The 72,089-nt window shown below is 31.0% G+C and overlaps 1 protein-coding gene across 1 annotated transcript; it reads left to right on the top strand.

Annotated features, from left to right (window-relative positions):
* Positions 1–25,443: 25,443 nt before the first annotated feature.
* LOC123566249 (glycoprotein 3-alpha-L-fucosyltransferase A-like) lies at positions 25,444–54,949 on the top strand. The gene is made up of 3 exons (XM_045360193.2): positions 25,444–26,063; positions 29,239–29,324; positions 50,505–54,949. The coding sequence occupies exons 1-3, from the start codon at positions 26,033–26,035 to the stop codon at positions 51,582–51,584; spliced, it is 1,197 nt and encodes a 398-aa protein (XP_045216128.1). The 5' UTR covers positions 25,444–26,032; the 3' UTR covers positions 51,585–54,949.
* The last annotated feature ends 17,140 nt before the right edge of the window (positions 54,950–72,089 follow it).

The following is a 72,089-nucleotide window of genomic DNA, read 5'->3' as shown; positions in this document are numbered from 1 at the left end:
ACTTGCTGTGGCATGTGCGTGTTCGTTTATACTGCTAGGCGCTTTGCCGTAATTGGTCTGGTATATTGTGGTGGTGATTTAGTTCGTATTAATTAATTCTCTCTACTATATAATAATTTATAATGCGAACTTGTATCCTAGCGGATCTCACGTATGGGAAAGTCAACTGTTCTGAATATAATTATATCCCTTAATGCAAATTATCTCTATATATTCAATGTATCCTCGAGATCCAGTTAACTTTCAGAGAGAGAAAATATAGCTTCGCTGGTCCCAATCAGTTATAAAGACTAAAAAAGTCACTACTGATTTGTGAGACATGAAAACAGAGATTTGAGTATATATATGCAAATGTTGAACCAGTACGAATGTGTAGTATAATTCGGGCTCGTATATAAAGCAGTATCGAAACTAATCTTATTGGGTTAGTGGATTTGCTGTGGCATGTGCGTGTTCGTTTATACTGCTAGGCGCTTTGCCGTAATTGGTCTGGTATATTGTGGTGGTGATTTAGTTCGTATTAATTAATTCTCTCTACTATATATATATATATATATATATATATATTCCTACAATACTCTCCTTAAAAAAAATAAAAAATGACATTGATCCCTTTGAATAAATTAAATAATATGACAGATAAAATTCAAGATGGCCGCCAGCGTCAGTTGGGCATGTTGTGTGAATATAATGAAACGTTGCATGGTGGTTTATGGATTTGTAAAATATGCACAAAAATTATAGTGTTTACATTAGGTAAATAAGTCCATGAATATGAACAATGAAATCAAAGATGGTCGGTCGCAAAAATCAGAAGAAATGGATTTTTTTTCGGAAATTAATACCAATGAACACTTGAATTGTTTCTGACCGCAAAGTACCCAACATGGAGAGAACCAGAAAAGAATTTTTTTTCAGTTAACTGGGCAGGATGTAGAAAATTTACGAAACATATCAGAATTTAGGTACGGATCGATACGAATTACTACGTTTCTATCCGTGGCTAGACGTAGCTGTCCGCGCCGTATGTATGACTGGGGTATAAAACAACTCAACTCAAAAGTCTGCATTACTGTGATTTGCAGGTTCGCATGACATTGCAGTGAATGTTTGGCGGTTTCTTGGCATATAAGACAAATTTTTATATATACATATTTGGTAAGCATACATCTGACATGCTTATTGAAAAGTAGAAGCCAAGCTGTATACGAATGTTAATGTTTCTTAATGTAAATTTCATATTGCAAAACTGTATGCCGTAGTAATAGAATAGGATCTTTTGGAATACAACCAAGCAAACTAAAAGCAGACTCAGTTTGACTGAGTCTGTCCATGAGAGGTTATTTTTCATTTCCCCTAACGCCACCTGGCATTGGCTTTAGCGGAATTGCATAGATATTGAATGGATTCCACGATCCTAAAGAACCACAAAGTAAAATATCACTAAATCCACCATCAAAACTAGCCATATTATTCCAGTCATTTTATGATGAAAGAAAATGCAAACAGTTAGGCTATAGTATAGTAATCTCAGTAATATAACAATACATAGCAGTATTTGGGTAATTTGTTAAAAATAAATGCGTATGTAAGTAGAGCAAATTAGGGATTGCTTATGCACAGAACAATAAATATAACAGCACAAATTCAGTACTTGGTTGTTCTTTCAATTTCATACATTTACAAACTGTATTTTATTTCGCATATTAATTAATTTGGATATTAAAATGTGTAGTTTACAACTTTTATATACCATTTATTCACATCTGGACTGAAAATTGCATTTCTGTACTATTATTGTTAGTGAATGATCTCAACTATAAATCAGTGTCTGTGTTGCAAAGTTCTTTCATTTACGTTTAGTCTCAGGGCTTTGAAAACAAACTTATATCAATATAAAAACTGTTACCCCTTTTACTTTATGCACTGTTTACACTAACATATGCATTATTAACCTTACAACTACCTGCTTATATATACCAATCTGAACACTATTCTTTATAATAACAAGCAATCACTCTTTTGACAACACATTTATTAATATGAACAAAACATAAAAAGTTGGTAAAATAATATTCTGCTAATTTGAATGGTTTTGAAATATATTTCTGAGCTTTGTCCTTTGACATTTTAGGTACTGCTTTAACTTATGGTATCATTTAAACAAAGGTGTGGGGAGGCAACTTTCATTCATAACTTTTGCATGTATACAAATCGAGGGGTGAATGCGACAAAGTGCTAAGTGACATTTTTTGAAAAAATCACTTTTTGTCATATATCAACTGTTTATGACCTTGTCCATGTCCTGTAAAAAAAATATTATTATAGTAAGTCATTAAATGGTCAAAAAGTGCTAAGTAAAAATGACATACAATTTGAGTGCGACAGAAAGCTAAGTGCCTCATGGCACTTGTCACTTTGTCGCATTTAACTATATCAAGTTTGGCATGATTTGGTTGATTAGTTTCATTAAATTGTGTCAAGGGGATAAGGAGAGTTGGTGTGCACATGGACAAATGGATGGACAGACAACCTGAAACCAGTATACCCCACCCCCCACTAACAACTTCATTGTTTGGGGGTACAATAAGTATATAGCTAGTTTTAAAATAATTTTACAGAAATGATCCTTGGGTGACTCTAGTTTGAAATAAGTATGCAGAACCTAAATTGCTATGGCAACCCAAAGGAAAAACAAATTTCCTAGACTTTAGACATTTATGTGGCATTGTCTAGTGGACCTACAGGTTTTCAGATGGCATCAACATTGGCACCCCATTCATGGGCCACTTGTCCTACACAGTATTACAAAGAAAAAGTTTTAAAGTCCTCTTTTAAGGTAGATCTGCATGTTTGATGAACCGTAATTGATGGCGTAACATCATTTATCTGTATAAAAATAAAGCCGGGATTCGTTGTACAGAAAAGAAAATCTTTTTATGAATAAATGGCAAATGGTGAGTAATTGTGTTACTAGGAAAACGCAACTATCTTTGTAAAATTATGACATGGTATTAAAACATCTAACATGTTGAGTAATTCAAAAATATGTTAGCTTGAAATGTGCGAATCGCTCTAATCATGGGCAAATATGTCAAAAACAAGCACACAGATCTATAAATTCTTTTTCACCATAATTATTATAGTTTATTTATGACTGTGAAAAAATTCATTAAATTCTACACTGTAGAAAAAAATCCATTCGCGAAAATGTTAATAAAATTGTGATTTTCCCATAGACTCCCACTATGAATTCTTGTGTGAGGTCCAAATTTTTCAAATCAGTCTAGAAAAAAAGCACACAACCCTATCTTTTTTAATTGCCGAATTTTCTAGGTATATTCTGAAGTTATGAAAAAATCAATGTGTAATCAAATTCTTCATTGTTGAAAAAGTTTCAACCCAAACGTGTAGAACTACCTTAAACCTTATTTGCAATAGATAATAATATATTTGGTATGTAGTAATGCCTGCTGTATTTCTACCAAATTTTGGCCATCATGTTCCTCTTGTTTGCCTTCAGGGAGAAACCAAATACAGCTTCTCAAAGTGCGTTGTTCTCCAGCATCTATGTAACCGCTACATATAAAGGTATATTTTTGCGCTCATTCATTTAGTTGTTTTAAGAACAGTGAAGATTATGATTTATTTTTCATAGATAATAAATAGTTCTGTTTTTTGGACTGTTTTAGTATGATTTCCAAAATGAATAAAATAGATGTCAGTCTTTCTGCCTATGTACGTGTATGTGTTTATATGTCCGTCCTACAGATATGTCAATGCTGTTTTAAGCAAACTTTCAATTTCTCAGTAATTGAATGAAACATTGTAGCAGGTTAGGTACAGTTCAGTGATTTTAGACCCTTAAATTATACACCAGTCTTGTTTGTGACATTTATCATGCATGAGATTTTTTGGAAACTTTTCTGTTGAATGAAGATGAAGTGCGCTGTTTAATGAGCTACAGTCTGTTAGTTATTGGAACTTGATAAAATTTGGATCCAATTGTTGTAATAATAACTGGAGGGACCTCCATGACCGAGTAGTTAAGGTCACTGACGTCAGATCACTTGCCCCTGACCAATTTGGGTTTCAGCCTCACTCGTGGCATTGAATTCTTTATGTGAGAAAGCTATCCAGCTGGCTTATGAAAGGTTGGAAGTTCTACCCAGGTGTCTGTGCGTGATGAAATAATGCACGGCTGGGCATCTGGAGTCTTCCTCCACGATAAAAGCTGGAAGTTGCCATATAACCTATACAAACAAAACAATAAATACAATAGCTTCATGATATTTCGAATTTGCAGCATGCAGGAAACATATCTCTACTTGCCTAACATTTTAATTATTATCATTTATTTCACGTATTACATCTAGTCTGATCAATTACCAACAGGACCTAAACAGAATCTCAAGATACTCTTTTTGTATAATATATACACATATATATCCTCAGGATGATGTCTGTTCAAGCTACAACCCAACAGGGGGATAGAAGATACAGTGGTGCAGGAAAAAAGTGTACAGCTAACAGTCTCATGGCTATGGTCTTAGCAGTGACAAAAAAAAATTGATACCTGGAAAGAAAATGACTTAGATAAGATTTTAAATGATGGGAATTTCTTATACCAGTCTACTGGATTGAGCAAAAATGTGATGATTTTGAACTACCTACAGAAGTGTGTGGATTGAATATGAAAGTTGTTAGGTCATACAGTGGTATGGTAAATAGAGAAAAGACGGATGTTCCTTTGTACAGTTTTTTTTGATTCCTTAAAAGACATGACTCATTTCTGTTTTGTAACAATTGATTGTTACACAATTTCTGTCATGAAAGAAAGTGACATGTATTTTGTTTTTGATGCACACAGTCGGAATGACTGTGGAATGCCTTGTCCTGTTGGCAAAGCCACATTGACAGGGCATCCATCTATACATAACCTGGTTCAATTTATCAAGCATTTGTGCTCGGGTTTGTTTAAAAGCCAAGAATGTTGCTTTGAGGTCAGTCAAATAATTTTGTCTAGGTGTCCTGTCAAGCGTTTTAATGCATTCCAGTTGTCTGAAGACTGCAATAGTTCTAGCGTGTTTTCTGGTTTTTCAGTTATTAGTGATGGAGAGTATGCTTGCCTAATGTAATTGGTAGAAGAGAAAATAAAAGGTTATGTAAATCAATCTTAAACAAATAACTCATTGCAAGGGAGCTTGTCTGAAGGTTGTAGTCAGTCAGTGAAACTGAAAGTGTTGTACCTAGAACTGAAAATAAAACATGCCACTTTGCACAGAGTGGAACGGAGGTAAGTGTAAAACCAACTGCTGATAACAGTAAAGGCAGTTCGTATGCAGAAGAGGATGTTAGAATGTTTCATGAAGACCAAGATGATCTACTAGATGAAAAAGGAGATAGCCTTAGGTATGGTAAAGAAAGTAGTGGTGGGCACAAAGGAGAAGATGAATGTAGATTACCAGGTATTGTAGAAGAGAATGCTAAAACAGTTGTAGGTAGTGTAGGAAACAAAGAAGGTTCAACAGATAAATCGAACAGATTAAGGCACATAGTAGAAGATAGAACAGCAGATAGTATATTTGAGAATATTGTGTCCGTGCATGATGGAGATGTTGTGGAGATGTCACAACAGAGTGAGGTTAAGAATGCAGAATTTAGACAAGAAGAGTTAGAAAGTTATAGAACAGATTGTAGTGTAGAAGAGAATGTCAGATCAGGTAGTGTAGAAGAGAATATCAGATCAAGGCTAGAAGGATCTGAGTGTGATCATGATATTAGGGAAGAAGATACTGATAGATCTGAACAAGAAAATTACTTACTGGATGAGGTAATTGTTAATCTAAATTATTCTGCCACTTTCTTACAAACTATTGATATCGATGCTTTACAGGGTAGCGACAGTGACACTATAGATTATGTTATCACAGACAATGATCTAAGTAGCTCAGGAGGCAATAATATTGAAGATGAATTGCCATTAAACTTTGTGGCCTTGAAGCGTAAAAAGCAAAAATCTGATCATAGGAAGGTAAATTCAGAGGACAAGTAGAATGCCTCAAGTGTTACTACAGAGGTGGCACCTACAGAAGGTGAGTTTAGAAAGGAAGTGACAAGAGGCAGAAAAAGAAAACGAAACAAGTTTTCATGGAAAAACAATATACAGAAAAGAAGGTGCAATGAAGGTGCAAGTTATGTAACAAAAAGGGGAAATGTCCGGAGGCAGAGAAAACTTAAGCCAGTTTGTGGACCAGGTTGTCGTTTTAAGTGTACCACAAATTTTACGGAAAATGATAGAGAAAAGGTTCTGCATTCATACTGGCAACTTGGTTGTGCAACGAAACAAAAACAATTTTTACTAAAGTTCACAAAAATGTCTTTGAAAAATAGAGGGCGCAAGAAGTTAACTTCAAATCGTAAGTATTATTTTCAGTACTTATTGCCGAAGCTAGAGAATCAAACTTCAATTCGTGTTTGTAAGCTTTTCTTTCTACATACCCTAGATATTTCTCCAACAGTTGTCATCACAGCACACACAAATGTTCATCTACCAGGAGTAGTAGGTACAGATGGAAGGGGTCAAAGTCAGGGTAGCCGGTGGAACAAAACACCTGATTTGTTGCTTCAAAAAGTAAGGGATCATATTAAATCCTTTCGAGCTATTGAGTCTCATTACTGTAGGAAAGACTAAAAGAAACAATATCTTGATCCACCGCTATCTTTGAAAAAAATGTACAAACTTTACTGTCAGTCCTGCCAAGAAACAAATGAAAAAATGGTTGAAATTCATACTTACAGAAGAGTATTCAATACTGAATTTAATATAGCTTCCCACAAACCAATTAATGACCAATGTGACTGGTGTTTTTTCTTTTTACAATGCCTCAGATGCAGACAAAGTTAATATGAAAATGAAAAATGATCAGTATTTACAAAATCATCGCCTAGCCTGTCAAAACAAAGAAAATGACAAAAAAGAAGCAATAAGCAATCAAAATATTACAGTTGCATGTTTTGACTTGGAACAGGTCCTTGTAACTCCTAAAGGGAAAGCAAATTCATTCTATTATAAACGCAGACTTAATTCATACAACTTTACTATATATAATTTGGGAAATAAGGAAGTCCATTCATATTTGTGGAATGAGACAGTCGCAAGCAGGGGTGCCTGTGAGATAGCATCGTGTGTTCATAACTTTATAAGAGAGAAGAGTGAACTAGGATGTAAAAAGTTCATCTTTTACTCCGATAATTGCTATGCTCAGAACAAGAATAAATATTATATTACGATGCTGTGGTATTGTTTTCAGAAGTATGGCTTGATATCGGTTACCCATAAATACCTTGAAACAGGGCACACTTATAACGAAAACGACAGTGTGCATGCTGCTATTGAAACAGCATCTAAACATCTCAATATTTATACAACCCCTGAATGGGCAACTGCAATTCAGTGAACTAGATGCAACAACCCTTACAAAGTTCTTCAGATGAAATTGTCTGATTTTTTTTTTTATTTCAAACATTTGTCTTGTTCACTAAAACATTTTGACCTAAACGAGGACAGGGAAAAAGTATATATTAGTGAAATAAGATTATTTGAACTGAAGTATGATTAACCCAACAAGTATTTCTACAAGTACAACTATGCTAGTTCTGACTTCGGTGCTGTAAATCTTGCCTCACGGGTCAGGTGTACAAATTAAACACCCCCTGATCCAAGCAGCATTCAGTTGCAACAGCTTAGGGAGAATCTGATCCCACTAAGCCTTGCCAAATGCAATGACCTTATTTCAGTATGTTTGACTGATGTTATTCTAGCAGCATGTCATGTGTTTTATGTGCTGCTACCGCATGAAACAAAAAGTACTTAACATTGTAATATGTATACTTAAAACAACTGTTTAGTAGCACACAACTAATATGAGGACACTGACAAATACTCTAATATGAGGACACTGACAAATCATCTGAGTTATGACTGTTTGCATAGTTCTTGTTTAACGTTTATTTTATCCCTTGCGAAGCACAGTTATACTTCATCATTTGCACAGTATATAATTGAATTCTGTTTTCCTTTCACAAGAATATAAGTAAGTTCATCTTGCTTTCTAATTACATGTATATGGTTGCCTGGAATTTAGATTCATTGCTCACTTTTATGTCATTTCTCAGTTTACTTAAACATTGTCATGTTTATTTTGAAAAAAATTTACTACATTTTCTGTATGTTTCCAATAACAGTGAATGAATGCATGTATATCTGAGCTTCTGGTGATTAGTGCTCTGGATTAAAAAAATCTACGTAGGATTTCTAGGAAAATCTTTGTACTTTTATGTATTCATAAATAAACTCATATACTCAGAAATGGTAATGCTGATAAGATTGAGGTTAACTCACTTTCTTATAAATTTAATTACCTATGTATATGTTAATACATGGGAGAGTAATGCTTTTGAGTGATAATGGCCCTTGCAAGGTGAAAATAACCCGAGGGTTTTAGCCTGTGCAGTATTATCTTCTTCCAGGGCCATTATCTCTCAAAGGCATTGCTCTCCCATGTATATACCTGTTAATTATATGTTTACCTACAGCATGGTAAGAAAAGTGTACCATTTACATGGCTTCTAGCATGTACTACCAAAATAATTTTCTGTTTCTATTTCTTTTCCATTATAAACTGTATTTATAAAATCAAATGCCTTTGTAGTTGTACTTAGTTGCTTAAAATACAATCTGGGATAGAAAATAAGTTATTTCATGAAGAATGCAAGACTACGCTCAAGATAATAAAGCTTACATTTACCTCCATTAAACATCTTGACGTCATCTCTATTGACAGACGTTAATTTCCCGTCCTAACGTCAGGGTCATTATCGATAATGGCGATTGCGATGTGACAATGCATGAGGCAATAGGATAATAGAAGCATTTTCAGTGCAAAATTGATACTATTTATAGGTACTCATGTAATAAAATTAATCAATCATGTCAAGATTAAGTTATTTAATTATACTGATTTTTATGAAAGGCTCGATTTCCAACTTATATACTTGTATATAATTCTCGATAATTAATTGAGTACTAAAGCTTCACTGAGCAAAAATGAATTTTAAACACTGCTCTCATACTATTTTCTGTACTCACAACTTATTAGTACAGTGAATAGAAAAAATGCATGATAATTTAAAGCTTTATTTATTTTAAACAGCTTCTTTTACAGTTTGAAAAAACATTTTGCTATTGAAAGTTTAAACAGAGAACTGTTTTATTGTAACAAAGCATTATACTGAACAATATTGTCCATTAGTATAGACCTGGCACTCATGAATATTCGGTATATTTCCCTAAATTAATTCCCGGTGTCCGACGCTACACAGTGATGTTACTATTGCGTATATATTTCTTCATAATTCACCAAATGTCGTATGTGCAAGTAGCTGTGCGGACTGAACATTTAGCTGCCAATCTCAGGGTTGTGGTTCATGTCGTGCTATGGACGTTTTTACTCAAATTTTATCTGCAATCTACACACGTAGAAAAAATGCAACACTTATCTGATCAAATATCAAAGTTTTTGAAAGAAATTTATATGTAGTAAAGTTAACCGATGTAGAAAATGTTGAATAAAAATCTTAAAGTATATTAGATAAAAAGGCAAGATACTTGTCACTAGTGTTTCCAGATAGTACGTACTACAAACGAAAACAATCAGAATTTGTGAAAAGCAATATCGATAATTTAACGTTACATTGAATAAAAAAAATGTTCCAAGGTGGTTTTGAACTTGTAGTAATGTACGTGGACATTTTACCACGCCACTTTAATTCATTGGTTATTTATATAGGTTAGTATGGTAATATAATTATTTTCAGGGTTACAAATATTGCGTAAACTAACGAAAAATACCGAAAATATTGGCAAAGATTAATGAGTGCCAGGTCAATACTTACGGACAATACCAGCTGTCCAATTGTAGTGTAACGAATTTTAGACTTTTAGGAAAATATAAAGTCTGAAGAACAGTTTTTTTTATAATTGTCTGAAAATTGTTACACTAACTAAGCCAAGGAATACAATGAGCCATGCCATGAGAAAATCAACACAAAGACTGCGACCAAAATGAATCCAGACCAGCCTGCTCATCCACGCAGTCTTTTCAGGTTCTATGCTGTTCGCTAATGGTTTCTCTAAATGCTATAGGTTTTGAAAGCGAACAGCATGGATTCTGACCAGACTGCACATCCGCGCAGCCTTAGTCTGGATCCATGGTCGCAAAGCCACCATGTTGGTTTTCTCAAGGCGTGGCTCAATTTATAAAGATAAATTGTGCTCGGCTAGCCATTTTGTTCAGTGTAATTATAAAAATTTGAAAACTTTTAAGAAATAAATTGAAAAACAATTATGTGTTGTTTCTGTATTTAGTATTATAAATATTTTCATGTATTATTGAAAAGATAATCAGCAGATAAATCAGTTTCATTCGTTATGCTCTGCTCTGCTCAGTGAACACAACTTTTTGATTACTGTGTAAGTTTTTTAAGGGCAACTTCTTGTGTCCCGTCATCAAACACCATGCTGTTTTACTAGATACATGAGAAATATTTTCTTCTAAAGAAAATTAAGCTTTGTATGACCTGTACATTTTAAGTGCTTACTTATAATGTCACTTAGACTCTTTTCACGCTCACTAAGTTTTCAAATAATAAGCAAAAATGACTGCGAAATAGTTTTAAGTGACATGATTTTAGTAAGGTTCGTTTTACTTAATGATTTCAAACACAAAAAAACTGGGCACAAAATGATGCATTTTATGTCCCTTTCACTATAAAATATAAAATCACTTAGAACATTGTCGCACTTAACTTTTTGCAAATTTTTATCTGTTTGGAGTGCCATAAAGTTATTAGTGGCATTTTCATCAAAATTTCATTTCTGCCAGACATTTTTTTTTAAAAGTTCACTAGATTAAAAAAATATACATGTAGTTGATTTTAATCAGATTTAAAAATATTACAACAGCTGCCAGAATTACAAAGCAATAGGAATGTTTTTTCCTTCTCCTGTAAAATTTCAGGAAATGCACTTAGCACTTTGTCGCATTCACCCCTCGAAATGTATTTTGTACGTTATTGTTTAATCTTAAATAAAGCGTTCAATATTAATTTACTACCGTGCCTGGTTTCATGTCTTTCACAGGTGTATAATTCGCCCCTTTTAAAGCACGGATTTGTTGGACTACAGTCCCTGGCAAGCGGATTTTCAAAGTACGTGCGTCCCCGCGACTGGACCCTGGTGTGGACACTTGAATTAGCCGTGGAGATGCTCGTCTTTTCCTGCATCCCCGTAATATAGTTTACAGCTTCCACCCTGATCAAATGCAATAAAGCGATAGCGGTGAATTGGGATGACATATCACAGCGCATCGCGGTAAAGTCCCGATGGATTGCCGCGATTTACAGGTAAGAGAGTGACGACATTAATGCTGCATACAGTGTAGAATGCATATAAACTGACAGGAATTCCAACATTAATTATTTAGAGGAGAAATGAAAAATAAAATTTATCTACTGACAGTATTGGATTATACGAGGGGCGTTCAATAAATACCCAGAAAAGTGCTCTCAATTCTTCATATATCATCGAAAATAAATGAAAATGCTACAAAATGTAGATTAGGGAATACTGAGTTGATATGTCAAAATTAGATTGTCTTTGGATAAATAATAAGTAAATGCGAGTCCCCATAGCAACGTCATGTGACGTCATCCGGCCCAATTTTGTCTCTTTTTACATGCGCTAAAACATTACTTGCCACTTACCTATTTTTCAAGCTACCTTTTCTTAAATTGGGTGAATATTAATATGAAAAGTAAGCGTTACGCCAATAACGTCAAATTATAAATGTGACACCATTAAAATATTTGGCAGGCATACGGAGTTGGTCGTCGCTTGAAAATCAGTGTTGAACGGAGATGTGAGATAACATTTTGTGTTCTGAATCGAAAATCGAGGAAAGAGACAAATGCTATGCTGAAAAAAGTTTAAGGGACAATGCCCTGAAGAAAACAACATTTTATTAGTGGGACGTGACATTTAAAAGTGGTCAGGAGAATATTGCTGACGACTTGTGTTACAGACATGAAAAATAAAGCTCAGTCACATTTAATAAATTAAAGAGCTCCTGGATAGGGCATCAGATCAGTGTCCAATTTCTTCAATACAACAGGAACATCATATGAACAGTATTTATTTATTCTTAGGAAGGTGTAAACATGCATTTAATGGTAATAAACATTGAATCAATGGTAATCACGAGTTGTATTGATTAATTGAGTGTGATATGACAGCATCATAATGACGTTGGACAGCTTTTGAGATGAAGGCGTTGCCTAGGAGACGACAAATAAATAATTTGCATGTTCTGAAATCAGTAATTTAGGTATTTGCATTCAGTATGTTCATATCCGTCATATTTTCAAATTTTAGCAAAATGAGCCCATAAATAAAGAAATGAGAGCACTTTTCCGGGTATTTATTGAACAACCCTCATAACCATATTTACATAAAATTTGGCATTCTTTGTACTACCTTTTTAATACGTTCAGTTTGTTTTTTCAATGTGACCGTATTATGTAAAAACTATCTGCATATAGTTAAAATCCAATATTTGAGTCAGTATCATAATAATAAGAAAATGAAAAATGTCATATCAGTGTAATTGATGTTTGTATCTATATAGATAAACTTACAAAAGAATGGTGAAATGTTTTTATCTTTAACATGAAATCATGCATATTTATAGAAATACTAAGATAAGATCAGATTATTCACCTGTACAAGAAATGACAAAACTGAGGGTAGTAAGTATGAATGAATAAGGAGATAAATCGCTTATGTATCAAAGAACCTCTCCTAAAAGTACTTAGAAATCCAAAAAGAGTTGCTTAATAACAAACAGTCCACGCGCTCTGTTCAAGAGCTTTTTGATAATTCAATCGGTGAGTGTAATTTGACATTCCGCTGTATACATGTATATACTATAATTAAATTTTAAATAACTCTGCAAAAGCAAACAAACATTATAGCAAAATTTACATTTCACAATTAAAAGATATTATTTAACTAAATTTTAAGGTAGCACATAAATTTTACGAGATGTAATAATCTTTAAAAGATTAAAGATAAAGAAAGTTTTGAAATAAAGAGATGTATTACAAAATGCCAAAGGTTTTTACTTCCCTGGTTACTGCATTGAAATAAAAATTAAGACGGTATTAACTAAATTATAAGAAGACGAATTTAATAGTTGCACGAATATACGCAAGGAAAATCTGAAGCTTCTTTATGTACTACGTATTCCTTTTAGAACATATAAGCTACATGAAGGCATTAAATAGTCCTTTTAGCAGAATACTTGGTTGATAGATTAATTCAGTAAAAATAACTAAATATTAAAGTAAGTGTAGATTCTGCAAGCTTGTCAATGTATTGTAACATTATACTAGACCGTCTGCGTGTTTACCCTTCGCAGTGACGAGATATTCCAATGTTGTTTTAACACGTGTCAATAGGATAAGGGGCTAATTGTCAACTTTTGCCGATATGTGAACACGTTTAGGAAAAATGATACATGTGGTATTAAAAGCACGTTTTCCTTATATAATATTTGTTAAACTTTTGAAGTATGCTTTAAAAATTATTAACAACAATAATGGCTTACACATTATATCTTTCTATAAAGAGGATATTATGTACTACCACTGAAAAAGTGATGTTCAAATTAAGCTTGATATAACATATTCGTTAAATTTGTATGCATAAGAAACTATTCAATTTTAAGTCTACATACACTATCGAATAACTTATATCTATTCATAATGTGTGTTTGTTTTAATTGTATATAAGACAAATAACATCGCAGACCGTTCTTTATCTTTTGATTATATAAAAATAAATAAAATACTACATGTACTTTTATATGCCAAGTATAATTGTAGCAAACCAATCTAAAGGAAATAAGCAGTAGTTCAAAAAGAACAACGCCGTTTTTATGTAATTCCTATTATACTCTACGTTTTCGTGATGAAAATAAATTTTTAAATATTATTCCCTTTAAGTTATTAAATGTGTATTTGATAAAAGTAAAGTTTCATAAAGATACAATAATTAATTTATAAGATATTTGCAATAAACGCGGTTGAAATAGTTCGTAATATAATTCGTTAAGGGTATAAATATGCGCCTTAGCAAACCTTCGCGATGACTGCCTTTGATTCATCGCGATCCATCACAATCCAGCGCGGCCCGCTGAGATTTTCCATCGCACGTCGCCGTGGAACTTTATGCACAGTAGATCGCGTTGTCTTTAAAAATCATTGCGATTGATAGCAGTCTTCAATAGTGGTCCATTGTAAAAAAATCAACACGATTTCCTATTCAGGGTAAATATTTGTGCTAGTGGTAACGCGGGAAAAGCAAAATCCACGAGCCAGAGACTTTATGGGTATGTTAGTTGTGTGTATCATACGTTTATTGTTCTCTGCGCTGCTGTGATTAACAGTCTAAGGCTGCATTTAAGTGACTTGGCTTTCCCTATTAATTATTCATCTTTCTTTTTCACTTTACCCCACACCCGACCTTTTACCTATCCTTAGCCCACCGCATCAACCCCCTTTATTCTGTATTTTGCATACTACTGGTTCTTCCCAGGAAAGATGGCTTCGCGTGTAACGGTGCTACACATCGGGCACGTTAAAGAACCAAACAGTCTATTCGCAAAGAATTAGGCTAAGTTAGCCGTACAGGCATTTATGTGAAAGGATTTCTCTCACTCTGTCCTGCTGGTCAGATCATTCTGTGTCTGTACTAGTAGAGGATGAATTTCGCGTCCTTTGTGGCTGTGTTTGTTATGTGCAAAGCGTCTTTGAACGTGTTTATCATGAAATCCTCCGTGAAATTTACCTTTGCCTTTTTTCTTTTAGTTATTAAATTAAAAATAAAATCACGTTATTAAGGCTTAAGATTGCCACGAGACAGGTTTAGTCAATATTTGTTTTTGTACATCATTCCAAATTATTTTTTTGACTGAATATCTGATATCCATTGAAACGGTTCTAAATTTCACTTCGGGGAACATTTGTCTACAAAACTCTTTTCAGATCGTATTCTTTGACTTTGAACTGATAAACAAACAATAAATAAATAAACGTTGAATTTATAAAGGAAAACATTGAATTTATAAATGATACTTACAGATCAGCTCACGCGGAAAACCCATTTTACTCGATCCTCGGAGGATGGCCAAAACGAGTACCAAGGCTCCGACTCGAAGTATGTTCGAGTCAGCCATTTTCCGTCAAGGAATTTCGCTATCTGACTCCGAGGATTTATGCGAAGTCACTCGAAAGAAGTCCTCGAAGTGACTCGAGATGAAATCCAATTAGCGGAATACACACCTACATTTGTATATTGGTTTCTTTTGTTTCCGAGTCGCTTGACGGAATTCTTTCGAGTGGCTCCGAGACGAAAATTAATTACCTATACAAATTTAAATAAGCCTTCGAGTAACTTCGAGGACAGATTTCAGATTACTCGGAGCAGGGTGGTTATATTTTACATAGTGATACGCGACATAACACAATATTTGTAAATAAAAATAATACTGAATTGTAAATAAAAATATTACTGAATTGTAAATAAAATAATACTGAAGTATTTTTACCTTACTTTAAGATAAAGCAAATTTTTCTGTTTACTTATGATATTTTATTACATTTTGAATGGATACGGCAGTAGTATTTTTTATCCTATTTATTATTTAATGAATAAAAGAAAGACAACTTTCATGATGAAAATTAATCATTTCTCCAATAATTTTCATTAATTGATAAAAGTCACTTTTCTTTCATGGCCATTATCTTAACGTTTATCTAGTACCATATAGTTTGTAATTTAGTCCATTTTACATCAATGTATTTCTAAATTTAATTTGCACTGTCAGAAACTATTTCAATATTATATTTAACAAATCTCTATTCTTTAACGGCAGTTATTTGAAATTCTGTTTAGTAATACTTTTAATTAACTTTTCTAGCGGGCGTAATTTTAAAGTTTATCTAGTTATAAATTATTCAAAATTTAGTGCATTTTTTTTTACTTTATTTTTTAATTAAATTTGCAAAGTCAGAAATTATTTCTATACTATCATACAACAAAGCAGTGCTTATTTGGAAATTTGTTTAATTATATATGATTGATAATTTACATGTATTCCGTCCAACATAATTTACCTTTAAATCTAATTCGCATGTATTTCAATATCATACTAAACATCTTACCTTTGGCGGGTGTTATTTTAACGTTTATTTTTATAGCTCTTTGATGTAATTTCCAAAGTCAGAAATTATTTAAATATCAAAATTTAACAAATCACTTTCCTTTAACGGCGGTAATTTCAAAGTTTGTTTAATTTCGTATGGTTAATAATTTAGTTTATTATGTTAAATAGATATACTTCATAATCTAATTCGCATGGTCAGAAACTATTTCAATATCAAAATTCACAACAGTTTCATACATTCAAATAAAAAAGAGCTAACTATTTTAAAACAATACGTAAGTAAGGAAATACTGTCTCGAAGTTTCGTCAAATCATCTCGCGGCACTCGAAATGACCGATTTATTGTTTATTACAGACTCGGAGTCGCGCGGAGTGGCCATAAAATACCGGAAATCATTAAAGGGTTACCTGTATATTTCGACTCGGAGTTCCGTCAAGTAATTTCTCGGAGTGACTCGACGAAATTCCGCTAAAGTAATAAAACTATACCAGTTGGTACTCCGAGTCAGAACTAGGCAGTACTCGGAGAAATTCCGCGCTATGCAAGATTTTTTCTTCGAGGAAAAACGGAAAGTGGGTTTTCCGCGTGAGCTGATCTGTATTTGTTCCGCTGTACGATTTAAATAACCTGTACTGCGGGAACACAAGAATGTTAGATATGTTTACATTCAGTAGGGGCCAGAAATTGACAGGAGGTATCAATACTTACTTGCTTTCAAGAAAAATAGAAAAAAAAACGACATGATCCATTCTATTATCTTCAATATGCCGCTTTCTGATTTGTCGAGACATGTTGACAGACAAGCGGGCCAAGATGGCCATAGGTCGCTCACCTGAGAAACACACCTCATCAGTGTAAACATGTTTGACCTAGTTATTTCATGAAAAAAAATATTCTGAATAATTTTCATTAAGATTGGTCCAAAATATTCAAAATGTTATAAAAACAAGCATTCTTGAGCAATAAAGTTGCTTCTAGAGTTAATAAAAGCGTTTCCTTTGATTTGACCTAGTGACCTAGTTTTTGACCCCACGTGACTTAGATTCAAAGTAATCCAGTTCTTCATTATAATAAGGTTCAATAAAAAATGCCCCCTAGAGTGTAAACAAGCTTTATCTTTGATTCGCCTGGTGACCTAGTTTTAATTGTACATGACCCAAATAGAATTAATCCGAAATAATAGGTAAGGGTAGATTTCTCGGAAGCAAAAAGCACCAAAAGTACAGCCTCAGAGGCAGGCAAAAGCAAAGTAGTCCAACAACAACATGGCGCTTTAATGGAAAAATATTACAGAACAATGATGAATATACAAAGGGAATGCTACGTTCCTTAATTACAGTTAAACTACAATTAACTTACATAGATAAAAAAGACAAATAAGATACACAGTAGGGCACCGCTTAAGACTCACAAGCATACAAACGCAACCCTATAAACAGGAAAAAACAATCGATTACCGCCTTTGGGTTCCGGCAGCCAAAAGAAAAAGGAGCCGCGAAATCTAAGTTAAAATAAAGGGGGAGGGGATGCAAAAAGGAGTGGAAATGCAAGGGGAAAGAAGGGGGCTATTGGGGGATTACGGAATAGGGAAAAGGGCATAAACAAATAAGAAAACATACGCAACAGACAATACAAGACAGACAGAAATCCAGTTGAAAATAGGAGCACCGCCTTGGAACGGTCGTTAACCTATATAAAAGGAATATTCTGACATAGTTTCATGCACTTAAATTTAAAAATGCGTCCCCTTTTGTACAAGGTGTTTCGATTATTTTAACAGGTGTTCCAGTGTTTGTCCCAGATTCGAGACTTGGCCAAAGATCATCAAGATTAACATTTTGACCAAATATCATGAAGGTATGGTCATAAACGTGGCCTCTAAAGTGTTATCAAGCGTATCCTTAGATTTGACTTGATGATCTTGTATTTTAACCAAAATGACCCATATTCAAATTTGACCTAGATGACAATCATTGTCATAAAATTCATGGAGATCTAGTGTGAAATGCAGCTACTATTGCGGACAAAATGTTGTTTATTTGATTTGACCGTATGACCTAATTTTTGACTCCAGATATCCCATATTCAAACTTGATCTAGATTTCATCCAGACAAACATTTTGATCGCATTTTATGAAGACCCGGTGTAAAATGCAGTCTCTGTTACATACACAAGTGTTTTCTTTGATTTGACCTAGTGACCTAGTTTTTCTATTTAAAATTACCCATATTCAAACAAGACCTAGAAATTTCCAAGCAACCATTCTGACTAAATTTCATGAAGATCGTTTGTAAAAATGCAGTCCCTCTTTCATATACAACGTTTTCCTTTGACCATAAGATGATGCCAAATTAACATGTATCAAAGCCCTAGCTACTGTGGTTTAGGACAAGAAGATTTTTAATGTTTTTCCAGTCGGTTGCCATGGCAACCAGAGTTGTGTATGAAATTCATTTCTTTGACTATTTTACAATGAGGGTCATGCAAGGAACATTTCTGTTTTCATCAATTTGGACTGGTGGTTTAGGCTGGGAGGTGTTGATTTATGACGACGAACACCGGACAATTACTGACCACAAACGCTCGCCTTTTAGCACTTCGAGCTCAGGTTAGCTATTAAAGGGAATTCCTATAGTTTTTTATGCGCATCTTTCTGCGCAGCCGACACTTTCTATGGCAAACTGTAGTGAAGTCAACATTTGTTGAAACTTGTAACAGACAATCTTAAATATGAGGAATCTTGAATGAAATAATATTTTTGATAAGTTTTATCAGTAATCAAATATTGATACTGGTTCATTTGTATTGACAAGTATCATGCTTGACAATTATCTTGCCATTTTTGTGTTTGTGTTTTCACATCGCATTTTAGTACAAAGACAGTGTTGTTCATATAATGTAAGACAATTGACTTAGTACTGATAAGACAATATCTCTTTTCAGATTATTTAGTATTCAATTATAGAAATGATTAAGAATTTTGAAACTTTTTTTTTACTTCTAGCAAATATACATGTAATCAATTTGGTCAGGTTCGCGCCATTTTTCGCCCGAACATTGTAAAACATTTGTAACGTTTACTCAATGTAAACTGCCTAATTATAAATATCTTTGTATACATATTCCTCCGTGGCAGCAGGAACATTTTTATTGTCGTGGCGGCCCGGGTTCGATTCCCGACTCTGTCATCATTGTTTTCTTGATTGAGCAAATGAAAGATTGTTTAGAAACAAAAACTCGTATTTTAATGGTCATTAAATGATCAAACTTCAATTTTAAAGAAAGATCTTTTTTTAACCAAAATTTGTATGTCAGTGCCTTTAATGAGAGAAAGTTTATCGATCAAATCACACAATCGGTCAAAACAATAACTGGCGGTCATTATATATAGTAACTTTCATGATATACTATAATCATACTTTTGCACTGTCTATATAATTTCACGAGAGGCCTCCATAGCCGAATGGTAAAGGTTCGAAACCTTAGAAGTTTGAATTCTTCATGCTCATAAACCGTCCGGGTGGCTTATATATGGAATGTCGCCGATTTTAACCTGATGTCTGTCCATGCCTGGAACAATGCCTAGAGGTGCACCTTGGGTCTTCCTCTACCATTAAATGCCACCACATGATCAAACTGTGACAGTGTGGTTATACCCCCACTACAAACCCCCCAAAAATACCAAAAACAAAACATAAAAAGTTCGAAAATATCTAATAAAACAATGCTTAATTATTGACTACTTCATCTGTCAAATTCAGAACGTGGTCAAATTTGTCTTTGAAACATTGAAAGAAGGGAAATGCTTAATTATTTACAAATATATAATCAATTTGATAAACAGGAAATTTTAATGATATACATGTACTGTATATTAGGTGTAAAAATTGTTTGTTTCCGGTACCCCGTCCTTCCCTAAATTTTTGGCCTGAGCCTCAAATGTTTTTATGGCCATGGACAATATTGTTTTCAATTTTGTAACAAAACGTTACAAAACCGAACTTTTTATGCTTTAAACATGGCCAGTGATGTTATAAATCAATTTACTGATGCTTTTAAGGCATAACCCCCTTATTTGTATATTTATTTTTGACACAAACATAACTTCCGAAAAGTCTCCCTTGATAAAAAAAAAAAAAAAATAACCCGACCTACCTATCCTGATTTTTTTAGCATGTTTCCGGAAACCAAGAATATTTTTAGGCCTTACTGGTTTTGTAAAAAGAATCATTTTACTAAATATATCTATATTATTGACCACAGAAGTCTAGCTTACGATTTCTAAAACAGTTCTAATGATATTATGATTAAAACATAAACTCCTATCATATTGCCCATAACAACGAAAGTAATAAAACTATTTTGAATGTAAATGTTAAAAAGATTTAACGTCAGCTATTCAGCAATTATAAATGCCTAAGCATACTTCTGCAGGGAATTTGTATGAATCTGATGACCTGTCGACCCGTTGACATGTCGAAGTGTCGACCTCTCGACCGTCGACCAGTCGACCTGCCGATTTAGTATGTCAACATGTCAGATTTTTTTTTCTTTTCACTCATAAGACCGAATCACGTAGTATAAAAGATCGAATCACTACTGGGTTTACTTTTTGCTTATAACAAACTCTACCCGTATAAGGGTACTAATTTAAAATGAAGCAGTTCACATAGAAAATATTTTGACATTAATTTGTTAAGGTAAGTTTTTGTACAAATAATGTCTGTAAAGTTATTTTCAATAAAATTGAGTTGGTCGACAGTAAGAAAGGAATAATTTTGATAATGTTCAAGTATTATACATAAAATTTGCTAAATTTGTCTTAGAATCGGTTCCTTTAATTAAATTTCAATACACGTTAATTTTGACATAAAGCAAGACATTTAGAAAACGCCCCAAAACGACGTGTCAAATATGAATTTCAATCATTTGATGTTTAAATTTATTACGGGGTGCATTCATTTTGTAATTTGTAGATATCAAAATGTTTATTCCCAGATTGCGAACAAGAATATGTGATATGTACATTTAAAACTGGAATCAAAGTATGTGTAACAAATTATCTCTTGCATTGTTTAATGAAGTTAAGTTGACATTTGAAATATTTGAATATTTTTTAAATAATGACTTCTGTTAAATTTCGAAATAGTATTGCTAAACTAAGAATGTTGTCTCAACATTCTAACATTGAAATTGATATAAAATTTATTAAGATCTGAAAGAAAATAAACTTTATGTAAATAAAACGATTAGAAAGATGAATATTAATCTGTATCAATATTTTGATTTAAAAAAATGTATCTACCGTGATTTAATTTAAACTATCCAATCATGATAAAATTCATTAAAATTTTAAATATATGTAATTTGAACATTTCAGATAGTTTGGCTATATTTTGTCATAAATCGTTTAAAATGAGACATGATAATTAAGGCTTAAATTGTTGGTATGATTGATAAGGATTTAATATTTTAAAATTATATAGTGTTTGATTACAAATCAATATTAAATATATACATAGTAGACAATAAAATTCTGTTCTTTCTTTTTAAATACATAACTTCGTTAATATATATGGCCTTTATATTTTTCATCTTATCGTCCTTAATATAAAAGTATATGAAGAAAACAAGCACAGTTTGTATTAAAAAAAAAAATACATGAGTCAGTTCTGTGACTTGCAGACGGTTTGACATATAATGAGCTGTATTTATTACATTATTCATAAGTAAAACGTTTCTACCGTAAAGGGTAATACAGGAATCGATTTGTGCATTTGAATCAGGAACGGATTGACAAAAAGATAAAGTATTATCGAAATATTCCTAGAAAGGATTATCTGTCATACTAAATATTTAGGTTTTAATGACGAAAGAAATCATTGATGGCCTGTTGACAATTTTTTTTTATTTCATTGAAAACTAGAAACCCTTTTAAACTTAATTTAGTTACAATAATTGGCAGACTGGAACTTTAAAGGTTTAGAATTGAGTCCAACTAGAGAAAATATATGCATTGTAAAAAACTCACAATCCTAGCGATAGATCCGGCACTCCTAATGCCCAAAGCCGGGAGTTAATACATTTTTAAACAAAAGCTGTTACATTATTAATACTGAGATATTCATACTAAGCCTTATTGGCGTAATTTAACAGACAACAGTCACTAGTTTGCATTTGGAATCCTGGTGTTAGCATAGCTCCAAATAGAGATATTAAGACTTTATGTAAGTATTGCAAGTTCATTGCGTCTCAATTTTAAGCTTGACGAAAAGTTGATAATGAAGTAAAAAAATATCACAATATTTGAACCTCAGATATATTCATGTACGTGTACGTCATCTCGTGCTCTCACCCTACGTTTCTGTTAACTGCTCTACGTTTCCGATAGAGGATACATTAAAACATTATATACAAAGAAGTCAATCGTCTGCAAAATGTGGCGATTAAGTTAAACATCTTATTTACATTTGAAATTTAGTCATACAAGTTGAGGCACATTCAGGTCATAGTAAAATAAACAAAAAGGTCATTATGACCCTATATCGCTCACCTGAGTAATATGAGCTACAAATATCAAATGTTAAACTGATGCTAGATAATTAAGAAAGTAGGTCAGTAAGTCACATTCATGGTCACTGGAAGTCCGTTTTAAGATCAGTGTGCAAAACTGTACATGTCTCCCAAATTTCAAGGCTGTATCATAAATAACGAGAAAGTAGGTCGGGACAGGGCCTCTTTTCACCCCAGGGGTATTTTTCAAACAATCTTGTTTGAAATCAACTAGGTTATGATACATACCAAATATCAGAGGTCTTTGGCCTTAAAGTTGTTTTTCCTACACAGGTCTATGTAACACTTGGAACACCCTGGGTGGGGCCTCTTTTCAATAATGGGACATAATTTGAATAATCTTCGTATAGAGGACAACAAGGCAATGCCACAGACCAAATACCGAAAGCCTAGGCCTTCCAGATTTATAAAGTAAAAATATTGACCCCCTAGGAAGGACCTCTTTTCACCCCAGGGTAATAATTTGGACAATATTGGTAGAGGATCATAAGGCAATGCTACATACAAAACATCAAAGGCCTAGGTCTTTTGGTTTCAGACAAGAAGATTTTTTCCAATACAAGTCTATTTTGTGAATCTACATATGACCCCGGCCTGGGGGATAATTTGAACAATCTCAGTAGAGGACCACTAGATGATGTTACATAAAAAGTAACAAAGCCCTAAGCCCTGTGGTTTTGGACAAGAATATTTTCAAAGCTTTTCCTATACAAATCTAGGTAAACCATATTACTTCGAGGGCGGGGCCATATTTGACCATAGGGGGATAATTTGAACTTACGTGATGCCACATACTAAATACCAAAGCCCTAGCTACTGTGGTTTTGGACAAGAAGATTTTTAAAGTTTTTCATTCTGTTGCCATTGCAACCAGAGTTCTACATGGATTTCAATTTTTTGGGCAATTTTGATAAGGGGCTACCCTAGGATCATTCCTGTGAAGTTTGTTGTAGATCTGCCCAGTAGTTTTGAAGAAGAAGAATGTTAACACACGATGGACGACGGACGACGGACATCAAGAAGATGTTTTAAATTTTAAATATAGCCATTCAGGGAAAATAAGCCCCGACCCCTTGCGGCCATGTTTTTTTTTACCGAAACAGAATGGCTTAGGCAATTTTTGTAGAGGGTCACCTAGAGATTATTTCTACAAAATATTTTTTAACAGTTTTTGACAAGAAGATTTTAACAGTTTTTCATTTCGGTTGTCATGACAACTAGAGTTCTGCATGAACTTGATTTTTTTTTTCGCAATTTTGAAAGGGAGCTACACAAGGATTATTCGTGTAAGGTTTGGTGTAAATCTGTCCAGTGGTTCTGAAGAAGAAGAATTGTTGACGGACAACTGACGAAGGACATCAAGCGGTCACAAAAGTTCACCTTGTCACTACTACGTGACAAGGTGACATTGACTATAGCTACGCGAAACCGGTCAAATCAATGTTTTGGTGTCTTAAATGTAATAAAACATCAAACTGCATATTCAGTTACATAACATTGTGCAAAAAGAAATACATCAACATCGTAAATATATTTTACAACATGTAAATGAAGTCTCCTAAAATTTGAAATTTAATCGATCATTCAAGTTTAGTGATAAAATAAACAGGATTTTTTCTGGCGCAGTCAAACTTGGTCTGGCGTATTACAAAATGAATTAACTTCACGAATTTGTACTTCAAAAAGTAATAAGACGTAAAATATTTCATACATATCTATTATAATAACTAGTGCAGTTTCGATAAATCATGTATTTTCTAATTTCACAGAGAACCGTTCTTAAACCAAAATTTAGCATTTTGTTTTCCGCATTGAATGTTTTAATGTTAATGTGAAGTATTGAAGCATTCATTCTTTATCTAAAGTGTTTCTCAAGTATCCTAATCTCTCGTAACCGTTATTGGTGCACCTTTTATCATTGTTCATATAAAAATAAACTAAACTACATGTTGTCACTATCAAACGTTTTCTTTTAGAAAGGTACGTAATTAAACAGATGTCGCATCCACAGAACTTTTCCTTTAATCTTATACGTGCACAAATCTATTTCTGTCTGTCTCAAACTATTTATTATTGTATTTATATAATATCAATCTTGGGAGGAATTTATCCTGGAACTGTAATTAATGTGTATATGATATTTGTCATGACGTCTAATCACGACGTTTTCTATTTTCATTGTTATGACATTAAAATATTATTATGTTTAATCGAATTAGTGTATATCTTATAGATAAAAAAATAAATAAATTAATAAATATATATTATATTGATGTTGATTTATTATTATGCATAAGTGTTAGTGTTTTTTTATATATATATATATATATATATAATATATAATTATATATATATATACTCTACCGCTAGTATGTTAGTATTTTTTTTCTATTCTAACATTTGATGTGTTCTCAAGATTATTTTGAATTAATCTTAAATACAGAACACGCAATGACAATGATCTGACTATTTTCTTAAACGTGTAATCAAAGTCTTTGAGAAAAATGTCTGTATTGCCTCTCTAATACTTATCTCCTATAGTTATTTTTGACCTTATTAAATGTATCTCATGGTTATCAGATCCCGTGATTGGTCTATAACTCCATGCATAGAAACTAAATCTGCAGTGCTGAACCGAATTAAAATTAAAGTCAGTTATTTTGTGTACTCACTAGTTCTATGTGATAAAATGACTGTATGTTTCTTATTATATTTATAGACATACAAGGGATATGTTAATCTTTATCTAATGCATTATAATCGATATGTAACCACGATTTGTGACATAATGCAAAAATATTATTTCTTACTACAGCACATGTAACTAGTAAAATGTATGCGCCTTAGTGAACCATTGGCATTATATAGATGTGATGGAACCATGTTATATGTTTTGTTTTGGCATTTAAATTGTAATGTTTCAGATATAGGAACATTGTTTTTCTTAACAGTTCATAAGATAATGCTTGAAACTCAGATTACTTCTTGATCATACTGTATGAAAAGTTCGTTGCTTGCATTTCACAATTGCTAATACATACCAGATAGACCACACTATACTGAATACTTAAGAAAAGAAAGGATCTGTATACGCAAGAAAAATACTTAGACATGGGTCGTCGGATTCCGGCAAAACTACTTTGTAAGTATACTTTAACAATCATTAATATACATATAGTTTTAAACGAAAAATGTTCTGACAGAATTCTGCTAAGAAATATGTGCTTCGAACATATAAAAGTGTAATCTTTGTTATGCAAGGAAGTATGTACATCTAAACTCCATGTCGCGAGCAGAGTAGTGGTTATTTGTAGGCTTTCTAGTGGATTTCCGAAAAAAAGGATGTTCTGGTGGATATGTTTCAAGGGAAAGTGACTTTACGAATACAATTGTGTTAAATCAATTTTAAATATTTTTTTATCTTTTACATTAAGATCAAGTTTTAACCCGTGAACATTGGATTCTACCTGTAACAGCTTCTGGCTGTTTATCTAGTAATAATATTGCTACTCGTGGAATGATACTCTGGTCATATTGTGACACAACCACATATCCTTTATTTACTACATATTAATTGAAATATATCAACGGAATATTTCAGGATATTCCATCGTGAAAATTTACTGGTACATAGACATTATTTCAAATAAACATTGAATAATTGAACTTCATCAACATAAATTATTGTTTTAGAGTTGAGGAATAAGGTATACATTTATAAAGCATTTTTAGTTTTTCTTAAAGAGAATTCCTATAGTTTTTTTCCTTTCATAGAATTTTTTCAAATTCACATATATGATAGAAAAATCTGTGCTAAAAACAATGGGTCACCAGGCTTGTTTTTGTGGAAAATTGTCTTTTACACACCCACTGTTGCTAAAACTGCCAGCGATTTTTCAACATTTTCATAACTTTCTGCTTTTTGTATAAATATCATCCAAAATATACATCAAGATAGCACAATAAGGTTTATTCTTTTTTACAGATTTTAATATATACTTATTTGATATTATAGGCATATTTGTAATACTATATCCTTACAATAATGGGTACAAATGAAAAAAATATCTTGTTTCATATTCACTTTTGTGAACTTTTTCCAATGAAAAATACCCATAGTGAAGAATATTTTTTTTAAATTTTGAAAAATCTGTTTCCTAGATTTCTTTTCTGTTTTTCTTGTGTATAAATAAATGTATTGTGAGCATAAAAATGGCTAAAAATGTATGGGTCACCAGGCTAAATTTTATGTTAAGACCACTTGAATACAACACATGAACCTGACCAAATTGATTACATGTATATCTGCTAGAAGTTAAAAAAAGTTTTAAAAATTCTTAATTATTTCTATAATTGAATACTAAATAATCTGAAAAGAGATATTGTCTTATCAGTACTTAGTCAATTGTCTTACATTATATGAACAACACTGTCTTTGTACTAAAATGCGATGTGAAAACACAAACACAAAAATGGCAAGATAATTGTCAAGCATGATACTTGTCAATAAAAATGAACCAGTATCAATATTTGATTACTGATAAAACTTATCAAAAATATTATTTCATTCAAGATTCCTCATATTTAAGATTGTCTGTTACAAGTTTCAACAAATGTTGACTTCACTACAGCTTGCCATAGAAAGTGCCGGCTGTTCAGAAAGATGCGCATAAAAAACTATAGGAATTCCCTTTAATAGCTAACTTGAGCTCGAAGTGCTAAAGGGCGAGCGTTTGTGGTCAGTAATTGTCCGGTGTCCGTCGTCATAAATCAACACCTCCCAGCCTAAACCACCAGTCCAAATTGATGAAAACAGAAATGTTCCTTGCATGACCCTCATTGTAAAATAGTCAAAGAAATGAATTTCATACACAACTCTGGTTGCCATGGCAACCGAATGTAAAAAAACATTAAAAATCTTCTTGTCCTAAACCACAGTAGCTAGGGCTTTGATACATGTTAATTTGGCATCATCTTATGGTCAAAGGAAAACGTTGTATGTGAAAAAGGGACTGCATTTTACAAACGATCTTCATGAAATTTAGTCAGAATGGTTGCTTGGAAATTTCTAGGTCTTGTTTGAATATGGGCAATTTTAAATAGAAAAACTAGGTCACTAGGTCAAATCAAAGAAAACACTTGTGTATGTAACAGGGACTGCATTTTACACCGGGTCTTCATAAAATGCGATCAAAATGTTTGTCTGGATGAAATCTAGATCAAGTTTGAATATGGGATATCTGGAGTCAACAATTAGGTCATACGGTCAAATCAAAGAAACAACATTTTGTCCGCAATAGTAGCTGCATTTCACACTAGATCTCCATGAATTTAATGACAATGATTGTCCTCTAGGTCAAATTTGAATATGGGTCATTTTGGTTAAAATACAAGATCATCAAGTCAAATCTAAGGATACGCTTGATAACACTTTAGAGGCCACGTTTATGACCATACCTTCATGATATTTGGTCAAAATGTTAATCTTGATGATCTTTGGCCAAGTTTCGAATCTGGGACAAACACTGGAACACCTGTTAAAAAACTGAAACACCTTGTACAAAAGGGGACGCATTTTTAATTTTAAGTGCATGAAACTATGTCAGAATATTCCCTTTATATAGGTTAATGACCGTTCCAAGGCGGTGCTCCTATTTTCAACAGGATTTCTGTCTGTCTTGTATTGTCTGTTGCGTATGTTTTCTTATTTGTTTTATGCCCTTTTCCCTCCTCCGTAATCCCCAAATATTCCCCTTCTTTCCCCTTACATTTCCACTTCTTTTTGCATCCCCTCCCCCTTTACTTTAACTTAGATTTCGCAGCTCCCCTTTCTTTTGGCTGCCGGAACCCAAAGGCGGTAATCGATTGTTTTTTCCTGTTTATAGGGTTGCGTTTGTATGCTTGTTAGTCTTAAGCGGTGCCCTACTGTGCATCTTACTTGTCTTTTTTTCTATGTAAGTTAGTTGTAGTGTAACTGTAATTAAGGAATATTATTTCCAACCTTTAAGAGTACAGGTTAACAATCTTATTCAAATTGCTCCATGACTGATAAAATATTTGCACTATCAAAGTTGCCTACAGACATGCCTCACTGACTTTGAAATATGTTTAACACCATTTTACGTAAACGTTTTCATAGTATCGATTTCTAAATTATAATATATTGCACATCCTGTTGACTTTATCGAAGTATCTTGTTTTCATACAATTAATGTATCATATATCGTATGTTACAAATGCATTTGTGCCAAGCTTGAAGGCTGATTCTTTTGCTGTTAGATTTATTTTCAAACAACTGGTCTTCTCTTCTTCTTCAGATTTGCTCGGCTTCACATCGATGATTTTGATACTGCTAACCTTTCAAAGAACGAAACACCATCTTACTTTAGTTAAGAAATATCAGGTAAGTAAGCCAAAAGTAAACCGACATGTAAGTTGAAGCATACGAACTACAAGGCAGTACCCATTTTATCAAATAGGTTCTAGTTGGCCCTTCACTGCTTTGCACAAAATATGTCTAAGTCAAGACATGGAAGTTCCAAGGTGTTATTCGGAAATATTAGTATAATCTTTTAAGAGAGTCGTCAAAATATAATATAGTCGTTAATTTATGGAACATATCATTTCAAGCAGTGTTCTGTAATAGCCTTGTCATGATTTGTTTTAGATAAAATACATCTTAGCCTGTATGTTACCAGTTGGTGCTGCCTAATAGTCCTGGTTTCTATTGTTGAAAATTACTTTGTTATATGTTGTTATGACTACTCGGTAGAAATGTCTAATCTCTGTTTTTAATGACTTTTATGAATGTAGACTTTCAGAAAGATTAAAAACTATATTTGCAGAATAGTCTATATAGACATTTTTTGTGTTAGATCAATAAAAAATCTAAGAAGGTAATCAAATATACCTGCCTCTATTTTATGTAGCATCTAAAACGTTTACAGTTGCAGGTATCAACGCCTTTTTTGGTTTAAATTTTCAAAATCACTTCTTAAGAGTAATCTGTGTAATTTGATGCGCGCGGTGACGCACACCTAGGATTCATAAAGTGAATCAAATTTGTATTTGCAGGAATTGAATCACCCGCACTTTGAATATCATTTAATTAATTTCTTACATCATGTATTTAAAAACAACATACATAGCTACAGTTCTTCAAAAATTATTTATGAAACTAGCATAATAACATAGTCACGTATTTTTGTTGTTTTGTTTTTTTGTAAAGGAATGAGTTTGACTAGACTAGGCTATAAGTTTGCTTTGATTACAAGATTCTTCCAATATAATATTGAAAATAAAGAACAGATCGTGACGCCTGCATGCTATGATAGTGGAATAACTATTTTCTATCAAGATAAGATTTTCGTAGAATCTCTTGGTAAACTGAGCACCTCGAACATAACCTAGAAAATATTTCCGTAAATTCTTCACCGTTATTGAAATCTAATATTTATGCTGTGGGTATAGTCTTAGAAAGCTAACAATAGTTTGCAATGAAATATAAGTATATGTTTCATATTAGACGAAAAACGTGTGTGCAGAGGGCAACGACAAACATTTTAAGAAACTATTTCATTGCTTGTATCATGAAGTAAGTCACCCGACACTGTAAACTGACTCCCGTCCCTATGTTTTCTTTTTCTGCAATATTTCTCATCATTTACAATGGTAGTAACTCCAGAAGGTTCTTTCTCTACTTATTGCCATGGTTTCGAACATATGAACTGTCTTCCAGTGTCTTACAACTTTGTGAGGCAAATTCCCATTGATATATTTTAGTGATAATCTGCTGCCGTTATTGTCAGTTATTATCCTAGGACATAATGTGTTATCTTAAGAACCGCAGTCAGTCTACAAATTTATGGCCTGCGCTCAGCCGCTAAGCCTGTATTGGCTCATCAGACCACGGAAATGTGATTTTTTTTTAAATGTAAAACATTTTTAGCTGAGGATATGTGTAATGAATGAAGCTATACTTAAAAAGTCTAAAACGTTTAAAATATGAACTTATAAAACAAAATCGACTGCATAATACAAAAATATATTGTTATTGCTTTGATAATTTGATGTTGATATTATAACAAAATAAAATCAAATGATCGAGACATATGCTCAATGTGCTTTAAAATGCTAAAAAAAAGTGGTTGAAATTTGGCAGGGGCGTAAAAGAGAGGGAAACCTGACCTCCAAATATATGTGGCTATATGCTTTTGAAAAAATCCAAAACAAGTTCGAAGGTATGCAGTCTATTTCTGTGCAAGTTGTCTTTTTGACAATGTGTCATAACCCTAGGAAACACTGCTTTCAGTTTATGATATATTGAAGACGCCATACCAGTACCTTCGTCACTTAATATCTACATACGGATTTTGACGAGTAAGAACAGTGAAGCGGATGTTAATCTTTGGAAGCAGATTAAGATTAAGATTTGTCCTGTTGTGGATACATTGAATGCGTTGTTTCCTGAGACATTGATTGGGGCCGTAGCGACTGTCCTAATGTAAAACGTTTACTCAAGAAAAAAGCAACATAACTTCGTTCGGTATTATTCTGTCTAACATCCAGATCATTGAAATTGTAAATACATGTTGAAAATTCAAAGATTTCAACAGCAGCTGGTAATAATATCAGTAAGAAAATTCCTTTCTGTATGAACTTTCACCAACTTTAGGAATCTTTGGAAACCGAAATGCACTCGGTAAAGGAAAATGTCAAAATCATTTCCAGTATTTCTTAGTCACCAATCTGTCGATCTGTAGACGGAAATCAGGTTTAATTGCTATTTAAATAATCCTTTCAATTGGAGTCACTTATTTTGAGACCTAATAGCATATTTCGTCAATAATATGTTTAATAATGAACAGAAGTATGAATTCTGTGAAATTTTATTGTCATTTTGAATTCCGCAACTCCGTTCTCAGAAATCCGTGATACAAAACTTGTTCGAATAAGTTCTACGTTAAGGTTCACTGTCGTCGTCTTTAGAAATATTCATTTTGTTTCTTCAATAGAATACAAACATTGACTTCCCTTTACTTTTTATTTCAACTCCTTATATAAAATACATTTTGTTTTGGTGTGGGACTTAAATCTAAAACTAAATGTCATAAAAAGATATCCCGATTTTAGGTTACTTCTAAACATTTATACATGTTTTACATTTTCAAATTTTTCAAATGCTGAATCATAAAAACGCTCAGAATCATAATCTTCTCTAGAATATATTCCTCCCTCTCTTAAATGACCCTTATTTTTTGTTAATGACCACATGAAATTTTGTATGATAGTTAATTGCCTTACAACTGTCAGGGTTTCTCAGAAGTTAACTGTTCACAAGATTAATCTAGGGTTACATTTACCACCTTTCACCATGCTGTACGGTTAAGTCATCAGAATAGGATGGGCTATTTAAGAGACTAAAGTTAACCATGCTACCGACACTGTCGATGTTACTCATCTCATGGTATATTTAACAACCGCAATAAAAGCCTCTAAATCAGTCTGATTCCGTTCACAAAGAAGTAAAAATATTATAATACAGATACGCATGTAAACAATGTTAATAGATATATTGAGAAAATGCGAAGTACTTGTACATTTTATATGTGTAATGCAAACGAGCAAAATTTAAAACTATAATGTAGCCATTTTGTAGGGAGTACCCTTCAGGAAACAAAGATTGGTGATATATTCATTTCTATTTCTAATTTCAGCTTAGCCATATGATACTTTTACATATGCTACAGGTTAGATAGATATGTCTGGCATCTGGCTTATATTAATCATCATTAAAGACTTGTTAATATGTTAAGTAATAACATATCATTTGTATTTACATCACTAAATGGCTTGGAACTGTTCAAGTATTTACCCGAAACCTGATTACGCATGTGCTATTGCAAACTTGCTAATATACTAGTAGTATAGTAATTGTTTGTGCGGCAACACTTTTTTCAATTTTAATTAGCCACCTTCATTTAAAAAATCCAACACTGACCAATTCAAATTTAAAAAATCCAAAACCAATAAAATACTAACTCAGCGTATTTGTACCCTGTAAATCTTTGATGGATGTAAGGTTGAAGGGTCAATCTGGCCTCACCCGTCCCCTCAACCTCTTCTAAAAATCAATACCAAGCAATTCAAAAAACATCTTGTTTTATGAACGTAAGTGGGTTGAAACACCGTCTACCCACACAATTAAAAACCCCCAAAAGTTTAAATCCATTGTAAAAACATATTTTATATAAAATATATTTCATTTAAAACACTAAGAAACAATTTTCAATAGAAGTGCCCTTATTGATAAAACACAACGCATTAGATTTTTACTACGTTTATTCATGCATAAAGCGTAGTAAATATTGGTCAGACAAAAAGAGAGTTTATCATGCGGAGTGACAATCGATACTAGCTGTCAATCATTTCTCACTAGAGAGAAATCAATATCATTATTGCCAGTGTTGAAAGCATTAAAAGCTTGGACAAGCAAATATACCTGGGAATACCTCCTTTAGTACAAAAATTTTCACTAGCGAGAAATGTTCCCTACCCCATTTGGCGGACCTTCCACAGTCTCGAAATGCACGGAAGGTTCACCTGAAGTAGTGAAATGTATGAACAATAACGTGATCAAAGTTATCAGTCACACAGATCCGTACTTCAGTCGGACAGTTTTCATAACTTCATAAGATTAATTTATCTTTAATATTCCAAGTATGCTAGAGGTAAACCGTTTAATTATAAATATCGATATTTACACACGTTTATACACAAGCGTTCATAGCTCAATCGGTTAGATGGGACGAAATAGTTTTTATTACCGCCACGGTCAGGGGTTCGATTCCAGGACCAGGAGGATTTTTTCTTTTGTTTTTTGGTAAAAGTGGGGGTTTTCTTTAATAATTTTAAATACATATAATATAAATGAATCAAAAACAAATATATTGGGTAAAAAAAAGGAAATTTATTGATAGTATCAATCCTCAGTATGTTACAACAAAAAATGGTAGACTTATGTTAAAAGCTCAATGTGCATCCTGCGGTAATATAAAAACACAATTTGTTAAACGCTCTGGAGGTGCAATTGATATTCATAAAGCAATGTTACCTTTATTACCTAAGAACGATCTGCTTTTACCAGGCGGCTTCCGCTATTGTGGGCCTGGAAACGCTTTACATAATGGACAACCCATAAATGAACTAGATGCAGCATGTAGGGACCATGATATCTGTTATAGTTCAGAAGTAAGTAAACAAAAATGCGATAAGCAAATGCTTTCCGACTTAAATAACACTAAATCAAAAACATTTGGGGAAAAGATTGCAAAACATTTAGTTGTGAACCTATAATTAAAATGAAATACAAACTTGGGCTGGGACAAAAATCAAAAAACGGGAAAAGGGGGTAGAGTAAACCCCCGAAATAACTGTACCAAGGTACCACAAGAGTGATGAATTAGCAGAAGAATTACACAAACCAATTAAAAGAAAATTTAGGAAACGAAGAGTGATTGTCAATGATATTGAAGATACTTGGTCTGCCGATTTAGTTGATATGCAAGCTTTTTCAAAATATAATAAAGAAGTAAAGTACTTGTTTACCGTTATTGATATATTCAGTAAATATGCTTGGGTTATTCCATTAAAGAATACAACTGGAGAATCTGTTACTGAAGCATTTGAAAAATAATTTTAAAAGGTAGAATTCAGGGACGAAAGTTCCCGAAGACTGCAAGGAATCCACAAAATTTATGGGTAGATGAAGGAAAAGAATTTTATGATAAAAAGTTTGAATCATTTTTGAATAAATATATAATTAGCATGTACCATACATTTAATGGATGCAAGGCTGTAGTAATCGAAAGACTTAATAGAAGTTTAAAAAGAATAATATGGAAATATTTTACAGCAAATAATACTTATACTTATTTAGATAATTTGCAGGAAATGGTTGATAAATATAACAAAACAAAACATTCTAATATAAAAATGACACCGACTGAAGCCAGTTAAAACTTAAATAAAGGTACTGTTTACTTTAACTTATATAGTAATTTAAAGGTACCTATGAGTAAAGCAAAATTTAAAATTGGTGATCGAGTTCGTTTAAGCAAACTTAAAAGACATTTTGAAAAAGGATCTACACCAAACTGGACAGAGGAAATATTTATAATTTATAAAATTAATAATACAAATCCAAGAACATACTCTATTAAAGATTTAAATAATGAAACAGTTCAAGGTTCATTTTACGAACAAGAACTTTTACCTACTACGCAAGAAGTTTTTAGAATAGAAAAAGTTATTAGACGAGACTATAAGAAAAAACAAGCTTTAGTAAAATGGAAAGGTTACAATGGAAAATTTAATAGTTGGGTACCATTTAATGAATTGGAAGAAATTTTAATTGAAAATATATTATATAAATGAGTAATAAAAATTTAATTTCTAATAATGGAATAGAAACAATAGATCAATTAATTATTCACCTAACTAAACTAGCTGCTGCTTACAGAAAAAGTTATAAATTTTGTGGGAGAGTAAGTACTGGGTTATATATTACAAAAAATATCTTTGGTTGTTCAGCTGCATTAGCACTTGTTCCAGCTATTCCTATATTTGTAGCAGCTGTTGGTGTTGTTCCATCAGTATTTACCATATTTATTAATAGACTAAAACTTGACGACAAGAAATTTATTTTAAAAACACATCATCACAAAATAAAACAACAAATAACAAAAGCACGGATTGCAGCTTTAGCTGTTCATAACCCTAATGATCCTAGAAAAGAAGAAGAGAAAAATGTTATTTTTACAATACTGTTAGAAATGCAGAAAAAAAAAATTTAATGCCCTTTGAAACATATATGAAAGAATTTAAACTTAACGGATATAAAAGTAAAAAAGAAGAAGAGTTATATTAACTTTAACTTTAATTAAAGATTTGCTATAAGTATTTTATATAATTGAGAAAAATTATATCAGTTGAAAGTAATATTGCATCAGGAAAAAGTACGATTTTTGATATTATTAAAGAATATAATCCTAATTTTAATATAATTCCAAAACCAATTCATGAATGGCAAAATGTTATGGACCCGGAAATTCATATAACCTTTTTGAACTTGCTGCTCAAGAACCTCTAAAATATTTATTTCCTTTTCAATTAGCAACTTTAAACAGCCACATAAAAATGTTGAATTCTGCTAAAAAATTTGATGGTGCTTCTTTTCTTGAACGATGTTATTTAACTAACAACAACGTTTTTACAAAACAATATCACGACAACGATTTTACAAATGACCCCGAGTAGGCAGTATACAATCTTTTCTTAATTGATCATGTTATTAAAATACATGAAAAAAACCCAATTGATGCTTTTATTTATGTTAAAACCGATCCTAAAATATGTTTTCAAAGACTTCAAAAAAGAAACAGAACTGAAGAAAACAGAGTTGGTTTAGATTATTTAGAAAAACTACACAAATTACACGAAGAATGGCTAAACAGAATGTCTCAAGAAGGTATTAAAATTTTAACATTTGATAACAATTTAGAAAAAATAACTTTAAAATCTTATTCAAAAGATATAGATAATATAAACAAATTTCTCAAATCAATATAATTTCTTTACGTGCGTTTTAGAGATTTTTTTCTATAAGCATATTATTATATAGATGGTTAATAGAAAGATAGATAGAATGATTATGTCAAAATTATCTAGCACTTTATGAGAAATAATGAATCCAGACAATAATTCATATAAAAAAGTTCTTAAAAGAAGAAACGCTATGAAAAATCGGTAAAATCAAATAGTTAGCGATGAATATAAAAATCATGTCATTGTTAAATTGCAAAATGTTATAGATCCTTATCTATTAGAAAGGAATTTATTTGAATGGGACTGTGGTTGTTTAATGTTAGAGGAAGAAAATGTCGAAGAATTATGTGATTGTCCCAGACCAAATAATCATCGAAACAACCCTAAAAGAGTTATTACAACCGATTGTGACACTAATGAAGAAAAAATATATAAAAACACTTACGCAGCATTTAAAGACCTTGATATTTATTCAGGGTTAATAAAAATGTGCTGTGAAGGGAAAAACAGAGTAAAAAGTGGAATATCAAAAACAAATGGAAAAAGATATAAAATTAAATATTTTATTTCTTCTTAAACTTTATTTATTTTATTATTTTTTAACCCTTATTTTGCTTAACGAATTTTTTTTTCTAAATAAAATATATAGATGGAAATTGCGAGATCAAAAAATCAATATATTAAGAAATTTGAAATTAAAGTTGAATATAGACAAGATCCAAAAAAAATCAACTATATTTAACTATAAATGACTCTTATGAAATACTTAAAGCTGAACTTAAAGCTTTAAAAGGTATAAAAATAAACGTTGTTTTAAAAATAACTTTTGTAAAAATGAGTGCAACAGATACAATATATAAACCAGCTTATTTTCAATCAAAAGCTTTAGAAATTATTAATACAAACGAAATAAAAACACTTTACGTCAAACTTTTAATGAAATAATAAATAGAATTGGTAATTGGATTTCAGAAGGAAGCGGCTGGAGAATAGAGTCAGTTGATGCTCATTATATAAATAGATATACGTATAGTCAGTTGGCTGCTTCAAGTTATTTAGAATTACCAAAGAAATTACAGATTTCAATGAAAGGATTTAAATGTTTTAGATGGTGTCATTTAGCTTATAAATTTCCTGTAACACAAAACCCTTATAGAGTTTCAAAATATAAAATAAACATAAACGATCTTAATTATAAAGGAATAAAATTTCCTGTTACATTAAATCAAATACCTAAAACAGAAGTTTTAAATGACATTTCATTTAATATATTTGGATATGAAGAACCTTCAGGCGTTTATCCATTGTACATATCAAAATATCATTATTCTGAAAGATGTGACATGTTGCTAATTAATAATGATGGACGCGAGTCCCTGGGAGCTGAAAGCTCACATAAAAAATCACATTATGTTTGGATAAAAGACTTTAATAGATTAATGAATAACAAAACAAAAAATACAAACAAGAAACATTTTTGTAGATCTTGCCTGCAACACTTTACCCGAGAAAGAATATTAAAAGAACATGTTGAAAATTGTTTAGCTATCAATGGTGTTCAGGGTGTTAAAATGCCACCAGAAGGTAGTAAAGTAGAATTTAAAAACTACCACAAACAATTAGAAGTACCCTTTGTTATCTATGCTGATTTTGAATCAGTAACTAAAGAAATATCAACTGCTTTGCCATCATCTAAATCTTCATTTACTGAACCATACCAAAATCATATAGACTGCGGCTATGGTTATAAAGTTGTTTGTTGCTATGACTACAAAAATACTTAACCAACACAGGTTTACAGAGGACCCGATGCAGTTTATAAGTTTATTAAAAAAATGCTTGAGGAAGAAGAGTATTGTAAGGAAATATTTAGAGATAATTTTAACAAAGATTTAAGAATGTCTAAAAAAGATGAAATTGAATTTAAAAAGCAGAAATCTTGCCACATTGGTGGAAAAGAATATATAAATGATTCAAACAAAGTACGTGATGGAAAACAAAGTTTTCCGAAAGGACCAAAGGTCCGTGATCACTGTCATATAACAGGAAAATTCAGAGGAAGTGCTCACTCAGAATGTAATATTAATTTTAGACTAACTCATAAAATTCCCGTTATTTTTCCATAATTTAAGAGGTTATGATTCCCACTTTATTATGCAACAAATAGGTAAGTTCAAAAAATAAATTAATGTTATTCCAAACAATATGGAAAGATACATGGCATTTATGGTAAGTGATTTAATTTTAATTGATTCATTCCAATTTATGTCTCAATCATTGGATAATTTATCAAAAAATATCCCAGAATTTAAATATCTTCTGGAAGAATTTCCTAAAAATACAGAATTATTTAAAACAAAAGGTGTTTATCCATATGATTACATGGATTCTTTTAAAAAATTCAAAGAAACAAAATGACCTCCTAAAGAAGAGTTTTAATCAATTTTAAATGAAACACACATATCTAATGAAGAATATGAACATGCTAAAAATGTTTGGAATAAATTTAACATTGAAACAATGGGAGAATATCATGATCTATATTTAAAAACTGACGTATTACTTTTAGCTGATGTATTCGAAAATTTTAGACGGTTGTGTTTAGAGTACTATAAATTAGACCCTTGTCATTATTTTAGTAGTCCTGGTTTAGCTTGGGATGCAATGTTAAAAATAACTGGAATTCAGTTAGATTTAATAACTGATATTGATATGTATCTTTTTATTGAAAAGGGACTGAGAGGAGGAATAAGTTCTATTTCAAACAGATACAGTAAAGCAAACAATAAATATATGAAAGATTATGATCCTAAACTTAACAGCAAATACATTATGTACCTCGACGCCAATAACCTTTACGGTTGGGCCATGTGTCGACCTTTTTCCTCTGGAAACTTTAAATTCATATCCGAAAAACAATTCTAAAAATTAATTGCAAAAAGGTAAAACTAACTTTATAGTTGAATGTGATCTTGAATATCCAAAAGAATTACATACTGTACATAATGATTATCCTTTGGCTCTTGAAAAAATTAAAATACCAGACGAATGGCTTTCAAATTATAGTAAAAATATTAAAAAAGAATTTGAAATAGGAAAAAGTAATGTAAAAAATTAGTTCCAACTTTAATGAAAAAAACAAAATTATGTTGTTCATTTTAAAAATCTTGAACTATATACACAATTAGGGTTAAAAGTAACAAAAATACATAGAATATTAACTTTTGACGAAAGTCCTTGGTTAAAAACGTATATTGATTTTAATACTCAAAAAAGATCTAAAGCAAAAATTCATTTGAAAAGGACTTTTTTAAGTTGATGAACAACTCTGTATTCGGTAAGACGATGGAGAATTTACGCAAGAGGGTTAATATTAAGCTGACACATGATGAAAATATTTTATTGAAGTATATAGCAAAACCTTCATTTGTTAGTTCAACGATGTTTAACAAGAATTTATTTGGTATTCATAGAATAAAAGAAAGCTTGTTATTAAACAGACCTTGTTATGTTGGAATGTGCATTCTAGATTTATCAGAATATTTAATGTATGATTTTCATTATAATTACATTAAGGAAAAGTATGGAAGCTCAGAAAGTCTTTTATTCACTGACACTGATTCATTATGTTATGAAATAAATACTGACGATGCATATGAGGATTTTTATAAGGACAAAGATTTATTTGATTATAGTGATTACGTTAGTAATTCAAAATTTTATTTCGACAATAATAAAATGTAATTGGAAAATTTAAAGATGAAGCTGCCGGTATTCCAATCGTTGAATTTGTTGGATTACGTAGTAAAATGTATTCATATTTATTAGAAAACGAAGTTAATGTTAAAACATGTAAAGGAATTAAAAAACATCTTGTAAAGAAAACAATAGTTCATAAAAATTATAAAGATACTTTGTTTAATTCAACACGAAGTAATCACACCTTTAAAGTTATTCGTTCTGATAAGCATAATATTTCCAGCTATGTTATAAATGAAACATCTTTATCATGTTATGACGATAAAAGATATATTCTTGATAGTGGTATTGATACATTACCTTATTCTTAAATTAAAGAACCATAAATTGTTAATTGAATATTTTTCACATTTAAACCAGTAATAGAAATAATATCATTCATTTTAAATTTATTAGCATAATTAATAGAAATAGATTCATTTTTTCTGTTATTTATTACATCGTAACTTTGAAGAATTATATTTTCTTTGATTTTTAGTTGTAATTTAGCTTCTCCTTTATCTAATATAATTGCATCAACAAGAATAATAAAAATACAATTAAAACTAATTGTTACATTATTGCCATTTTGAACTAAACCAGGACTAGCATTTACAGTTTTCCATTGAAATAATCCACTATCAGTATCTTCGGTATAACATGTTAAGAACAATGGAAATTTTTTTCTTATTATTTGTCTTTCTATTTTACTTACTTTTTCGTTTATATTATTGAATATTCCCATCATATTAATTAAAACTTTAAATAATGTTTTAATTCAAAAGTTTACTTTCTTTATAATTTATATATTCCTCCAATGTATAGAATTTGACATAACTACCTGGCAAAAGATAAAATCCTACACCTTCACGTGATGGTTCAAAATCAGCATAAGGATTAATGTCAAACATTGTATTTTCTGTTAAATAAATTTTGATTTTTTTCTCATACACAGATACTGACGAATTGTTACCAAACATACGTACTTTATCAAGGTCAATGAAGTCACTGAGGTTATTGATGTCAATATCCTCCACGGATGTTATATCTACACTCCCAGAGGGAAATTCACCAATAAAACCCCCTCGCCACCACCTAAAAACCAAATGTGATATTGGGGATACACACCCTCTCTCATTTTCCCTTGATTTTCAATAAAACCTAGTATCTATTATATAAATTCCAGCTTTTTTTACTGAAAACACATTTTTTAAAGGTACATCCGGTATAGCTAGTTTATATTCTTGGTTTATGTTTATAAAATCTTTATAATCTACGATATTTCCAGACTCCAAATTAAATAAATCAAAATAACCCGCACTAACCAGGTCTTTCTCGACATCGTATAAACCCGCATCTAGCAAAGTATATAATGATAATATCCAGACATCGTGGTTATCATAATACTTTTTCATTGTTATTGATATGTAAGTATATCTTTTAAAGCCGGTGTCTAATATTTTATAATCATCTCTACTTTTGTATTCAAAAAGAAACACTTCACGTCTTACTTTTTCCAGTTCAGATTTATATTCTGCAAATTTATTTTCATGTTCGAGAATTACTTCAGCTAAATCATCAACTCGTTTTGTTGTAGCAACTTCAGAAGCAGACAAATTGTCAACAACACCTTTTGTTCTAGCTAACTGTGTTTCTTGTTTTAAGAAAACATTTTTAACTTTTGTAATTTCTTCGGCATTAGTAGAAATTACTTGGGTATTAGCAGTAATTGATTCTCCTTGTTTAGCTGATATTTCAACTACAGAGTCCAGATCATTTATTATTTTTTTAATTTTATCATTAAATTCGTTGATATGTTTTTGTAATATTTCTGTAAGTGTGCTTAATTCCGCATACTTTAAATTATGACGTGTGTCAACAGTACTAATCAAGATCCGGAGTTGTTTCTTAAAATTTTCTAGCTGATCATTAATTATATTAATTGCTTTAGCATTAACAGTAATTGCTTCTCCTTGTTTAACTGATTTTTCAACTACAAAGTCCAGTTCATTTTTATGTTCTTCAACTTTAGCATTAAGCTGTGTTATATCTTCTTGTAATATTTTTGTAAGTTTACTTAAGTCTGCATACTTTTAATCATGACGTGTGTCAACAGTACTAATCCAAATTCGAAGTTGTTTCTTAAAGCTTTTTTATTTTAGAATTGAGCTCTTTTTTAAGGTAATTTAATGTAGTGTCATGGTCATCACCATTTTGCGAAGCTGCCTTTTCCAGTTCAGATTTATATTCTGCAAATTTATTTGAAAATGTATCGAGTAAATCTTGGTGTTTTTTTTTTTTCAGTTTCAGTGCTTAGTTTATTTATTTCTGTTCTGATTTCAAACTGATACATATTTTGTAACTTTTTTTCTCGGCTTCAATAATCTTCTCTTTTAGTTCTTCATGTTTAATCATACTATCTTTAAATTCTTGAATTTGAATGAATAAAATGTTTAAATTGACTCGAAATACTTCTTTATGTTTTCGTCTGTCAAATCAGATTTCTCTTCAAGTTCTTTAATAGAATCAACCATAGCTTTCATTTCTTTTTCAATTTTATCTTGTAATTGAACTATTAATAATGAATTCTTTTTAAAATCCTTTGTTAATTCTTCAATATTCTTTACATCTGTTTCTAGCGTCTGTTTTATACTTTTGATATCTTCAAGATTATAATCATCTATTACATCCTGAACTTTTTTAAACATAAACCGTCTTGAAACTGCATCGTGTGGTTTATCTGGATCTCCTAGGTTGATAAGGTTATTACCTCCCATATCCAGTGCTCTGTTCATTGTGTTATCAAGTTCCTTATTCCTGTGAAGATACGATTCCGATTCCTTTTTTAGTTTTTTAAATTATTTTTTAGTAGCATAATCACTTAAATCAATATCAAATTTAACTTTACTTATACTGTCAGGTTGATTAATTTGTTTTACATCATTAAAAACTCCCATCTATATATTACCATTAAGGTTTTTTCTTAAAAACTTCCTTAGTTTGTCGATATATAAGAAATCATATTTTTGATTTCTTGCATTAGCAAAAGAGTTAGGGTTAATATTTTGTTCATTACAAATCATATCTTTTTCTCGTTTACTTGGACTTTTAAAATATAATGTGAATAGTTAATTCGAATATCTTTTGGTGTTTTATAGTAAGACTGACTTAAATAAATAACACAACAGTTTTTGTGACGTCCTTGAATAAAGTATTTTGTTATTTCATTCTGAACCTTTTTATATTCACATACAAAATCATCAAATATTACTACTTTTGTGTTTCTGATTCAAGATTCTCACAAGGTTCAATTGGGCTGGGATCAGCTGAATATTCAAGTAATTCATTTGGATCTATTTTATTTTTTTCTGCAATTCCATTTAAGAGCTTCATTAAATCCTGATATTTAGATTGTTCTAGGTTTTTGGCATAAAGGTATAATTTATCATAATATATAAGATGTTCTCGTATCATACGCATTAATGTATTTGTTTTTCCAGATCCAGAAGATCCACATATTAACATTCTAAAACATGAATATGGCATAAAAGGATATTGTTTAATTTGTTTAAAGTTATTGTGCTTGACATTACTTTTTGTATCATAATTTGGAATTTCCATTATATAATAATATTACATTATCTTACATTGTCTTACATTATTATATAAATGTTAGCAAAACTTAAAGAAATAAGAGAACTAAACAACCTAGTTGAACAAAAAGTAAAAACTAAAAGAGAAGAAATAAGAAGAAAAAAATAAGAAAAGCTACTAGTCAAGAAATGTATAATGAAACTTATAAACCAATTACTGAAGGAATAGAAAGTCAAAAAGAAAAATTATCAAGTCAGTTAAAAGTATTACCTGGAATTAAAGAGCAATTAGCGTTATTAGGTGATGAAATGAAAGACATACAAACATATCAGGGTTAACCACAGTTATTTCAAGAAAAACGTTATTACCACCATTACCCACTCTAACATGTTGAAAATATTGAAGAGATATTGAAAGATTATGAAAATCAAACAAGAAAAGAACAAGCTTTAAAACCAACTTCCTATACATCAATAGATTGGGGAGATGAACCTGCTGGATGGGTTCCTCAAGATGAACTTAAGAGATTAGAAGATTATGGAAGAAAAAAGATGGGAATAACTGAAACAACTGATGATACAACTGAAAAATCAGAAGAATTGGGAGCAAGACCAAAAGAAAAAAAAATACCTACAGTAGATTTAGATGCTTTTCTGGATGATAATGTTTTAGAAGAATATGAATATTACAAACCGTCTGAAATGTTTGACTTTTTTACTGCAGATGAATCTGATCCTAATAAAATGAATAAAGACATACTTAAAAATACAATAGATGGTGTTACTGAGGATATCCAAAAATTTAATGGTCCAATAGCAAGCAAATCTGGATCAAAAGATTTAATTAAGCAAGAAGAAGCAAAAGATTTAACACATGAACGAGACGAATGTTTAAAGTACAAAGACCGGTTAAATCATATTCTTGGTATGTCTTCTACATATTGACAAGGAATAAAACATCACAATCCATATAAAGTTTTACCAAATGGTCAATATGGTAATTTAATTATTAACTTAAATAAACTTTATGGTCAAAACAAAATAATTGCTAAGGATAGAATAACTGGAAAAGAAGTAATTAACACTAAAGTAGATAATGATTTGATTGATTTGATTAATAAAAGATATAACAATAACAAAAAACATTCAATTCGCTCTAGAAAAATATTTAAAGAATTAACAGAAAAATCAGGATTACCTATCAATAAAAGATCCATGAAATTTAAAAAAGTAATTAGGGGACAGGGTTATGACGTTTGTCCGTGTGATCCAGAAGAATTGGTTAATGATTTGGAGTTAATTTGTGGTTCGATTGATGCTGGAAATAATAATGAAGAACTAAAAAATGAGGGTATTAGGGTAGTAGATCAATTATTAAAAATGGATAAATTATTACCAAATCAACATGAAATGTTATATAAAAAATATTTTCTTGAATATATAAATGGAACAAAAATAGTATTAAGTTCTGAAACAGTTAAAGATGATAATAAAAATACTCCAAGTGATTTTACAATCAGATTTGGTCGTTCTTTAATTTTAGATAAAAATAAAACTTATGTTGTTGGTTTGGATAGTATCAACACTATGACTTATTCTTGGCATAATATTAGTCATGAATATGATAATAAAAGAATTCGTTATAATAATGGTAAGGATTGGAAAGATATTATATTTACAAATGGTTCTTACAGTTACACTGATATTAATATTTACATAAGGGAAACATTAATAAGTAATGATGATTTTAAATTTGATAAATAAGACATTGCTCCAATAAGTTTAGAATTTGATTTAAGTAGTTTTAAGATTTTGATTTCAATTCATGATAATTTTATGTTGGATTTAAGAATGTCAAATTTTCATACTATACTTGGATTTGAGAAAAAAAGCATTGAGAAATACTGAATGGGGAATTACAACACCAAATATAACTAACTCTGTGGATACAATTCATATTCATTGTGATCTTATTGATAATTCACTTGTTGATGGTAATTTCAGTGATATTATCTATGCTTTAAGTACTGCAGATTTAACAAGAGCTTATCCATTTACAAAAGAACCACAAAGAATTGGATATTCTAAAATTAATAAAAATATTATAAATTCAATAAGAATATATATTACAGACATGTTTGGTAGAATAATTAATTTTAATGGGGTTGAAACAAGTTTTACACTAATTTTAAAAGAAATATAAATTTTAGTTTTATATAATGTACAAGAAAGTTTATGATAAAAATAAAGGAATATTTATTTATGTTGATGCTCACACAGGAGAAGAAAATATACATGGTACAGGTATCTTTGACACTTTAACGAAATTGTTTTCAAGTGGAGTTGCATCTTCAATTAGCACAGCTGGAAAAAAGGCTCTGGAAACAGCAGGAAAAGCAGCACTTGAAAGTGGAACAAAAAAGGTTGGAACGGAAGTTGGAAATTTATCTGCTAATAAAATTGTTGAAAAATTTAAAAAGAAACCTTCTCCGGCAGTTGGTGATTTAATTGTTAAGGAATTACAAGAAAGGAATAACAGTAAAAATAATGAGGAGGAAGAGGATATTAATATAAGATTAAATAGATTATTGTCAGGATCGGGGACGCGTAAACGTATTAACAGATTAATTTATAAAAAATATAAAATAATATATAATATACATGTTTAGAACAAAACAATATTGTGAAAGATACGAACTCACTCCTATTCAATTAGATACAGCCTTAATATCTGTCTTGGAAAATAATGTTAAACAACAAAAAAGTGGGTATCACTTTACAATTAATGATAGAAGTTCATATTTTGATTGGTTTAATGGTTATTTTGAAGTAAGTTTTAAAGTAAATAATCTTGCTAATGGTAATAATTATGTTGACGGAGATCAAATTGCTTTAATTAATAATGTAGCTTCATTAATTGATCAGCTTATAGTAAAATAAAATGGAAAAATTGTATATGATTGTAATAATTTATACAAGGTAATAAATATAAAGGATTTAGTTGAACTATCTAAGGATTATGCAGAAACAACTGGAACAAATGAATTTATTTATTTAAACGTTAACGCTAGTGCTGAAAGCAGAAAAGACCAAGCTACATATAATAGTGGTTTTGTTTCTAGAAAGTTATTAATCCAGGGTAGTAAAGAGGTAAATGCTAAAATTCGACTAAATAATTATTCATTTTTTCAGGGTTTGGAACAAAACATGTTACCACCAAGCCATATACAAATAACACTTCAATTAACAAATGATGATGAATTAATTTTTAGAGCTTATGCTGCTGATCCAGGTAGGGTAATTGTAACTAGATTAATTTTGTGGATTCCACGTTTAATTTTTAATCCATATGGAATTAATTTAATTTCTGAAAGATATATGAAAGCAACAGGTTTGAAATACCTTCGTGAAATGATTTCACAGTCAACTGATACGCAACAGGTTAAAACAAATTTTAGAATAACAGCTGGTGTAACAAAACCCGAGCATATGTTTGTTTATTTACAACGACCTGATAAAAGTAATTCACAAGAACATAATCCACATTTATTAGATACATTTAAAGCTAATACTGCAGATAATGATTGTAGGCTGGAATCTTGCCGTCTTGAAGTTGGTAATGGTGTTTTTTATCCGGAAACGGAATATACAAGCATATCAAGAATTTATGTTGATGTTCTTAATTAATATTATAAACAAAATAACAAAACTACTGGAAGTCTCTTAAATAGATTTAATTTTCAAAGTTTGTTTGGATTTGTTCATTTTAACTTAGAATTCAAAAAGGAAGGAATGACAGAAGATCCTAAGCATATCACATTACACTTACGTTTAAATACACTTCCCACTGCAAGATATCGTATTTATGAAATTGTATTATATGAAGAAACAGTTGAAATAAATACTATTGGAAATGAACTTGTTATTGTGTAAATAAAATATAAATTTAATATATAATGACATCAAATTATATTGAATATAAAGTTAACCTAACAGATGGACAAAAGAAAAATTTAGCACAAGCTTATAATAATAAAATTCCATATACTTTTAGATTAATACATGAACAATTACGTGGAAACTTCCCTTTGCTTTTAACAAAAACACAAATTAATCAAATTAAAAAAGCTGATACAAATAAGAAGGGATTAGAAATTACAATTTCAAAAAAACAAATGTCCAGTCAAGGTCAAAATGGTGGATTTTTTGGAGCTTTGAGTGGTTTGTTAGGAAAAACGATTCTTCCAATGGTAGCAAAAATAGCTCCAAAAATATTAGCTCCTCTGGGCATCGGAGACCTCTCTGGGTTGGCCAATGCCGGTGTTAGTAAGTTACTTGGGAATGGTATGATTTCAGTAGCTAATGATAAGAGAAACATGATATCACCATATCTTACACCTAATCAAAGAAGCAACTAGTAGGGTCTGGAGTGATTAAATTAACACAAAAACAGAGACAAAATGGCGGCTTTTTGGGTATGCTGGCTGCTAGTCTAGGAATACCTTTGATTACATCTTTGTTAAGTGGGAAAGGATTACAGATTGATTCCCAACGGAGGTCGTACAGACGAATTCCTATAGTAAAAAAAAAAATGTATAAACAAACCAATTTCTAACTTTGAAATTGAACAATGGGTTAAAAACTTAAAAAATAACAATTTTAGGGGTGTATTTAGTAGAAATAATTTACCAAAATCAAAGTTGAATAATGAATGTGGAATTATAAATTTGGACGACTCTGTCGGACCTGGAACACATTGGGTTTGTTACTTAAATACTTTGTACTTTGATCCATTTGGACTTCCTCCGCCGAAGGAGGTAACTGAATATATACCCGGAGTTAAGTATAACAACATACAATATCAAGACAAAACAAGTACACTTTGTGGTTATTATTGTTTATTTTTCATTAAAATGTTACAAGATGGTATAAATATTTATGATTTATTGTATAGAATACTAAAAGTCAACAATCAAAGAGTAAATGAACAAACAATTATAAATTATTTTAATTAATAAGCACATTTTCTTCCGGTTTTTCCTGTTTAATTAATGTGTTTTGATTTGAGTGGACCTTGGATTTCATTTTATCCCTTCAACCTTACGTCCATCAAAGATTTTCAGGGTACAAATACGCTGAGTTAGTATTTTAAGACTGGTTGGTTTTGGATTTTTTAAATTTGAATTGGTCAGTGTTGGATTTTTTATAAGAAGGTGGCTAATTAAAATTGAAAAAGTGTTGCCGCACAAACAATTACTATACTACTTATACTATATGACTGTTTCATAAGCGAACACAACTTAAACGAGAAAGATTTTTGTTTTTGTTTTTTTTTTTTAAAAAAAAAAAGGTCATGCAACTAGATCATTGGTTTTTCAATAACATAGTGATCAACTGACTTATATAGCTCAGAGGTCGTGTACAATCAGGATCCTCGAATACTAATACAATTATCTTGCTGGTAAATCATTGAAAAGCAATGACAGATTTCTTGTTTAGCATGAAGCAATAAATAAATAATATCAGGTGCTTTGGGCAACGTAGTGTTTGCTTAATATTAAATAGAACTATGCAATTTCTGATTTTAGAGTCAGATGGTATATCGGTCAATACATTTGTTTGTTTGTTTTTGGTTTAAAGCCATTTTTCAACAGTATTTCAGTCATGTAACGGCGGGCAGTTAACCTAACCGGTGTTCCTGGATTCTGTACCAGTACAAACCTGTTCTCCGCAAGTAACTGCCAACTTCCCCACATGAATCAGAGGTGGAGGACTTATGATTTTAGACACAATGTCGTTTATAAAATAGTCACGGAGAACATATGCCCCGCCCGAGGATCGAACTCGCGACCCCGCGATCCGTAGACCAACACTCTTAACTACTGAGCTAAGCGGGCGGGTCATCGGTCAATGCATAAATAATGCAAAGCATCTTTGTAAAAATGAAAAAAAAAAAACATGCTTGTTTTGCACAGCTTTTTTTAAAAAGCTTTGCAAATTTTATTAAAATTAAAATGCAATTTCAGATACTTTAGAAAACAGGTCTGTTCAGTCAACAGTGTTATTAATTAATCATTCAAAAGTTTTCGCAATGTTGTTATTGCAAATTTTGCCTCTGCTGTCTGATAAGACGCCCAAATATAAAGAGCTAATTTTATCAGGCAATTTTTGAAATATACTAGCCAAGAAAGTGACTGTGTTTTAATTACAGTTGAGAACATCTATTTTAAACAAATAAATATATATGGAGCAACAGATTCTAGAATAATTATGCATTTTATACTCCCATTTGAAACATTTGGAATCACTTTGCTTTAGAATTAGGGCTGGGACTAGGGTCTCGGGTTAGGGTTAGGGTTGAAATTGCCCCAACCCTGGGGCAAACTTAGTTTAACATAGAGTTGTATAGGGAAAAAAATCATATTGTCTTGAAGCACAATTCACAGAGTTTAGATATTTGGCATGTAATGTGGACCTTTATCAACATTGTTCAAATCATGACCAGTCTGTTCACAATGAAATGTTGATTTTTCAGGTGTATCGGTTTTCAGTCCTTTCAGCACTTTGATTTTATGTGGAAACATCTCCAAAGTAAGCTGAAAGCATGCTGTGGTTAAAAAAACACTATTTGCTTTATTTATTTGCAGACTTGCAAAGCGAAGGAAAAGATGGACAAGCTGAATGCCTTTTTCAAAGAGGCTAACATTCCTAACGAGCACTCGACGGTGATACGTAAAACATTTATGATTACTTGGTTTGAGGTACCCCTTTACGTTCAACGACGACCATTAGCTCTGAGCAGGGGCTTCGATTCATGTGAATTTAATAATTGTGTGATAACGGACGAAAAAAGTTGTTTAGAAAAAAGTGATGCGGTCATTTTTAAAGGGGCACATTTACCAGAGAAATATCCTTTTAAAAGACCTCACGGGCAAGTTTGGATATTTGCCGAGGATGAAAGCCCTTTTTATTACAACGATTTTGGTGGACATTATAAGAACAATTTTTGGAAAAGTGCGTTTAATTGGACAATGACATATAATAGGAATAATACCGATATATATCTACCTAATGGAGAAATATGGAAACGAAAAACTGAGGACAATCGTGATTTCCAAAAAATTGCCAAAAGCAAAACTAAGGATGCGGTTATTATAACATCTCGTTGCAAAACAGACTCTAAAAGAGAACTGGTTATCGAAAAATTGAAGAAGTATATTAATGTCGATATTCTAGGAAGATGTGGACAAGAATGGAAGTGTGGAACAATGTATGTACATGATGATTGTTTCAACATTTTAAATTATTCTTATAAATTCTATTTAGCTTTTGAAAATGCACTCTGTCGAGGATACTCCACTGAAAAGTTCTTTGAAAATTTCAACTACGATTTGTTATTAGTGTCTAGGGCGGGAAAAACAAATTTTAGAGAAGCATTGACGATTCCTGAAAACGTATATATTGATTCTAATGACTATCAGTCTATTGACGATTTAGGAGCATACCTTCAACGACTAGTTGTAAATAATGAAGAATATGCAGGTATTCTAAGACGGAAAAGTCAATATTATTTTCCTGGCTTTCAGGAAGTATATCAAAGGGCGTTATGTAAAATCTGTGAAAGAATGAACCTACAGGAAGAATATCGGCAACAAATAGCTGACCTTAAACCATGGCTTATGTCAGATAAACCCTGCGCACACTCGGAAGATATAGAAATATCATAAAAGTAAAGAAATTGATACATTTTCTTTTCGCTTCTCACATTTAAATCCGAGGAGGACTGAACTGTTTCGGTATCTGTTTTGTGACCTGTTTCGTCGTGCCCACAAGAGTGTTTCATTTGTTGCTGTGTCTTCTGCAAAGGAATTCAATACTTACATTTTTGGCTCTTAAGGTTTGCATTTTATCCCCCGCCGATGAAATCGGGAAACGGGTATTGAAATGTAATTGTCCGTCCGTCCGTCCGTGCGTCCGTCCGTCCGTCCGCAGCCATTTATCAGTAACTAGTAGGTAGAATTTCATAAAACTTGAAATAAACATGAACCAACATACTGCGATGATGCCCTTATATTAGCAGTTATTCCTGTTAATTAAAAAACAAGTTTTATAAAAGTATTGTTTTTAAATTTCAGAAATAATAACGATCTAAGGAAACATATAAAAGCAAGTAAACTAAAAAGGGAGAACACATATATATGAATCATAGGGTCTTGAGTCAGAAATCCTACTATTTTATAAAAGACAATGAGTCTGAAGTCATTTGACCTCTACCTCTGTTTAATATGGATAACTGAGCATTTACTTTTAGAAAACTGATTAGTACTGATAAAGAATGCAATAACGTTGTTTTAGGTTAACTGCTCATTGTTACATGTCTGAATGTCTGTTGCAAAGCGGAGCTAAACCAAAACTAACAAACAAAAGAAAAGATGCTGGTATATAAAGTAAGAGCTTTAACCAGGTTATCAAACTTGTGAACTTTTAGTCATAGCAAACCAAGATGTAAGAAAAATATACTTGATAACAATTAAATGAAGAAAAGGTTGTATCATTTTGAAGCATTTGAAAGCATGTCAGAATGAACATTTATTTTTAAAATATTTCAAATTGTACTGACAGAAACTAAATTTTATTACGTCGTAGAATATTTCCAGATATACTGGAACTTTAAGAGAAACACTAAGAGAAACTATGCATCGATCAAAATAAATAAAGTTTGAATATAAATCGAATTAGGTATCAAAGGCTACGAAGAAGGCATTGCCTACCTATGTCAAAGGTCCAAACTATAGGAAGATGTTTTAAAGCATTTATAATAAAATGACAAAAATTGCTTCAAAATCAAAGTGCAATCAGATATTATTATAGCTTACGATCTTCTTTTGTTACTTGCTTTCCATTTAGAACAACATATTATTCAACAGCTAACCGACAAGAAAGCAAATATGCCAAAGTAGGTTCCATTAAAGTGAAAATACTGAAAGTTACATCTTTATCAAGACGTGAGGAATGTGATTTTTGTAACACTGCTGCCTCAAATTGTATGCAGTTTATATCTTTAAGACATTTCATCATAATTTTGGATTCAGATTTTCAACTGCAAACAATCCAATAATTTTTACTATAACAGAACAATATTTAAGCCAGTGCTAGGGGCGTGAGGGCAATTTCACCTTTTATCACCTCTAATGAACAGATTTAATCAAACCAACTCGGCTATCATTTTGCTTCCAACGGATCATCCTAGAAAAAAAACTATCAAAACAACAGACTTTAAGTATGGGGATGGGATCAAAAGTAATGCCACTGGCTATTGATAACCGCTATTTTAGCGCGAGTACAAAATTCAAGCCTTGCACGTGTTCCCCATTGTAATAATTTTCAATCGACGTATAAACTATACACGTAGACACAATATCTCGCTCACAATTTACATTTGCACAAACACTACTCGTAGGCGGTTAGGCAAAATGGTTGGTAAATGTGTAAAAAATGCGAACGAAATATTAGGTCTTACATTAAGACTTGCGCTTCACTCGGAAGAGGTTCAAAGGACATTTATGCTGACATATGTGCTGTTTATGGTAGTAATGAAATGTCCTTTTCCACAGTTTGCAGATGGGTTAGATAATTTTGTGCAGGCGTCGAGTCTGTCAAAAATGCGCCTAAAACTGGTCGATCTAAGTCTGCAAGTAGTCCAAGGATTGTTGAAAAAAATCAAACAAATAGTACTTTCTGACGCAAGATATACTTCTCGGCAGATAGCGGACATGGTTGGCATTTCAAAAGCATCTGTGTTGCGCATTCTGCGAAATATTTTGAAATTGAAGAAGAAAAGTGCTAGGTGGGTCCCGCATTTGCTCACTGATGAGCAAAAATGCACGCGCGTTAAGATGGCGCGCAAGCTTTTGAAAAGGTTTCAAAGATATGATCCAAAAACAATAATGAATGTAGTTACAGGTGATGAGTCTTGAATACATTTCTTCGAACCGCATCGAAAAATTAGAAACCGAGCATGGCTCACCAAAAATGCCAGAAGGCCTTGCATTGCCAAAAGGATTGCAAAAGGTTATTTGTGAAAAAGGTTATGTATGCCATATTTTTCACTACTAAAGATCTCGCCATCCAGGTTCCTGTACCTAAAGACAAGTCAATGAATGCCAAGTTTTATAAGAAAAAAGTTCTTTAAAAGCTCCTCAAGTATTTCCAGAAACGTCGATCAAAGACGGGTATCGGAGGCATCCATTTATTACATGACAATGCCTCGAGTCACAAGGCTGGAATTGTGACGACGTCGTTTTTGAATAAACAGGGAGTATATGTTCTAGAACGCCCACCCTGTTCTCCGGATCTAGCACCCTGTGACTTTTTCATTTTCCCTCGTCTCAAGAGAAAACCGTAAGGCAGAAAATATACATCCCGCCAAAGTTGGGGGCCGCCATATTTAACCTCCTTAGTGATATACTTGACAAAAAGACTATCAGAAAGGTTTTAAAGATTGGATTAAAAGATTACGACGTTGTGTATCTGTCAAAGGAGATTACTTTGAAGGTTTGAAATAAATATTTTCTTAATCCAACCTTTAGTTGTCATTTAACACCATTGGTTGCATTACTTTTGATCCAACCCTCGTACCATGTGATGCTTCTAATTTGTCTCCCGGTACTCGGATTCAGTGTTGTTAGATTGTTCATAGAGTCCATTCAATATAACTATAATATGATTACACTTCAGCTTTGGCTAGGGGGCATAAGGGGTGTTTTACATTGCATTACCTCTCATTAACAGACTTGATAAGACCGCGTCTGCTATTTATTGGCTTTGTTGAGTTCTATATGATATCCTTAAAGATGTTATTATCATTTCTATAGCAAAACGTAGGCAGTCAGTATTTGTTTTCTTAACAATTTGGTATAATTAATATGATACATTTAATTACAGAATAGTTAAAACATATAGATTGAGTTTTATTAGTGCGGTACTAATAAACGTTTATTATGCACTTTTGACACATAATGTCTCCGTACAGGGTTGTCATTAGCGTTATGTTTTGCAATATTTCAGATGATACATGTATTTAGGATATATTACGGTATTTCTAAATGCTACAGAATAATTGTACACATTATTAGCTTTTTGAAATTCATCAGTTTTAATCTAAAGATTACATAAACTACCTATATAACTTATTTTTTTTTTTTAGTTTTAGTTCAGTGCTGCTTTTCAACAGTGAATATTTTATTAATTAGCGCATAAATATCTCACAATAATGCATGTGTCTCTGAAGTTCAAAAACAAAAATCTTTATTTGCATCGTAAATGACTGTGCATAGATACACTTTATGATCAGACAAAACAAGGATAGATATCCGTTAGGAAATCACCATGAAGGCTGCAGACAATCGTAACCCTATGTCAGTGTATGGGTGTGTACAGGTATGTGTACATAATTAATATATACAGAATATATACATAAACATACATAGTCGATGTTAAATGTAATTATTGACAACAATGATGAAACAGTTAAATAGAATATAATTAAGAAACTGAGAGTAGTATAACTTAACTGATAGATAAATAAATTTAAAAGGTAAAACGAATATCGAATTAGTAACGAATGTTTCAGATGACTTATTGGTTGACAAAAGAAAAGAAAAATAATGTAAGTACTAATACTTCAAAGTTTTAACAGATCAATGCTTTCATTGTATAGATAACAATGGTTTCAAATTCTTCCTACATATTTCTAAATACAGCAAAATACAGTGCTGTTACGGAAAACATCTCAATGTTTGAGAAGTTTTTAACTAAACCGTTTTGTAAGAGTGCTTATAATTTGAAAACAAAATATTCCTACACTATATTCTAAGAAAATAACGGTACAACAAATCAAGATATTTGAAATGGTAACGTAACATGTTTTAAGTAGGTTACATACAGATTCCTTCTTCGAAAAAAAATTAACACTCTCTTTTCATATAATGCAGCTCAAATAGTCATCAGTTTATTACTAAATGTCTATTTTTTTATGTTATTCAGTTTTAGCTATATCTTGTTTCCAGAGATATTAGTTTTAGCATTTATTCATTTGTCTTTCAAAGTAACAATATACTATTTTAGAAAACTCTGAGAGACTTTAAGACCAGACTAAAACTGTCCGGTATATATTATCTAAATAATTGACGCAATAAAACAGGGTTATTAAATAGTAACATAACATGTGTAAAGTATATTACATATTGATTCCTCCTTCAATTAAGTCTTTAAACTATATATCTAAAAATTATAGCTAAAATTATTAATATTTTATCTATAAGAATTAATTATATCATTTTAATCAGATTTAGTGATTTTTGTTTCCTGAGACATTTTTCATGTTTGGTTCAGGACGAATACTACAGCAACTGCTACTTTCACCGTGCCAATTTCTGCTCTTATTTTCTATTAAGTTCTCAGGGAATTAGTCAATGTTTCCATGCTAACTCTAAGTGTATTAGCGCAAAATAATTTGTATTTTTACGAGGATCTAACAGTGTTTGACAACATGAAAACAAAACATGTTGATGAGAGATCTAAAGATATATATTTTCATGTGCTTGTTCTTTCAAGAACACCCGAGATAAACTTGGGAGAACAAATGCGCAAAATGCTGTATGTTAATGAATAATATTATATTAAATATCTATTTTTGGTTATAGGTTTAATGCAGAAAATACTAAAGATAATAGGTAAGGGTAGATTTCTCGAAAGCACAGAACACCAAAACCACAGCCCCAGAACACAGAACGATTTTGTTCACGAAATTAATATATCATCTACAGCACATTAAGATATTTATTTCATTCATTCTACTCTGAAGCTAACGATTTGTATTAGAATGTTAATCACTAATGTTTATAGCTGTTTATATCATTCTATTCAGATTCAGATACTTTTTTCCTGAGACATTGCACTGGTTCATATTATGCAAATTAGCTAAATATACCTATTTTCGAATGAAACAAACCGTCAGCGTTACTACATACTATTTAAACACTCTGAGAAACTTTAGGACCATATTGAAACTGTTTGGTACATATAGATTGATTTAAAACTTAGAAAATGTAATTTTTGAACAGTTTGTTGTATGTTTGTAACATTCTCATCAATATTTATGAATAATATGCAAACCAGTTACTTAAAAAAAAATGCTGCTATTAAATGGCCAATGTCTCAGCTCCATTTTGATACCATATTTTTTGCTTTATTTCCACAACTGGCAAATATATGACTTATTATCATCTAGAAGTTTGTTCTTTCCAAAAATGAACTGTTGCCATGTAAACAGTGAAATCATATAATATTATAGTTCAATAGAATTCTTTTCATGGAAACATTATTTTTATTTTGAAATTGTTAAATTGGTCCTGCCAAACAATTAACTCTGTAGAAAATATTACAGAATTCGTCATTTATTGCCCTTACTATATAAGTTCATGTGCAATATTGAAAAATGTGTCATTCTAAACACGTAATTATGCATATCATCTAAATTCTAAATGGGCAGCTACTTTACCATAAAATTATACACCATATGGAACTTTAAAGTAAATGTTGTGCGTGCAAGCTTGTCAGCTAACTGTTACATTGTATACGACCGACTATGTGTATGCCCTTAACAGTGACGAGATATTTCAATGTTGTTTCATACCGAAGAATATTTCTCCGGCCAATAATCGATAGCGGTCAGATTGTTTATATAGAAATAAGTAGGGCACGTATACATTTTACTTAATAACAAAAATACGAAAACTAAGATCCCTTAGGTGCAAAAAAATTATCCATGCTCATCACTTGATTCATCATACGCTATATTTGAAATAAATATTATCTTAAATCATAATTGACTCACGCGCCCATTTGTAATGTGATCATTTCGTCATTCTTTTCCTTCTATTTTCTGTAAAGAATATGTAAAAATCACATAAGCGATTTCTTACTCTCAATGAATATATCTTTTGAATGATATTCTATTTTTGTAAAAAAAAGAATGATGAACCCACAGATGTTTTATTTCCACTTATTCTAAAGAACAATTATCTTAAGCGCGAAGATGTTGTTGTAGCGTCATATGCTGACGATGTAATGATGCCGCGTTATCATGTGGTATCGTGATCGAAAGGTTAAAGTAACTGATTTAATCAGTTTAGTTAATTTGTGTTTGAATGTTTTATTCAACATAATGAGTCTGCATGATTTACTGAAGTATGCTATAATTAAAAAATACGTAACATATGTACCTGATGGCAAACACTGATATTGTAATTTCAATTTCAATATATTTCAATATTAATGAGTACTTTTCGAGTTCTTGTTAAGTAAATAATGTCATTTATAAACATACGATATTTGTTTAACACAATCTTACCCCTTTACTCCATATGCATTTAGCTTAATTGGGCTTATCATATCCATACAACTTCACAGATAACAAGTACACTAACTCCAAACAGAATTTTGGGGTGTGGGGGGTGGGAGGCAGGGGGGAGGGGGGAATGCATAATTTATACCTGTGTTATTCAATTCAATATTACTAAATTGAATATTATTTTAAACACTAAGTAACCAACATAAATGTCTTTTTCAAAATTAAATTTTCTTTCTAATGGTATATTTTATAAGGTGTGATCAATATTTCTTGACATACAAAGCTTTAAACCCATTAGTTTACTATTCTATAATAATTTTAGCTACATTTCTATTGATGATATTTATTCATTTCTGCATTTTTACATATTAAATATTATTTTAAAAGAAAAAACACATTTGTTACTGCCAACTTTTATTTCTGTTTTCTTTCTATTATTATTTATGACAGTGTTGTTACTTTTATCTGATTCTTTTTTTTTAACACATTTATTAAAAAATCTTCGGTTTTATTTTCCCATGCAAATTATAATCAGCTTTTTATTTTTTACTCGTAATTTATATGATTAATTTGCAAATTTGAAACCCTCAGGTTGTGAAGTTCTCCTCAGCTATAATAAGTTACATAACGTTTTTATAAGAATAATTGATCAAAAGCAATTTTATCAGCTTATTAAAACATTTATAAGTAAAATTTCTTGATTGGATTAACTTCAAAGTTGCCTACAATTGTCCTTGCACACGCCAATTATCCACAGATCACCTCAATCAACCATACCCCACACTGATAAGTCATATACAGACACATGTCATAAAATTCCATAGTGCAGCAGATAATTAGCTGTTAATTTGTCTTCAGTGAAAATCAGACCAATATGTATTTGCAACAGTTACTTTTTTAATATATCATAAAGTCCACTTTTTTTTATGTAAATCCATTGAAAAAAAAAACAACAACAGTTTTGCTTTCTAAAACTCCTGGGAAGTATGGAAACCTAAAAAAATACAGTACTATTTTTAGCTTACACATGTTCACACTTTGTAAAAATAAGTACTATTATTAGCCTACACAAATTTATAATTTGTAACAATAAACTGACCTTGATCAGACTAATTTGAGCTCAAGATGAAACTTTGCACACAGTAATTTTCCATTAATACACTACCTCATTTTAGGTTTAAATTACCATTTAAAATCAAATATAAACCATGTATTTTTTGGACAGATATTCTTTGTACATGGTTTTAACTTTACAAAACTGCTTTTGTGGGATTCCTTGATGCTGTACTTTATTCATAATTTGCTTTTTTTTTGCGTGTTAAACAGCGTATATATCAGAGAATGCATAGAGGTAGTATAAAGCGTATCTATCAAGGAATGCATAGAGGTGGTAAAAAGCGTATCTATCAGGGAATGCATAGAGGTGGTAAAAAGCGTATCTATAGAGTAAAGGGTTTAATATGTTAGAAATATGAACAGTTGCAATAAATTTTATAACTAAGTACGCAACATTTTATTTAGAAATGAGTTATATAACACAAACCTTATTATACGCGTGTCATTAGATAAGGGTTAATTGACAACTTTTGCCGATATATTTTCAGCTTTTAATTTATAGGCCTAGATCTTGGGAGTGGGCCAAGTGGTTTCTGTCTTCATTAGCACATTTGGTGGCTAATGACTATCACAGTATGGTTCCAATAAACAAGGGTCATTATTGATTGGAAAGTCAGTCTACTACACAATATGTATCAATTAGTGAGAAGGAGAACAAGTTCATTTTATTTGAGAACATGTTATAACTTTAAAAACTGTTCTTAGTTTTGGCATTTTTTATGAAAAGAAAATATTGTTGATCAAATATTATAATAAAATGATATCAAAATTATTTAGGAATAGGTTACAATTTAGGGAAAAGGCAACTTTATTTTTTTTGTTTCAATTTCTGTCTGGAGACATTCACTCATCTAAGAGTTCTGTTTTAATGCTTGCAGATTATTGTAAATAATTCTTATCTAAGATTGAAAACCGAATGTACATTTCAGTGTTATCAAGTAAAGCATAAAATAGAACACTTAAGGCAACTTATTATTGAAATCGAAAAGTTAGTATAGATAGAATACAATAATTTAAATTAATCAAGTAATACTATATTCCAAAAACGGTAAATGCATGTATATAAGAAAATCATTTTCCCACTCTTTTTGTAAGTTTTATATCTAAATATAATGGAAGGATCATCTTCAATGGTATGACCGTTTTCATTATAATTATGATATTATACGATATCGTCAACACAAATAACTCATTGAGTTTTCACTATATCTGAGTTTTATTATCATTGTCATTTTTAATAATATTATTATATGTTTTATTATTTTTATTTGTAATATTATCTAATAATAAAAATAATAATAATCATTTAATAATAAAAGTAATGATAATAATAGTATTATTATAATATTATTATAAATATTATTATTATTATTATTGTTATTATTATTATTTCACATTAACCGAAGGAAAATTTCAACTCCACTGCACACATTTTCGTGGTCTGGTTGGGACCCCTACTGTGCTAATTACCCACTTATCAGCTACTGTTACATAATCGCTGATAAGCAGCAGATAAGATGGGGGCTGTTTATCGGATATGAGGGGTGGGGAAGCACCTACATAATAGTGGATCTAGACCTTTAAGAAAAACGATTTGAATAGCACGTTTTTCTTATATGTTATTTGTTAAACATTTAAAGTATGTTTTTAAGATTATCATCAATACTAATTGCTTACATGATTTTTCTGAATTTGAAATATACTATTTATCAAAGGTTTGATAAAGTTTTCCACATTAGAAATTTCAATTGATGTTCAATTTTACCTTGATTTATAAGAAAACATATATAACATATTCGTTACATTAGTGAACATATGAAACTATTAAATATTCAGTCTAGATACACTGTTGAATTACTTTTATCAATTCGTAGTGTGTGAGTGTTTTAATTGTAGCTCAAAATATTTTAACGCCGCAGATAGTTCTTTATAATTATACGAAAAAATAAATAATGTTAGACTCTTCAGTAGTAAAATCAAATCGCGATGCTTATGTAAGACCCAGCGATCTATCATAAAAAAAATGTTCATGGAGATTCGCGATGAAAAATCTCAGCGGGTCGAGCTGAATTGCGATGGATCGCGGTGAATCACCGGCAGTCACCGCGAAATCCAAGTAAGATTTGCTAAGGTGAATATTATAAACTTAACAAATGATATTACGCTCTATTTGCAACCGTGTTTATTGCAAATATCTTAAAAACTACTTAATGTTTCGTTTATAAAATTTAACTTTTATCAAATGCACTTTTAATAACTTAAGTGCAGTCATATCTATAATAATACTTTTATTAATCACGGATACAATGATACAATAGGACCTAAATATTAGGGGCACCGTTATTTCAAATCTAGTCCATTTTCTCCAAGTTGGTTTGTTACAATTATACTGGGTATATGAAATAGTATTTTATTATTTATTTTTTCGTATAATTATAAAGAACTATCTGCGGCGTTAAAATATTTTGAGCTACAATTAAAACACTCACACACTACGAATTGATAAAAGTAATTCAACAGTGTATCTAGACTGAATATTTAATAGTTTCATATGTTCACTAATGTAACGAATATATTATATATGTTTTCTTATAAATCAAGGTAAAATTGAACATCAATTGAAATTTCTAATGTGGAAAACTTTATCACACCTTTGATAAATAGTATATTTCAAATTCAGAAAAAACATGTAAGCAATTAGTATTGATGATAATCTTAAAAACATACTTTAAATGTTTAACAAATAACATATAAGAAAAACGTGCTATTCAAATCGTTTTTCTTAAAGGTCTAGATCCACTATTATGTAGGTGCTTCCCCACCCCTCATATCCGATAAACAGCCCCCATCTTATCTGCTGCTTATCAGCGATTATGTAACAGTAGCTGATAAGTGGGTAATTAGCACAGTAGGGGTCCCAACCAGACCACGAAAATGTGTGCAGTGGAGTTGAAATTTTCCTTCGTTTAATGTGAAATAATAATGATAACAATAATAATAATAATAATATTTATAATAATATTATAATAATACTATTATTATCATTACTTTTATTATTAAATGATTATTATTATTTTTATTATTAGATAATATTACAAATAAAAATAATAAAACATATAATAATATTATTAAAAATGACAATGATAATAAAACTCAGATATAGTGAAAACTCAATGAGTTATTTGTGTTGACGATATCGTATAATATCATAATTATAATGAAAACGGTCATACCATTGAAGATGATCCTTCCATTATATTTAGATATAAAACTTACAAAAAGAGTGGGAAAATGATTTTCTTATATACATGCATTTACCGTTTTTGGAATATAGTATTACTTGATTAATTTAAATTATTGTATTCTATCTATACTAACTTTTCGATTTCAATAATAAGTTGCCTTAAGTGTTCTATTTTATGCTTTACTTGATAACACTGAAATGTACATTCGGTTTTCAATCTTAGATAAGAATTATTTACAATAATCTGCAAGCATTAAAACAGAACTCTTAGATGAGTGAATGTCTCCAGACAGAAATTGAAACAAAAAAAATAAAGTTGCCTTTTCCCTAAATTGTAACCTATTCCTTAATAATTTTGATATCATTTTATTATAATATTTGATCAACAATATTTCCTTTTCATAAAAAATGCCAAAACTAAGAACAATTTTTAAAGTTATAACATGTTATCAAATAAAATGAACTTGTTCTCCTTCTCACTAATTGATACATATTGTGTAGTAGACTGACTTTCCAATCAATAATGACCCTTGTTTATTGGAACCATACTGTGATAGTCATTAGCCACCAAATGTGCTAATGAAGACAGAAATCACTTGGCCCACTCCCAAGATCTAGGCCTATAAATTAAAAGCTGAAAATATATCGGCAAAAGTTGTCAATTAACCCTTATCTAATGACACGCGTATAATAAGGTTTGTGTTATATAACTCATTTCTAAATAAAATGTTGCGTACTTAGTTATAAAATTTATTGCAACTGTTCATATTTCTAACATATTAAACCCTTTACTCTATAGATACGCTTTTTACCACCTCTATGCATTCCCTGATAGATACGCTTTTTACCACCTCTATGCATTCCTTGATAGATACGCTTTATACTACCTCTATGCATTCTCTGATATATACGCTGTTTAACACGCAAAAAAAGCAAATTATGAATAAAGTACAGCATCAAGGAATCCCACAAAAGCAGTTTTGTAAAGTTAAAACCATGTACAAAGAATATCTGTCCAAAAAATACATGGTTTATATTTGATTTTAAATGGTAATTTAAACCTAAAATGAGGTAGTGTATTAATGGAAAATTACTCTGTGGAAAGTTTCATCTTGAGCTCAAATTAGTCTGATCAAGGTCAGTTTATTGTTACAAATTATAAATTTGTGTAGGCTAATAATAGTACTTATTTTTACAAAGTGTGAACATGTGTAAGCTAAAAATAGTACTGTATTTTTTTAGGTTTCCATATTTCCCAGGAGATTTAGAAAGCAAAACTGTTGTTGTTTTTTTTTTCAATGGATTTACATAAAAAAGTGGACTTTATGATATATTAAAAAAGTAACTGTTGCAAATACATATTGGTCTGATTTTCCCTGAGAACAAATTAACAGCTAATTATCTGCTGCACTATGGAATTTTATGACATGTGTCTGTATATGACTTATCAGTGTGGGGTATGGTTGATTGAGGTGATCTGTGGATAATTGGCGTGTGCAAGGACAATTGTAGGCAACTTTGAAGTTAATCCAATCAAGAAATTTTACTTATAAATGTTTTAATAAGCTGATAAAATTGCTTTTGATCAATTATTCTTATAAAAACGTTATGTAACTTATTATAGCTGAGGAGAACTTCACAACCTGAGGGTTTCAAATTTGCAAATTAATCATATAAATTACGAGTAAAAAAATAAAAAGCTGATTATAATTTGCATGGGAAAATAAAACCGAAATTTTTTTAATAAATGTATTAAAAAAAGAATCAGATAAAAGTAACAACACTGTCATAAATAATAATAGAAAGAAAACAGAAATAAAAGTTGGCAGTAACAAATGTGTTTTTTTCTTTTAAAATAATATTTAATATGTAAAAATGCAGAAATGAATAAATATCATCAATAGAAATGTAGCTAAAATTATTATAGAATAGTAAACTAATGGGTTTAAAGCTTTGTATGTCAAGAAATATTGATCACACCTTATAAAATATACCATTAGAAAGAAAATTTAATTTTGAAAAAGACATTTATGTTGGTTACTTAGTGTTTAAAATAATATTCAATTTAGTAATATTGAATTGAATAACACAGGTATAAATTATGCATTCCCTCCTCCCCCCTGCCTCCCACCCCCCACACCCCAAAATTCTGTTTGGAGTTAGTGTACTTGTTATCTGTGAAGTTGTATGGATATGATAAGCCCAATTAAGCTAAATGCATATGGAGTAAAGGGGTAAGATTGTGTTAAACAAATATCGTATGTTTATAAATGACATTATTTACTTAACAAGAACTCGAAAAGTACTCATTAATATTGAAATATATTGAAATTGAAATTACAATATCAGTGTTTGCAATCAGGTACATATGTTACGTATTTTTTAATTATAGCATACTTCAGTAAATCATGCAGACTCATTATGTTGAATAAAACATTCAAACACAAATTAACTAAACTGATTAAATCAGTTACTTTAACCTTTCGATCACGATACCACATGATAACGCGGCATCATTACATCGTCAGCATATGACGCTACAACAACATCTTCGCGCTTAAGATAATTGTTCTTTAGAATAAGTGGAAATAAAACATCTGTGGGTTCATCATTCTTTTTTTTTTTACAAAAATAGAATATCATTCAAAAGATATATTCATTGAGAGTAAGAAATCGCTTATGTGATTTTTACATATTCTATACAGAAAATAGAAGGAAAAGAATGACGAAATGATCACATTACAAATGGGCGCGTGAGTCAATTATGATTTAAGATAATATTTATTTCAAATATAGCGTATGATGAATCAAGTGATGAGCATGGATAATTTTTTTGCACCTAAGGGATCTTAGTTTTCGTATTTTTGTTATTAAGTAAAATGTATACGTGCCCTACTTATTTCTATATAAACAATCTGACCGCTATCGATTATTGGCCGGAGAAATATTCTTCGGTATGAAACAACATTGAAATATCTCGTCACTGTTAAGGGGCATACACATAGTCGGTCGTATACAATGTAACAGTTAGCTGACAAGCTTGCACGCACAACATTTACTTTAAAGTTCCATATGGTGTATAATTTTATGGTAAAGTAGCTGCCCATTTAGAATTTAGATGATATGCATAATTACGTGTTTAGAATGACACATTTTTCAATATTGCACATGAACTTATATAGTAAGGGCAATAAATGACGAATTCTGTAATATTTTCTACAGAGTTAATTGTTTGGCAGGACCAATTTAACAATTTCAAAATAAAAATAATGTTTCCATGAAAAGAATTCTATTGAACTATAATATTATATGATTTCACTGTTTACATGGCAACAGTTCATTTTTGGAAAGAACAAACTTCTAGATGATAATAAGTCATATATTTGCCAGTTGTGGAAATAAAGCAAAAAATATGGTATCAAAATGGAGCTGAGACATTGGCCATTTAATAGCAGCATTTTTTTTTTAAGTAACTGGTTTGCATATTATTCATAAATATTGATGAGAATGTTACAAACATACAACAAACTGTTCAAAAATTACATTTTCTAAGTTTTAAATCAATCTATATGTACCAAACAGTTTCAATATGGTCCTAAAGTTTCTCAGAGTGTTTAAATAGTATGTAGTAACGCTGACGGTTTGTTTCATTCGAAAATAGGTACATTTAGCTAATTTGCATAATATGAACCAGTGCAATGTCTCAGGAAAAAAGTATCTGAATCTGAATAGAATGATATAAACAGCTATAAACATTAGTGATTCACATTCTAATACAAATCGTTAGCTTCAGAGTAGAATGAATGAAATAAATATCTTAATGTGCTGTAGATGATATATTAATTTCGTGAACAAAATCGTTCTGTGTTCTGGGGCTGTGGTTTTGGTGTTCTGTGCTTTCGAGAAATCTACCCTTACCTATTATCTTTAGTATTTTCTGCATTAAACCTATAACCAAAAATAGATATTTAATATAATATTATTCATTAACATACAGCATTTTGCGCATTTGTTCTCCCAAGTTTATCTCGGGTGTTCTTGAAAGAACAAGCACATGAAAATATATATCTTTAGATCTCTCATCAACATGTTTTGTTTTCATATGTTGTCAAACACTGTTAGATCCTCGTAAAAATACAAATTATTTTGCGCTAATACACTTAGAGTTAGCATGGAAACATGGACTAATTCCCTGAGAACTAAATAGAAAATAAGAGCAGAAATTGGCACGGTGAAAGTAGCAGTTGCTGTAGTATTCGTCCTGAACCAAACATGAAAAATGTCTCAGGAAACAAAAATCACTAAATCAGATTAAAATGATATAATTAATTCTTATAGATAAAATATCAATAATTTTAGCTATAATTTTTAGATATATAGTTTAAAGACTTAATTGAAGGAGGAATCAATATGTAATATACTTTACACATGTTATGTTACTATTTAATAACTCTGTTTTATTGCGTCAATTATTTAGATAATATATACCGGACAGTCTCTCAGAGTTTTCTAAAATAGTATATTGTTACTTTGAAAGACAAATGAATAAATGCTAAAACTAATATCTCTGGAAACAAGATATAGCTAAAACTGAATAACATAAAAAATAGACATTTAGTAATAAACTGATGACTATTTGAGCTGCATTATATGAAAAGAGAGTGTTAATTTTTTTTCGAAGAAGGAATCTGTATGTAACCTACTTAAAACATGTTACGTTACCATTTCAAATATCTTGATTTGTTGTATCGTTATTTTCTTATAATACAGTGTAGCAATATTTTGTTTTCAAATTATAAGCACTCTTACAAAACGGTTTAGTTAAAAACTTCTCAAACATTGAGATGTTTTCCGTAACAGCACTGTATTTTGCTGTATTTAGAAATATGTAGGAAGAATTTGAAACCATTGTTATCTATACAATGAAAGCATTGATCTGTTAAAACTTTGAAGTATTAGTACTTACATTATTTTTCTTTTCTTTTGTCAACCAATAAATCATCTGAAACATTCGTTACTAATTCGATATTCGTTTTACCTTTTAAATTTATTTATCTATCAGTTAAGTTATACTACTCTCAGTTTCTTAATTATATTCTATTTAACTGTTTCATCATTGTTGTCAATAATTACATTTAACATCGACTATGTATGTTTATGTATATATTCTGTATATATTAATTATGTACACATACCTGTACACACCCATACACTGACATAGGGTTACGATTGTCTGCAGCCTTCATGGTGATTTCCTAACGGATATCTATCCTTGTTTTGTCTGATCATAAAGTGTATCTATGCACAGTCATTTACGATACAAATAAAGATTTTTGTTTTTGAACTTCAGAGACACATGCATTATTGTGAGATATTTATGCGCTCATTAATAAAATATTCACTGTTGAAAAGCAGCACTGAACTAAAACTAAAAAAAAAATAAGTTATATAGGTAGTTTATGTAATCTTTAGATTAAAACTGATGAATTTCAAAAAGCTAATAATGTGTACAATTATTCTGTAGCATTTAGAAATACCGTAATATATCCTAAATACATGTATCATCTGAAATATTGCAAAACATAACGCTAATGACAACCCTGTACGGAGACATTATGTGTCAAAAGTGCATAATAAACGTTTATTAGTACCGCACTAATAAAACTCAATCTATATGTTTTAACTATTCTGTAATTAAATGTATCATATTAATTATACCAAATTGTTAAGAAAACAAATACTGACTGCCTACGTTTTGCTATAGAAATGATAATAACATCTTTAAGGATATCATATAGAACTCAACAAAGCCAATAAATAGCAGACGCGGTCTTATCAAGTCTGTTAATGAGAGGTAATGCAATGTAAAACACCCCTTATGCCCCCTAGCCAAAGCTGAAGTGTAATCATATTATAGTTATATTGAATGGACTCTATGAACAATCTAACAACACTGAATCCGAGTACCGGGAGACAAATTAGAAGCATCACATGGTACGAGGGTTGGATCAAAAGTAATGCAACCAATGGTGTTAAATGACAACTAAAGGTTGGATTAAGAAAATCTTTATTTCAAACCTTCAAAGTAATCTCCTTTGACAGATGCACAACGTCGTAATCTTTTAATCCAATCCCACATAAAATCAAAGTGCTGAAAGGACTGAAAACCGATACACCTGAAAAATCAACATTTCATTGTGAACAGACTGGTCATGATTTGAACAATGTTGATAAAGGTCCACATTACATGCCAAATATCTAAACTCTGTGAATTGTGGTTCAAGACAATATGATTTTTTTCCCTATACAACTCTATGTTAAACTAAGTTTGCCCCAGGGTTGGGGCAATTTCAACCCTAACCCTAACCCGAGACCCTAGTCCCAGCCCTAATTCTAAAGCAAAGTGATTCCAAATGTTTCAAATGGGAGTATAAAATGCATAATTATTCTAGAATCTGTTGCTCCATATATATTTATTTGTTTAAAATAGATGTTCTCAACTGTAATTAAAACACAGTCACTTTCTCGGCTAGTATATTTCAAAAATTGCCTGATAAAATTAGCTCTTTATATTTGGGCGTCTTATCAGACAGCAGAGGCAAAATTTGCAATAACAACATTGCGAAAACTTTTGAATGATTAATTAATAACACTGTTGACTGAACAGACCTGTTTTCTAAAGTATCTGAAATTGCATTTTAATTTTAATAAAACTTGCAAAGCTTTTAAAATAAAGCTGTGCAAAACAAGCATGTTTTTTTTTCCATTTTTACAAAGATGCTTTGCATTATTTATGCATTGACCGATGACCCGCCCGCTTAGCTCAGTAGTTAAGAGTGTTGGTCTACGGATCGCGGGGTCGCGAGTTCGATCCTCGGGCGGGGCATATGTTCTCCGTGACTATTTTATAAACGACATTGTGTCTGAAATCATTAGTCCTCCACCTCTGATTCATGTGGGGAAGTTGGCAGTTACTTGCGGAGAACAGGTTTGTACTGGTACAGAATCCAGGAACACCGGTTAGGTTAACTGCCCGCCGTTACATGACTGAAATACTGTTGAAAAATGGCTTTAAACCAAAAACAAACAAACAAACAAATGTATTGACCGATATACCATCTGACTCTAAAATCAGAAATTGCATAGTTCTATTTAATATTAAGCAAACACTACGTTGCCCAAAGCACCTGATATTATTTATTTATTGCTTCATGCTAGACAAGAAATCTGTCATTGCTTTTCAATGATTTACCAGCAAGATAATTGTATTAGTATTCGAGGATCCTGATTGTACACGACCTCTGAGCTATATAAGTCAGTTGATCACTATGTTATTGAAAAACCAATGATCTAGTGGCATGACCTTTTTTTAAAAAAAAAAAACAAAAACAAAAATCTTTCTCGTTTAAGTTGTGTTCACTTATGAAACAGTCATATAGTATAAGTAGTATAGTAATTGTTTGTGCGGCAACACTTTTTCAATTTTAATTAGCCACCTTCTTATAAAAAATCCAACACTGACCAATTCAAATTTAAAAAAATCCAAAACCAACCAGTCTTAAAATACTAACTCAGCGTATTTGTACCCTGAAAATCTTTGATGGACGTAAGGTTGAAGGGATAAAATGAAATCCAAGGTCCACTCAAATCAAAACACATTAATTAAACAGGAAAAACCGGAAGAAAATGTGCTTATTAATTAAAATAATTTATAATTGTTTGTTCATTTACTCTTTGATTGTTGACTTTTAGTATTCTATACAATAAATCATAAATATTTATACCATCTTGTAACATTTTAATGAAAAATAAACAATAATAACCACAAAGTGTACTTGTTTTGTCTTGATATTGTATGTTGTTATACTTAACTCCGGGTATATATTCAGTTACCTCATATGGATTAAAAATTAAACGTGGAATCCACAAAATTAATCTAGTTACAATTACCCTACCTGGATCAGCAGCATTAGCTCTAAAAATTAATTCATCATCATTTGTTAATTGAAGTGTTATTTGTATATGGCTTGGTGGTAACATGTTTTGTTCCAAACCCTGAAAAAATGAATAATTATTTAGTCGAATTTTAGCATTTACCTCTTTACTACCCTGGATTAATAACTTTCTAGAAGCAAAACCACTACTATATGTAGCTTGGTCTTTTCTGCTTTCAGCACTAGCGTTAACGTTTAAATAAATAAATTCATTTGTTCCAGTTGTTTCTGCATAATCCTTAGATAGTTCAACTAAATCCTTTATATTTATTACCTTGTATAAATTATTACAATCATATACAATTTTTCCATTTTATTTTACTATAAGCTGATCAATTAATGAAGCTACATTATTAATTAAAGCAATTTGATCTCCGTCAACATAATTATTACCATTAGCAAGATTATTTACTTTAAAACTTACTTCAAAATAACCATTAAACCAATCAAAATATGAACTTCTATCATTAATTGTAAAGTGATACCCACTTTTTTGTTGTTTAACATTATTTTCCAAGACAGATATTAAGGCTGTATCTAATTGAATAGGAGTGAGTTCGTATCTTTCACAATATTGTTTTGTTCTAAACATGTATATTATATATTATTTTATATTTTTTATAAATTAATCTGTTAATACGCTTACGCGTCCCCGATCCTGACAATAATCTATTTAATCTTATATTAATATCCTCTTCCTCCTCATTATTTTTACTGTTATTCTTTTCTTGTAATTCCTTAACAATTAAATCACCAACTGCTGGAGAAGGTTTCTTTTTAAATTTTTCAACAATTTTATTAGCAGATAAATTTCCAACTTCCGTTCCAACCTTTTTTGTTCCACTTTCAAGTGCTGCTTTTCCTGCTGTTTCCAGAGCCTTTTTTTCCAGCTGTGCTAATTGAAGATGCAACTCCACTTGAAAACAATTTCGTTAAAGTGTCAAAGATACCTGTACCATGTATATTTTCTTCTCCTGTGTGAGCATCAACATAAATAAATATTCCTTTATTTTTATCATAAACTTTCTTGTACATTATATAAAACTAAAATTTATATTTCTTTTAAAATTAGTGTAAAACTTGTTTCAACCCCATTAAAATTAATTATTCTACCAAACATGTCTGTAATATATATTCTTATTGAATTTATAATATTTTTATTAATTTTAGAATATCCAATTCTTTGTGGTTCTTTTGTAAATGGATAAGCTCTTGTTAAATCTGCAGTACTTAAAGCATAGATAATAACACTGAAATTACCATCAACAAGTGAATTATCAATAAGATCACAATGAATATAAATTGTATCCACAGAGTTAGTTATATTTGGTGTTGTAGTTCCCCATTCAGTATTTCTCAATGCTTTTTTCTCAAATCCAAGTATAGTATGAAAATTTGACATTCTTAAATCCAACATAAAATTATCATGAATTGAAATCAAAATCTTAAAACTACTTAAATCAAA

Source organism: Mercenaria mercenaria, chromosome 8 (assembly GCF_021730395.1).
Source record: "Mercenaria mercenaria strain notata chromosome 8, MADL_Memer_1, whole genome shotgun sequence".
NCBI lineage: Eukaryota > Metazoa > Mollusca > Bivalvia > Venerida > Veneridae > Mercenaria > Mercenaria mercenaria.
The sequence above is the reverse complement of the archived record's forward strand: the minus strand, read 5'-3'. Positions and strand labels throughout refer to the sequence as shown.

Bases quoted from the DNA above. Each gene is read 5' to 3' on its own strand.
- LOC123566249 (XM_045360193.2), top strand. From the start codon at position 26,033: ATGGGTCGTCGGATTCCGGCAAAACTACTTT. The intron at 26,064-29,238 runs GTAAGTATACTT...CTTCTTCTTCAG, and splicing joins GATTCCGGCAAAACTACTTT to ATTTGCTCGGCTTCACATCG. The intron at 29,325-50,504 runs GTAAGTAAGCCA...ATTTATTTGCAG, and splicing joins CTTTAGTTAAGAAATATCAG to ACTTGCAAAGCGAAGGAAAA.